This window comes from Homo sapiens, chromosome 5 (assembly GCF_000001405.40).
Source record: "Homo sapiens chromosome 5, GRCh38.p14 Primary Assembly".
Classification (NCBI taxonomy): Eukaryota; Metazoa; Chordata; class Mammalia; order Primates; family Hominidae; genus Homo; species Homo sapiens.
This window is the reverse complement of record NC_000005.10, coordinates 79,526,950-79,597,494: the sequence shown is the minus strand read 5'-3', so window position 1 is coordinate 79,597,494 and position 70,545 is coordinate 79,526,950. Positions and strand designations below refer to the sequence as shown.

The 70,545-nt window shown below is 41.1% G+C and overlaps 2 long non-coding RNA genes and 1 pseudogene across 4 annotated transcripts, besides 1 other annotated feature; 1 reads left to right on the top strand and 2 right to left on the bottom strand.

Annotated features, from left to right (window-relative positions):
* Positions 1–18,171: 18,171 nt before the first annotated feature.
* On the bottom strand, positions 18,172–49,922 carry LOC105379047 (uncharacterized). 3 transcript variants are annotated; one of them, XR_948497.3, is made up of 3 exons: positions 49,851–49,922; positions 23,219–23,359; positions 18,172–18,480 (listed from the first exon to the last, which is right to left on the bottom strand). It is a non-coding gene; the product is annotated as an uncharacterized LOC105379047 (long non-coding RNA). The 3 variants fall into 3 exon arrangements; XR_948498.3 differs by lacking the exon at positions 49,851–49,922 and adding an exon at positions 49,658–49,816; XR_948499.3 differs by lacking the exon at positions 49,851–49,922 and adding an exon at positions 49,193–49,359.
* Positions 35,754–36,273: an enhancer, noted in NCBI's record as "active region_22726". NCBI's record gives its function as "activates an Ori minimal core promoter by ATAC-STARR-seq in GM12878 lymphoblastoid cells {active_cell/tissue: GM12878}" and the evidence as "EXISTENCE:reporter gene assay evidence [ECO:0000049][PMID:35858748]".
* Positions 49,860–53,709, top strand: LOC124901013 (uncharacterized). The gene is made up of 2 exons (XR_007058839.1): positions 49,860–50,041; positions 53,083–53,709. It is a non-coding gene; the product is annotated as an uncharacterized LOC124901013 (long non-coding RNA).
* Positions 67,344–68,214, bottom strand: RPL7AP32 (ribosomal protein L7a pseudogene 32; annotated as a pseudogene).

Sequence of the window (70,545 nt, the reverse complement as noted above, 5' to 3'; positions counted from 1 at the left end):
CAATCAACAAAAATTTATTGTACATTTTAAAATAACTAAAAGTGTACGTTGGGATCGGGCATAGTGGCTCATGCCCGTAATCCCAGCACGTTGGGAGGCCAAAGTAGGCAGATCATGAGGTCAAGAGATCGAGACCATCCTGGCCAACATGGTGAAACCCCATCTCTACAACATACAAAAATTAGCCGGGCATGGTGGTGCGTGCCTGTAGTCCCAGCTACTCAGGAGGCTGAGGCAGGAGAATTGCTTGAACCCGGGAGGCCGAGGTTGCAGTGAGCCGAGATAGTGCCACTGCACTCCAGCCTGGCAACAGAGCAAGACTCCGTCTCAAAAAAAAAAAAAAAAAAAAAAAAAAAAGAGTATGTTGGAATGTTTGTAACACAAGAAATCATAAATGCTTGAGGTCGTGGATGCTCCATTTACTCTGACATGATTATTACACGTTGTATGTCTGTATCAAAATATCTCATCTACACCATGAATATAAACATCTACTATGTAGCCATAAAAATAAAAAAATAAGAATCAAAATAAATGCAAATTGATATCTCATTTTTTCTTTCTTTTTTTTGTCATCAAGGGATATTTATTGAACATATGATTCAATATGGCCCAGAATAATATCACAGTTCTTAACTTTTATTACTTTGAAAACTGTAAGGAATCATACAATTTAAGATAGTATTCTAAAGAATTCAGAGTACAAGACAAATTCTGCAATTAGAAGAGTAATTTCCTAGGCAGTGAGAATCTAAAAAAATCTTTCTTAGTGGTAGGTTCCAAATAACTAGATAGAATAACTGCAATTAATAAAGGTAACAAAAAAGAATAACTGCAATTAAATGAGTTAGTTTGACCAAAATAAGTCTTCTCACTGAACTAATAGTCCCTTTTAGGTTAGCATTTGATTTTCCTAAGCTGAGTCCTGAAATTATACGAATCTGTAGACTTTTTATGATTATGTAAAGGTTAATAAATTCTAGGGTTATGTAAAAGAATAAAATCAATATCATAAACACAAAATATATCAGTAAGGATATATTTCACATTTACTCGCTTTTATCTTGTTTCTTTTCCTGAGAAGGTCTTCATTCATTCATTCATTTGTTCATTCCGTTGATCAACAGATATTTAGTACCGAACACCACCAATTCGCCAGATTCTGGTCTATGCCAATAGCTACATCAAGAATATCACCATGTGGGAGGTGGAGGTGGCAGTAATGAAAACCTGAATATAAAAGACAGCTAAATAGAAAAAAGCCCAAAATTCAAGACGAAACAAGTTGTATGTGAACAAGGTTAAACCTCAAGAGCTAGAAAAATGTTATCAAGGAGCAAGGTTTCATTCAAAAAAACCTTTCCTCAAAAGATAAAGTGAAGAAAAGGACTGGGCCAGGCATGGTGGCTCACGCCTGTAATCCCAGCACTTTGGGAGGCAGGCGGATCACAAGGTCAAGAGATTGAGACCATCCTGGCCAACATGGTGAAACCCCATCTCTACTAAAAATACAAAAATTAGCTGGGCGTGGTGACGTGGGCCTGTAGTCTCAGCTACTTGGGAGGCTGAGGCAGGAGAATGACTTGAACCCGGGAGGCGGAGGTTGCAGTGAGCCGAGATCGGGCCACTGCACTCCAGCCTGGGCAACACAGCGAGACTCTGTCTCAAAAGAAAAGAAAAGAAAAGCACTGGAAGAAGAATGAATTAATTGTACAGAAAGGTAATTCTCATAGGTATCAGAATTCTTTTTTTTTTTTTTTTTTTTTTGAGATGGGAGTCTCACTCTTGTCGCCCAAGCTGGAGTGCGATGGCACGATCTCAGCTCACTGCAACCTCTGCCTCCCAGGCTGAAGTGATTCTACTGCCTCAGCCTCCTGAGTAGCTGGGATTACAGGCATGCACCACCACACCCAGCTGATTTTTGTATTTTTAGTAGAGACGGGGTTTCACCTTGTTGGCCAGGCTGGTCTCAACCTCCTTATCTCAGGTGCTCCACCCCACTCAGCCTCCCAAAATGCTGGGATTACAGGTGTGAGCCACCTTCCACGGCCAGGTATCAGAATTTAATGCTTCTGTTTCTAAATGTTTCTATTTGTCTTCTGCCTAGCTTTATACCACACTCTCTTCTCTTACAATTTCTTCTTAAGGAAGTTCCACTCAGAGAAGAATTTTTTAGGTTGATGCTAACCAGATGGCTTTTTCTAATCTTCCCCAGAAAAATGCAAAGCAGAGTTTGAAACTAACACTGCCACCTACAAGTAAGTACTTTGAAAAGAAAAAAGACTGAAATACCAATCATCTGGGTAGATGTCCAAGCTGCCAGAAATCTAAGAATAGGGCTTTAGAATGGGGTTTACAGAAAATAGAAATGTGATTAAAATAAAATAAGGAAAGAAAAAGAACTTCAAAGTCTTGACATCATTCAAAAACAAAAAATCTATTTGCCTTTGTATTTTATCTCTATATTTGCTATATCATTGCAGCCATTGCCCCAGATCCTTGGGCAAGTTACTTTTAACATCTCTGCATCTCCCTTTCCTCATCTACATGAAGATAATAATAGTACTTACCTCTTTGTTGTGAGGATTACATTCTTAATCTTATTAAGAATTTAGTGTTAATCATGAATACCTAGTATTATTAATACTGTGTTAATAAGAATTTAATAGTACCTATTAAAAATGATTGAATTTCAATTCAGAGACCTAGTTCATCTTTTCTTGAGTATTATTATGTTTAGCCTTAACCGCTACTAATACCCATGACTCCTTAACTCCCACCACCAGCCGCCCCACAAAAAAACTTACCAGACCCTTTGTTTTCCAGTGAAACTGTGAATATGCATACGATCACCAAGTAGGAATTATTCTCTTATTCACTGTGAAATGTGTACCTGAACAACGTGGTTGCTACCATAAGGAGAGAACCTGAAGTTGGACTTCAGCATTACACTGATAAAGTAGGTCTCTAAGAAATAATTGCCGAGTTGGGCTGGGCGCCGTGGCTCATGCTTGTAATCCCAACACTTTGGGAGGCAGAGGCGGGCGGATCACGAGGTCAGGAGATCCAGACCATCCTGGCTAATACGGTGAAACCCCGTCTCTACTAAAAATACAAAAAATTAGCCGGGCGTGGTGGCGGGCGCCTGTAGTCCCAGCTACTCGGGAGGCTGAGGCAGGAGAATGGCGTGAATCCAGGAGGCGGAGCTTGCAGTCAGCTGAGCTCGTGCCACTGCACTCCAGCCTGGGCGACAGAGCAAGACTCCGTCTCAAAAAAAAAAAAAAAAAAGTAAAAAAAGAAAAATTGCTGAGTTGGCCGGGTGCGGTGGCTCGCGCCTGTAATCCCAGCATTTGGGGAGGCCGAGGCGGGCGGGTCACGAGGTCGAGATCGAGATCATCCTGGCCAACATGGTGAAACCCCGTCTCTACTAAAAACACAAAAATTAGCCAGGCGTGGTGTCGCACGCCTGTCCCAGCTACTCGGGAGGCTGAGGCAGGAGAATCACTTGAGCCCGGGAGGCGGAGGTTGCATTGAGCTGAGATCGCGCCACTGCATTCCAGCCTGGGCGACAGAGTGAGACTCTGTCTCAAAAAAAAAAAAAAAGAAATAATTGCTGAGTTGGATTTTTAGATTTTAGTTTCAGCAATTGCAGAATTCAGTGAGTGGCTCCAAATTCTAAACACATACCAAAAACATATATCTTGATATTAAAATTATACTTAAACTTTGGAGGCCAGTTTCTTTTAGATAATGCAGCATGGAAGTCACAAGAGCTTGATCCTCCAGGAAATAACTTGATGTTTTGGGGAGGAGGATAAATAGAACTGAGGCAAAGGGGATACAAGGAATGCTGAAGACAACGAATTGTACCAGTGCACTACCCAGATGATGCCATGCTGGCGAATCATTAATGTTATTAATCAATCAACCTAACCATCATACAGCACTTTACTCGGCATCTAGAAAGTAGATTTATTTAAAATGATAGGTAAGAAGTGTAGGTGTATAAAGACATGACGAAAAGATACCTTCAAACTGAGGTTAAAGTTGAACCCAAAAATGACATCAGGGAAAATAAAAATATAAATATATGTTCAGCTGTCTGCAGAATGTATTTATAAAATACCTGGCAGAAATTTAAAAATAGGCCAATATAAAGTATTGATAAGGATGTGGATCAATGAGACTCCTTAAATACTTCTGGTGAAATTATACATTGTTGGGCAGGCACTGTGGCTCACGTCTGTAATCCCAGCACTTTGGGAGGCCGAGGTGGGCGGATCACTTGAGGTCAGGAGTTTGAGACCAGCCTGGCCAACATGGAGAAACCTTGTCTCTACTAAAACTACAAAAATTAGCCAGGCGTGGTGGCGGGCACCTGTAATCCCAGCTACTTAGGAGTCTGAGGCAGAAGAATCGCTTGAACCCAGGAGGCAGAGGCTACAGTGAGCTGAGATCGCCCCACTGCACTCCAGTCTGGGTGACAGAGTGAGACTCCAACTCAACAAAAAAAAAAAAAAAAAAAGAAATTCCTACCAAGGAGATGTATAATTATGTCAATGCCAGCATTACTTCAAATACCAAAAGCTGGTAACTCCTATATTCCTTGACAAGAAACTCAATGAATAAATTGTGCTTTATTTGTAAAAGAGAATACAATAGAGCAGTGAAAATAAATTACAGCTACTTATGTCAACATGGATGAACTTCATAAACCTGTATGTTAAGTGTGGGAAGAATAAGATGTAGGAGAAAAGATCTATATGATCCCAGTTATATAAGGCTTAAAATATATGCAAAACTAAAAAAGTTGTTGTTTAGGGATACATCCTTTTATGGTAAAGTATTTTAAAAGCATGGGAATGATAAATACAAAACTCAGAGTAGCAGACACCCATGGGTGAAAGGGAGAAAAGGAGAGGAATGAGAGAGTGAAGAAACAGAGAATGGGACATATTGGTGATATTCTAGTTCTTATCTTAAGTTGGGGGAGGGTACCTTTGGTGTTCATTTATTAGTATAATGAATGTGTATGTTACGCATAATAACAAAATTCTTTAAAATTGGAAATTACAAATCCTAAGAGATTTTTCAGTTAATGTGTGATTTAAGTTTTACAAGGCGGCCGGGCACGGTGGCTCACGCCTATAATCCCAGCACTTTGGGAGGCCGAGGCGGGCAGATCACGAGGTCAGGAGATAGAGACCATCCTGGCTAACATGGTGAAACCCTATATCTACTAAAGATACAAAAAATTAGTGAGGCGTGGTGGCACACGCCTGTAGTCCCAGCTACTCGGGAGGCTGAGGCAGGAGGATTGTTTGAACCTGGGAGGCGGAGGTTGCAGTGAGCCTAGATCGCGCCACTGCACTCCAGCCCGGGCAACAGAGCGAGACTCCGTCTCAAAAAAAAAAGTTTTACAAGGCTGGGCACAGTGGCTCAAACCTGCAATCCCAGCACTTTCGGAGGCCAAGGTGGGTGGATGGGTTGAGTCCAGGAGTTCAGGACCAGCCTGGGCAACATGGGGAAACCCTGTCTCTATCAAAAATTAGCTGACCATGGTGGTGCATGCCTGCAGTCCCAGCTACTTGGGAGGCTGAGATAGAAGATTGCTTAAGCCCTGGAGGTCCAGGCTACAGTGAGCCGTGATAGTGCCGCTGCACTCCAGCCTGGGCAACAGAGTGAGACCCCATCTCGAAGAAATAAAAATAAAAAAGTTTTGCAAGCATCCAAAATCCAGTCAAAGTAATGTGAACATAACATCAGGGAGGCCTCATTATACACACACACACACACACACACACACACACAAAAAGATACCAAGTGCTTCTGAGGTGGCTTTGATGCAGGGCAGGTTCTTGGCTTCACTCAGGAAGGAACTCAAGAGCAAGCAGACAATAGAAGAAAACAGCTTTACTGAGGCTGAGCTCAGTGACTGTTCTTGCAGAGGAGAGTTTCCCCATAGGGAGTGTGCCTAGAGTAGCAGCCCAGGGGCACTTTCCCCATAGGGAGTGTGCCTAGAGTAGCAGCCCAGGGGCACTTTTGCAGTCATACTTATACCTTTTTTTTTTTTTTTCGAGATAGAGCTTGCTCTGTTGCCCAGGCTGGAGTGCAATGGTGCCATCTCAGCTCACTGCAACCTCTGCATCCCAGGTTCAAGCAATTCTCATGCCTCAGCCTCCCGAGTAGCTGGGACTACAGGTGTGCACCACCATGCCCAGCTAATTTTTGTATTTTTAGTAAAGACAGGGTTTCAACATGTTGGCCAGGCTAGTCTGGAACTCCCGACCTCAGGTGATCCACCGCACCTGGCCATACTCACTTTTAATGACATGCTAATTAAGGGGCAGCCTGTTCAGGAATAGAGAGAAAATGGGCGGTAACTTCCGAGTGTTGCCATGGCAAGGGTAAACTGTCATGGCACTGGTAGGCGCTTCTTCCTGGCTGTGGCCAGTCTTCAATCTGGTCCACAGGTAAGTCCCGCCTGCCTCATACCTCAGCTTCACCCAATTACTCTCCAGTAGCCCCATTCTTATTGTTGTCAAGTGACATCAGACAAGCCAAATTCTGTCTTTGAGAACTATAAATGATATACAATGGAGGACAGATTACTCCAGCTTAATTGGCCCAGCTGATACTGAGCAATTTATGATTTTTAGTGATACTCAAAGTTGGACTAGGTCCCAGTGTAAGAAAACTTGGAACCTGAGACAATTTGCATTGTAAAAAACCTCCTGCAGAGAATGTAATCTACGTAAGGATGTTTTCATTTTTTATTACAACCGAAAATGTAATAACTTATTCAAGGCATCTGACTGTACACTTTTTGGTCATTTTTTCCAGCTGTTGTCTTATATCATTCTCTAAGTTCTGCTTTTCTCTCTAACCAGATTCCAAGTTCCTCAAGAGAACTTCCTTGTGAGTTCTCTAACCCCTGGCAGAGTGCTGAGCACACACAAAACAAGGTTTCAATAAACTTTTTAAAATTTATTTTTAGAGACAGAATCTCCCTCTCTCACCCAAGCTGGAATGCAGTGGTGTGATCATAGCTCATTGCAGCCTCAACCTCTCGGGATCAAGCAGTCCTCCCACATCAACCTCCCAAGTAGCTGGGACTACAGGCAGGTGCCACCATGCCTGGCTAATGACTTTTTAATTTTTTTTTTTTTTTTGAGATAGGGACTCACTCATTGCCCAGGCTGGTCTCAAATTCTTGGGCTTAAGCGATCCTCTCACTTCAGCCTCCCAAAATGTTGGGATTATAGGTGAGAGCCATTGTGCCTGGTCTAACTTCTAAAAAATTTTAGTAATTCACCAGGCACGGTGGCTCACGTCTGTAATCCCAGCACTTTGGGAGGCCGAGGTGGGCAGATCACAAGGTCAGGAGTTCGAGACCAGCCTGGCCAATGTGGTGAAACCCCGTCTCTACTAAAAATACAAAAATTAGCCATGCCTGGTGGTTCGTGCCTGTAATCCCAGCTACTCAGGAGGCTGAGGCAGAAGAATCGCTTGAACCTGGGAGGCAGAGGTTGCAGTGAGCCGAGATCACCCCACTGCACTCCAGCCTGGGCAACAGAGTGAGACCCCAACTCAAAAAAAAAATTTTTAGTAATTCAACTTAAAACATTTGATTAACGTACAAAGTATTGTATAATGTTATAAAAATGTAAACAATGTAGGTTGGAGTTACATACCTTCTTCTCTCCCACTCTCAACTATCCTACCCAAGGATTGTCATTGTTAAGTTTGCTGTGGGTTTTTCCAGACTTTTTAATGCACAGACATACTAATTTGTAAGTTTTTTTCCTTGTATATGTCAAAAGAAAAATTACAATGCATTTAATTATAGATCTAATTGGCTTCTTTTTTTTTTTTGAGACAGAGTTATGTTCTTGTTGCCCAGGCTGGAGCGCAATGGTGCGATCTTGACTCACTACAACCTCCGCCTCCCGGGTTCAAGCGATTCTCCTGCCTCAACCTCCCAAGTAGCTGGGATTACAGGCATGCACCACCACGCCAGGCTAATTTTGTATTTTTAGTAGAGACGGTTCTCCATGTTGGTCAGGGTGGTCTTGAACTCCCGACCTCAGGTGATCCGCTCGCCTCAGCCTCCCACAGTGCTGGGATTACAGACGTCAGCCACCGAGCTGGGGCTAATTGGCTTTTATTTGTAATTCATAAATCAGGTCAGTATCTCTTTTATATAATAGAATGAAAGCTCCCCCTGGGCAATGGCAGAACAGTGGGCTTCGGAGGGTGGGAACAAGGTAAAAAAAAATAGAAAAAAGCTGATTGGTTAACATCAGGTTACTTTTTTCCATAAGGTTTACAGTAGAGGGGATTTCCTTATATTAACTTAAGTAGATTGAAATCTCACATTTTCAAGGAAACGTGGTCTGTTTTGGGATCTATTTTCTTTTTTTAAGTTTCGATTTGATTATGTGGCATTTAACATGAGTGACTCTGTTACCCACACTGGATTGGTTCCATGACTTGGCAGGTGACAGTCCAATGGCGACAACCAACGAGGACTTTCCAAGGGGATTTTATTACTTGTAACAAATAAGAACACTGGGGATAATTCCCCAAAGCAGTCCCTACCCACACAAAGTGGAAAACCGGGCTTATATTAGGCTGGTTAGCTGAGTCATTGTATGTAGCAGTGTAAAGGCAGCACCGTACAGTTGCCGATCATGCTTCTACAGACCTCATACATCGCACATTTAAGCAATGGTGAATAAGCTCCTTTCTGGGTGGAGTTTTCAGTATGGTAATGAGGAGAGATTGCCAGAGTTCATCACCAACTCAGGTATCTCTGAATCTAAGTGTTTTCTTTTGTTTTGCCAGGGCTGAGCTGCTTCTCCTTGTTCTTTGAAACAAGAACTCAATGTGCAATAGTTGCAAGGGAGTACTTTTTCACCGTGTGTACTCAAAAACCCAGGGACGGTTGGGCGCAGTGGTTCACACTTGTAATCCCAGCACTTTGGGAGGCCGAGGCAGGTGGATCACCTGAGGTCAGGAGTTCGAGACCAGCCTGGCCAATATGGTGAAACCCCTGTCTCTACTAAAAATACAAAAAAAATTAGCTGGGTGTTGTGGTGGGCACCTGTAATCCCAGCTACTCGGGAGGCTGAGGCAGGAGAATTGCTTGAACCTGGGAGGCAGAGGTTGCAGTGAGCCAAGATCGCACCACTGCACTCCAGCCTGGGTGACAGAGCGAGACTGCGTCTCAAAAAAAAAAAAAAAAAACCCAGGGACTATGGGTTACAACTCCATTCTGGTTTGGTCTGGTCTGTTGGGGCCTAGTGCAGGAGCTCAGTCCAAAACAATAGCCTCCCAGTTTGTGTTTAACACATAAACATGGAATTATACTATCCATATTCTTCTACAACTTGCTTTTTAAATTGAACAATATAGTCTTCCTTGTCACTGTGTGTGTATACCTATATATGTTGTTTTATATAGCTGCTTAGTGTTTCATAACATGGATATGTCATAATTTATTTAAATTTATTCAAATAATCTCCTATGGTTGAATGTTTAGGTAGTCCTTAAGTTTTCACTCTTATGAACAATGCTACAGTGAATATTCTTGTACATATATTTTTTGCACAATTGGTGTTTTTTGTAAGCTAGAGCTCCAGATGAATTACTGGGGGAAATACAGTGATGTTTTGAAAAGGACACTCAGGAAGATGCAAGTTCCAGTCTTAACTCTGCGACTTCTAATTTGTGTGACTTTAAGCAAGTCACTTTAACTCCCTGAAATTCTGTTATTTCCTCTGTAAGAGGAGAAAACATCTCAGTGTGCTTCATAGAACTGTTGTGAAAATCAAGTAATGAAGCAAACACATCATGGTTGATTCAGATTAGTTTGTTTCATTTTAATAGAATAAGAGTATTTTCTCAGCCTCTTCGTATTCTGCTAAATCTCATTAGATGGCATGCAAAATTTTAGTGGTTGATCGGAATATTCCTCTTTTGAATATATAATAGGGAACCAAGTAGAAGAATATTATTGAAATAAAATAAACCAGTGCATTATGGGGAAATAGGTCTCTTTCTTTGGAAGAATGAACTGAGGATCCCAGATATGATCATCCTTAGAAAAAACATGAGAACAGCCCATAATAATCTCCAAGAAAGAATACACAGAAAATGCCTGCCCTGGAGTTCTATAAGGTCATAGGGCAGGAAAGTCTATAGGACCTTTATCATCAAAGCAGTCTATAAAACACCAAGTGGTTAAGAAAGTACTTGTGGACCTGATGCAGTGGCTCATACCTGTAATCCCAACATTTTGGGAGGCTGAGGCAGGAGGATCACTTGTGTCCAAGGGTTCAAGACCAGCCTGGGCAATACAGTGAGAGCTGATCTCTACAAAAAAAAAATTTTTTTTTTAATTAGCCAGATGTGGTGGTGTGTGCCTGTAGTCCCAGCTACCCAGGAGGCTGAGTCAGGAAGATTGCTCGAGCCTCGGAGTTTGAGGCTGCAGAGAGCCATGACTGTGCCACTGCATTCCAGCCTGGGTAACAGCGTGAGACCCTGTTTCAAAAAAAGAAAAAAAAAGAAGAAAGAAAGAAAAAGAGAAAGAGAGAAAGAAAAAGAAAGAAAGAAAGAAAGAAAGAAAGAAAGAAAGAAAGAAAGAAAGAAAGAAAAGAAAGAGAAGAGAACAGAAGAGAACAGAAGAGAAGAGAGAAAGTATTTGTGACACTAATATTGTTTTCAAAAGACCTGAGCTTGAACTCCAGCTTTATCATTGACCAGTTCTGTGAGCAAGTGATAAGCTCTCAGAGTTTTTTTAAATAAAATTGAGATAATAAAAATACCTATAATTCTTAGTAATTCTTATGAGGCAATATACATGAAGAAAGCCAACAGAGATCCTTGCAAATTGTGACGCTTAGTAGATGTAATTGAGGTAAAAGGAGAAAAAAAGAAAATTCTCACGGAAATAACATTTCAAGAAGGAAATAACTTTAAGACCTTGAACCAAGAGATGTCACCTCTCTAAACCTCTGCTTTCCTCACCTGCAAAATGAGGAAATTGAATTAGATCTTTTTTTTTTCTTTCTTTTTGAGTCTCACTCTGTCGCCCAGGCTGGAGCGCAGTGGCGCGATCTCAGCTCACTGCAAGCTCCGCCTCCCAGGTTCATGCCATTCTCCTGCCTCAGCCTCCCTAGTAGCTGGGACTGCAGGCGCCCGCCACTACTAATTAGCCTGCCCGGCTACTTTTTGGTATTTTTAGTATAGACGGGGTTTCACCGTGTTAGCCAAGATGGTCTCGATCTCCTGACCTCGTGATCCGCCCACCTCGGCCTCCCAAAGTGCTGGGATTACAGGCATGAGCCACCGCACCCGGCCGAATTAGATCATTTTTAAGGTCCCTTTCATTCAAACAACAATAATAATGACAGCTACATGTAATAAAGTGCTTACTATGTTGAAACGCTGTTCTAATTGATTTATATTTATTGATTCGTTTAATCTTTTAGCTGAACCATGAAGCAGACATTGATACCTGTTGATATTGGGTTTTTTGTTGTTGTTTGTTTGTTTTTGAGAGGGAGTCTCACTCTGTAGTCCAGGCTGGAGTGCAATGGCGAGATCTCGGCTCACTGCAACCTCTGCCTCCAGGGTTCAAGGGATTCTCCTGCCTCAGCCTCCCGAGTAGCTGGGATTACAGGCGCCTGCCACCAAGCCCGGCCAATTTTTGTATTTTTAGTACAGACGAGGTTTCACGTTGGCCAGGCTGCTCTCGAACTCCTAACCTCAGGTGATCCGCCTGCCTTAGCCTCCCAAATTTTAAGATTGCGGCGTGAGCCATTGTGCCCGGCTGATAACTGTTGATATTTGAAGGAGACTTCTTTTCGAAATTATTTTACTTCATTTTATTTTTAAGATTTATTGACTAATAAGTTTACATAGAGATGCTTTTTCTCTTTTTTGGGGGAAAAAATTTAAATACAGAGAAGAACTAATATTAGTTATCTAATGCTACATAATGAATTATCCTAAAACTTAGCAGCTTTAAACAAGCATTAGTCTCACGTAATTTCTGTGGGTCAGGAATCTGAGAGTGGCTTAGCTGGATGGTTCCCTCTCTGACTCTCTCATGAAATTATAGTCAGATTGTTGGCCAGGGCTGCAGTCATCTGAAGGAGCTGGAGAATCTCCCTCTGAGCTTATTCAGTAAATTTCCGTTCCTCACCACGTGAGCCTCTTCATAAGGCTCCTCAGACAACTTGGAAGCTGGTCCCCAGAATGAGAAATCAGAATGAGAGAATATGAAAAAGAAAGAGAGAACCCAACACAGAAGCTGTAGTCTCCTAATCTTGTAGGTGTATCCACTCCTCTAATCTTGGATGTGACATTCCATCATTTCTTTCACTTTCTATCTGCCAGGAGCAAGTCACCAAGTACTCAAGGGGAGGGAAATTAAGCTCCATCTCTAAGGAGAGAAATATCAAATAATTTATAAATTATAAATATATCTTTTATTTTATTTATTTTTATTATTATTATTTGAGACAGAGTCTCACTCTTTTGCCCAGGCTGGAGTGCAATGGCATGATCTCAGCTCACTGCAACCTCCACTTCCCAGGCTCAAGTGATTCTCCTGCCTCAGCCTCCTGAGTAGCTGGGATTACAGGTGCCTGTCACCACACCTGGTTAATTTTTGTATTTTTTGTAGAAACGGGGTTTCACCATATCGGCCAGGCTAGTCTCAAACTCCTGACCTCAAGCGATCCACCCACCTCAGCCTCCCAAAGTGCTGAGATTACAGGCGTGAGCCACCACACCTGGCCAGAATTTATAAATATATCCTTTAAATCACAATGAGTACAAAGAAAAAATAACACATAGTAGTGTACTTACTGCCCCAAATTGACAGTGAAATTATTACCTTATATTTTTCTCAGGAACATTTTCAATTAAAAAAATTAGAAATAGGCTGGTCATGGTGGCTCATGCCTGTAATCCCAGCACTTTGGGAGGCCGAGGTGGGCAGATCACGAGGTCAGGAGATCCAGACCATCCTGGCTAACACGGTGAAACCCTGCATCTACTAAAAATACAAAAAATTAGCCAGGCATGGTGGCGGGTGCCTGTAGTCCCAGCTACTTGGGAGGCTGAGACAGGAGAGTGGCGTGAACCTGAAAGGCAGAGCTTGCAGTGAGCCGAGATTGTGCCACTGCATTCCAGCCTGGGCTATAGAGCAAGACCCCATCTCAAAAAAAAAAAAAAAATTAGAAATAAAATCTTCTTTGTTTTTATGCCCAGTCCCAATTCTATTCCATCTCCAGAGGTAACAACTATCAAATTGTGTGACATATCTTTCCCATCTTTTTAAAATTATTATTTTACATACGCATAAGGATAGTGAAATAATGTATAGTATTATTTTGTGAATTTTTAAGAAATTTCATAAATGGTATCATACATATTCTGCAAGTTGCATTTTCACTCAATATTGTTTTTGAGATCTGTGTATGCTGATATATTTAGACTTAGTTAAATATTTTGTTGTATAAATACACCACTTTAAATTCATCTATTGACGGAGATTATTTCCTAAATTATAAATCACTATTATAATCAAAGCTACAACAAATAGCTTTATTCACGTTTCCTTGTGCACATGTGCAAGAGTTTCTCTAGAGCTGTTTCTCAGATATTTTGACCCAGCCCATAAGAAATGTCTCATTGTGACCAACCTATATCTCATTGTGACCAGTTATATATATTTAAATGAAACCAAAGTCTCATGAGAAAAGTACTTTTTTTTTTTAATTATTTTTATTTTTTGCTTTCGTTGCCCAGGCTGGAATGCAATGGCGTGATCTCGGCTCACTGCAATCTCCGCCTTCCGGGTTCAAGCGATTCCCTGCCTCAGCCTTCCAAGTAGCTGGGATTACAGGCATACACCACCACATCTGGCTAATTTTGTATTTTTAGTAGAGACGGGGTTTCTCCATGTTGGTCAGGCTGGTCGCGAACTCCCGACCTTAGGTGATCCACCCGCCTCGACCTCCCAAAGTGCTGGGATTACAGGCGTGAGCCACTGCGCCCAGCGAAAAGTACTTATTCTTTCTACAAAGAAATGGCCTTTGATGTTACATATTTTTAATCTGTTATTTATTTACTATGTTGCTAAGGCTGGAGTGTAGTAGCTATTCACAGGTGATCATAGTGTACTGCAGACTCAAACTCATAGGCTCAAGCCATCCTCCTGCCTCAACCTCCTCAGTAGCTGGGATTACAGGTGTGCATCATAATCTATTTTATTTTTATTTTTTATTTTGAGACGGAGTCTCACTCTGTCACCCAGGCTGGAGTGCAGCGGCACGATCTCGGCGCACTGCAACCTCTGCCTCCGGGATTCAGGGGATTCTCTTGCTTCAGCCTCCCAAGTTGCTGGGATTACAGGCACCTGCCACCACGCCCAGCTAATTTTTGTATTTTTAGTAGAGATGGGGTTTCGCCATGTTCGCCAGGCTGGTCTCAAACTCCTGACTTCATGTGATCTGCCCACCTTGGCCTTCCAAGTTTCTGGGATTACAGGCATGAGCCACCACACCTGGCCAAATCTATGTTATTTAAATTGCTAGTTGACATCCACTAAATTGATTTCTAGACCCACTATTGGGGTTTCCATCTGTAGTTTATGAAACAGTCTTCTAAGGTCTGTGTGTACCCATATACAGGTTGTGGCAATTTAAACTTTACAAAATATTGCAAAATTGTTCTTTGTAGTATTTGTATCAATTTACACTTCCCAAGCAACTTACAAGAGTTCCTTTTTGCCCACATTGGCACCCACGCTCAATATTGTCAGATTTTTCATTTTTGCCAATCTCATTATCAGGTTTCATTTAAGGGATGGATGAAAGCAGGCCTGCAGAAATGTATTATTTCTTTTGTGTAGGAGGCACAGTTCTAATGGGAAAATTCTTTCTCCTATGCTTGTCCTCAAAGTTGCTGTCTGTCATTACTGCATCCCTTGGAAAATGCAATAATTAAAGGCAGAAAGGAAACACTACGGGGGCATCCCTCAGAAGAATCATAAGAGCCTTTGGAACAGAGCCAGACCAATCAGCTGTGGCTCCCTCTGGTCTCCCTCGGGAGCCACTTCAACCCATATACCACTTTCCTCAAGCCGTCTACTCTTTCAGCTGCCCAATATTCAGCAGCTACTTATTCTCCTACTACATAGAGAACATGAGACCATTACATGAAAACTCTTCTATACCTTATTCTTCATCTATAAACTTCTGCTTCCATAAACTTCTGTGGGGTTACCACAACCCCAGGGCAAGTGGTAACCTTCTACCTGCCCAAGGCTAATTATTCCTATTGCCTCTACCCTCTGAGGGTTCTTGCTTCATGAATGATCCCTTTTTTTGTATCTATCTTTCACTCCTCTCCTCCTTCTTCTCTACCTCATCCTTCCCTTCAGCATGTAAGTATGCTCAAGTGTCTCCTTCCTGAATGAGGTCTTTCCTTGAGTCCTTATTTCCTCTCTGTCTGACTTATTCTTAATTACTGTCAGGCCCACCTATCATGTCCTCAGACTCATAAGACCTATTCTTTTCCTTCACAGCATTTACCGAAGCATGTGTGAGACTACAGACTCCTACGCAGTCAGCCCCAAAAGGTCAGAGACCTGGTATTTCTAGTGCCTAACACAGAGTAGACACTCAGTACATATCTATTGAGTAAATAAATGATTTACAGCCTAGAGCCTCACTCTATTATTCTCCACTTCTACACCATATGGATATTCTGAAATTAAAAGACTTTCCCACCTTCCCCCACTTGAAAAACACTGTTGGCTCCTCAGCCTGCAGAGTAAAGTCCACTCTCCTTAGCATGGCATACAATGGTTCTTTGAAAATACCTCACTCTTTCCCATCAAAGCAAAATAAATATCACCTCTTCTAGAGGAAGCAGAAGAGGAAAAATTCAAATCAGTTAATATTGTTATTAGCTGACAGAGCTGGAAAAAGATTCACCTTGCCCACTGCCTAGACAGAGCTGATTTATCCAGACAGGGGAATTGCAATAAAGAAAGAGTGGAACTCACGCAGAACGGGCTATATGGGAGATGGGAGTTTTATTATTACTCAAATCAGTCTCCCTGAGAATTTGGAGGGGTTTTTTGTTGTTGTTGTTGTTGTTTTGTTTTTTGAGACAGAGTCTTGCTCTGTTGCCCAGGCTGGAGTGCAGTGGCATGATCTCGGCTCACTGCAACCTCTGCCTCCTGGGTTCAAGTGATTCTCCTGCCTCAGCCTCCCAAGTAACTGGGATTACAGGCATGTGCCATCATGCCTGGCTAATTTTTTGTATTTTTAGTATGGATGGGGTTTTAACATGTTAGCCAGGATGGTCTTGATCTCCTGACCTCGTGATCTGCCTGCCTTGGCCTTTCAAAGTGCTGGGATGACAGGCGTGAGCCACCACGCCCGGCCGAGAATTTGGAGTTTTTAAGGATCATTTGGTGGGTAAGGGACAGTGAGTAAGGAGTGCTGATTGGTTGGGTTGGAGATTAAACTCATAGGAAGTTGAAGCTGTCCTCTTTTGCTGAATCAGTTCCCGGTGGAGGCCACGAGATCAGATGAGCCAGTTTATCCATCTGGGTGGTGCCAGCTGATCTATCAAGTGCAGGGTCTGCAAAATATCTCCAGCACTGATCTTAGGTTTTGCAATAGTGATGTTGTCTCTAGGAGCAATTTGGGTAGGGTCAAAATTTTGTAGCCTCCAGCTACCTGACTCCTAAACCATAATTTCTAATCTTGTGGCTAATTTGTTAGTCCTACAAAGGCAGTGTCCCCAGGCAGAAAGGGGGTTTATTTTGGAAAAGTGCTGTTACTGTCTTTATTTCAAAGTTAAACTATAAACTAAGTTTCTCCCAAAGTTAGTTTGGCCTATGCCCTGGAATGTACAAGGACAGCTTGGAGTTTAGAAGCAATATGGAACTGATTAGGTCAGATCTCCTTCACTGTAATCATATTCTTAGTTATAGTTTTGCAATGGTGATTTCAATCCCTCTCTTTGAGGTTTATAAGACCTTATTCGTAAGGTGTGTCTAGGAAGATGGGAAAAGGTCGAAAACTGCACTGGTTTCTTCCAGGGGGCATAGTGAGAATAGGAGTTGACCCCAAGGTGAGAGGAGTGGAACCGCTTTGCAGCTGTCTGAGCATAGGGACTGGGTTGGGGTTCCAAGGCTTACCTGACAAGGCTTCAGTATTCTCATCTACAGTTTTAGTGAGTAGCATACTATAAGGTAAATGAGTCCTAGGATAAGAAATGCAAATCCTAGTTTTAGAAGTAAAGATTTGAAAGCATTAGTTTGGGGACTTGTAGCCAACAAAGAATTTAGGATTTAGTCCAAATTGCAGAGAATAATAAAAACTTGAGAACAACTAACAATAGGTGTACTGTAGTTTTCTGAAACGTAATTTTTCTCTTTCCAGTCCCCATTTTTATTAAAGCAAAACAAGTTTTAGTCGTATTATGCATGGCCTGATTGTTTGTATAAAGTGCAGCAAGAATAATTATTTACCATATAGGCTCCTTTTAAAATTGGCTTTGCTGAGGCTAGACAAGGTGGTCCATGCCTATAATCCCAGCACTTTCGGAGGCTGAGGCGGGTGGATCACGAGGTCAGGAGATCGAGACCATCCTGGCTAACATGGTGAAACCCCGTCTCTACTAAAAATACAAAAATTAGCTGGGCATGGTGGCAGGCACCTGTAATCCCAGCTACTCAGGAGGCTGGGGCAGGAGGATCGCTTGAACCAGGGAGTTGGAGGTTGCAGTGAGCTGAGATTGAGCCACTGTACTCCAGCCTGGTGACAGAGCGAGAATCTGTCATAAAATAAAATAAAATAAAATAAAATAAAATAAAATAAAATAAAATAAAATAAAAATTGGCTTTGCTGAAACTTTGTTCCATAAGGAATCTCAGATTATACTTTTTAAAGCCTTGGAGCCCATCCACAGATTTATCTACGGCTGCAAATATACCTGTATGAGTTGGGTGAATTTTCCTCCTCTCCAGGTCCCAAGATAACTTGGGATCCCTGGACTTTCAGAAGGTGACATTCTTTACTCACCACAGGTCAGGAAACCTGTACAGAGACTGTGTAGACAAAGTATGAGGCCAGCTTTCCTGCAGGGCTTTTATTGGCTCTATAAGTCAACTTCGATTCCTTAAAGCAGTCTGTTTATATTTGAAAGCACGACATTTCAAAACCTTGGTAAAATAACCATCATATCCAATTGTGTCCCTTTTTGTCAGCATATAAGGTTTCCAGGTTTCTTTTCTCTGCAGCTTCCAGAAGAATGGACAGTCAGACTGAGTCAGGCCTGTTGAGCTTCCACTAACAATTCCTCCAGGTTTCAGCAAATGTGACCGACCAGACAAACTGGAAGAGCCTGTTGGACTTTCATCAGCAATTTCTTCAGAGATCTCCTCTACACATGCAAATACACACAACAAAAAAGTCAAGCAGAAGTCCTTCCAGACAGAGATTCCAGATTAAATCACAAACCAAGACTATTCCTCCAAATAAGTCCCCTATTCTCCATCCAATTAGAGCAGACACCCCACGATGGGGCTATAGACAGGCACCCCATGATGGGGTTACAGATAGCAACCCTTTCATTGAGGCCAACAAATCAGGAGAAGGAAGGGGCTGTTAGCAACACCTAGAATACTCATCTAATCAGACGCCCTGTGATGGGGCTACAGACACCCCATGTTGGAGCTACAGACAGACACCCTGTGATGAGGCTACAGTTATGGGATGTCTCCCCAGGATTATTTCTCTATCACAATTAAATCCATGCACAATGGGTCAGTAATGCCATGCCAATACAGACTGTGCCAGAGTCAAAGAGAACTAGATGTCTGCTTGGGCTGGCCTCTGGATCAATCAATCACCAGTAGGGGGCTATCAAACTGTGGGTGGGTAGAAACAAGGGCAATCCTGGATGAGCCCCCAGATTTGTAACTGCCCAACAGGTTCTCCTTGCCCACTGCCTAGATACAGCTGATTTATCAAGACAGGGGAACTGCAATAGAGAAAGAGTAGTTCATGCAGAGCCAGCTGTACAGGAGACCAGAGTTTTATTGTTACTCAAATCAGTCTCCCCAGTACTATTTCTCTATTGCAATTAAATCCATGTGTATTGGGTCGGCAGCATCCCATTAGTAGAGACAGTACCAGAGTCAGCCCTGAATCCAGAACTAAGTGGCCATTTGGGCTGGCCTGTGGATCCATTGCTGGAGTTGGGTACTGAGCCACAGGCAGGTAGCCACAAGGGTGATCCTGGACAAGCCCCAGATTTGTAACTGCCCAGTGGGTTTTTCTTGCCCACTGCCTGGATAGAGCTGATTTATCAAGACAGGGAATTGCAATAGAGAAAGAGTTTAATTCACACAGAGCCAGCTCTACCGAAGACTGGGGTTTTATTATCACTCAGATCAGTCTCCCTGAGAATTCAGGGATTGGAGTATTTAAGGATAATTTTGTGGGTAGGGGCCAGTGAGTTGGGAGTGCTGATTGCTCGGGTCAAAGATGAAATCACAGGGAGACAGTGCTGTCCTCTTGTGCTGAGTCAGTTCCTGGGTGGTGGCCACAAGATCAGATGAGCCAATTTATCCATCTGGGTGGTGCCAGCTGATCTATCAAGTGCAGGGTCTACAAAATATCTTGAGCACTGATCTTAGGTTTTATAATAATGATATTATCTCCAGGAGAAATTTGGGGAGGGTCAAAATCTTGTAGCCTCCAGCTGCATGACTCCTAAACCATAATATCTAATCTTGTGGCTATTTTGTTAGTCCCACAAAGGCAGTCTAGTCCCCAGGCAGGAAGGGGGTTTGTTTTGGGAAAGGGCTGTTATTGTTTTTGTTTCAAAGTTAAACTAGACACTTGAGGCTAGGAGTTCAAGACCAGTGTGGCCAGCATGGCGAAACCCTGTCTCTACTAAACACACAAAAATTAGCCAAGCATGCTGATGCACACCTGTGGTCCCAGCTGCTTGGGAGGCTGAGGCACAAGAATCGCTTGAACCCAGGATGTGAAGGTTGTGGTGAGCTGAGATCACACCACTGCACTCCAGCCTGGGTGACAGAGCAAGACTCTGTCTCAGAAAAAAGAAAAAAAAAGTTAAAACTATAAACTAAATTTCTCCCAAAGTCAGTTTGGCCTATGCCCGGGAATGGACAAGGACAACTTGGAGGTTAGAAGGAAGATGAAGTCAGTTAGGTCAGATTTTTTTCACTGTAATTATATTCTGTTATAATTTTGCAATGGCAGTTTCATGGTAGAGAAAGAGTTTCATATCTATAGATAAAGGTTACGTAATTATTTGTAAATTTTATCCATTTGTTATGCTGGTGGTGGTTGTTTTTTTCCTGCTCGTTTTTCTTCCATTGGAAACGTCGTATCTATCATTTCAAAGGGAAGGGACTCTAACATTTTACTGAGCACTTACTGTACAACAGGCATTAGACTAAATTTCTTATTTACTATTTAGAAGAGGAAACAGTTCAGAGCACTCTGAGCTATGTGAGGTATGCAAAATTTATCAGGCCCAGAGGGAATGAGTATGGGACTTCCGTTATCCCCCATTCCCACAGGCAATTGGCTAAAAGCATTTTGTTCCTGACTAGCTGCCTCATCCATTATCTTCATTTTCCTGGAATTTGAGATACAAAGAACAATGTGGCAGACAATCGATATCTTGTGTTATTTTAATGTAAATTCTTGGTAAGCAACTTAGGAACTGCCTCTTCTTTTTTCCTTTAAAAACCCACTTGTAACTGCTGCTAAGCAAAGCATATATTCAGGGCACCTTGGATCTATGCTCCTGGGTTGCAGTCCTCAAACTCAGCCCAAATCAACTCTCTACTTATATTAATTTTGCCTCAGTTTTTTCCTTTAGGTCGGCATGATTCAGAGTGACTTCCCACCATCACCTGGTGTTTCTCTCTGAAATAAGTGCTTGGTACCAGCATGAACCCATTGCATTCTCCATTTTTGGAGGTCCTACCACATGCTGGGGGTGACTTCTTTTGAATCTGAACCTTCCTTTCTTTTCAGTTGCAGTCTAGATTTTGAGCTGTTCTGCAAACCATCTCTTTCCTTTAAGAATGAGGGCTTTAGTTTCTCTCCCTGGATAGGAGATTCAAGTAAAAAGCTCTGCAGAGAGCTGCCTTCTTCTTGTTCCTCACAGTTCTTCGGCCTCAAAGCAGAAGGTTCAGTTCACAGTTGGGCAAGAAGTTATGCAGAGGACTTCTGCCTTCTCTGCCTCTACCTCATGACAAAAAGTTCAAGTTATAGATCATTTGGTTACTCTAGCACCGGTGGTTTCACCACTTCTGGCCTAGAATTCTATAGCATGCTTTTAAAACTGCAGCTGCTTTGTTACTTATAATTTGGACTTGTATTTTCATTTGTGACCAATTTCTGTTGATTCCAAACCAAAGCATGCATATGGGTAATTTATGCTCATAAGCAGCACACTTTGACCCAAAATATATTTCTGGCCTTGATCACTTTTGAAAAGTTCCTAAATTATAGGAAATCAAGCTTCAAAATCTGAGCACTCTTTAAAGGGACAGCTACCTTTAGAAACACTAGCTCGTTTTAGGTACAATGCTTATGGGGCATCCTCTTGTAAATATCTAAGAAAATTGACCCACATAACCTGGAATGGTCATAAGCATCAATGGCTGAAATGGGGGGGATCCTTTGAAATGCGTAAAATAATTCATTTGTGTCCACAGTTGGAAAAAGCTGAACTAGACAAACTGAATGAAAGACATACTTTTTTTTTTTTTGAGACAAAGTCTTGCTCTGTTGCCCTGGCTGTGCAGTGGTGCGTTCTCAGCTCACTGCAACCTCCGCCTCCTGGATTCAAGAAATTCTCCTGCCTCAGCCTCCCAAGTAGCTGTGACTACAGGCACGCGCCACCACGCCTGGCTAATTTTTGTATTTTTAGTAGAGACAGGGTTTCACCATATTGGCCAGGCTGGTCTCAAACACCTGACCTCGTGATCCACCTGCCTTGGCCTCCCAAAGTGTTGGGATTACAGGCGTGAGCCACCGTGTCTGGCCTGAAAGACATACTTATTGTTTGTCATGGTTGAAATTTGATAAGAAAAGACTTGAAAATATTTTTTAAAGAGTTCTAACAGCTAGAAGTTAGCTTAATTAAAAACTGATATTCAGACTACAACTTACTTTGTGAAAAATAAAGAAGGTCTTTTTGCTTTTCCTCTTTTGTTTTCTGTTTCTGGGTTTTTTTTTTGTTGTTGTTAATATACTAAAAACCTTATTTTAAAAAATGGTTGGTTCCCTCTGTTTCCTATTTTGTTGGCATGATTTTTGCTGAGAAAAAACTGTAAAACTTCACTGGCCTTTTAGATAGCTTAAAATCTCCCTCAAGCCAGGTGCAGTGGCTCACGCCTGTAATCCTAGCACTTTGGGAGGCTGAGGTGGGCAGATCACCTGAGGTCAGGAGTTCAAGACCAGCCTGACCAATATGATGAAACCCTGTCTCTACTAAAAATACAAAAATTACCTGGTTATGGTGGCACATGCCCGTAATCCCAGATACTTGGGAGGCTGAGGCAGGAGAATCACTTGGACCCAGGAGGCAGAGGTTGCAGTGGGCTGAGATCGTGCCATTGCACTCCAGCCAGGGTGACAGAACAAGACTCCGACTCAAAAAAAAAAAAATCTCCCTCAGTTGGGTCCTCCAGGACTTGTTCTTTCACTCACTTCCACTTCTGCTACTCCTTCCTTTTGCCATCTTCAATACCATGTATGAGACCTAATAGCCCTGAGACCGCTCAAGGAACACACAAAAATATGCCACCCTCTCCCCTTTTGGGAGGTCCTCTGTCTCTCATGGAGTCTCAAAAGTCATACGCAGGTTTCTCACAGGTCTACAGCTTTGCTTTCTTCTGCATTGAGTATTCTGATCTCTTTGGCTTTGGGAATGCCAAGGGTTACTTTATACTGTGAGGGAGAACTTGATCTTTGTTTGTGTAATAGCTGGCAAGTCACTGGTGAAACCTGCAGAAGTGGCTGACAGCAGCTGCAGTGAATGGTAATTACTGCAGGGAGCTACTTGTTTATTTGCACATTTAGATAAAAGACATATTATTTGAACACTTGGAATCTGTGGAAACACTCACCACCAAGGCATAAGGCTCCTATGGAGGACGAGCTGACCACGTACTGAGCTGAGTGTTGAGTTGCCCACCAGCCTTAGGGGAATGTCTTTGTAGCGAGGAGCACTGCGGAAATGTTGCACGGCCTAGTCTTGTGGCATTTCCCTTTTGGAAGAAACCAGGGATTCAAAGTAAATGTGGAATCCTTGATTTCTGGAGATCTAGATGCTCTGCCTTCCAGCTGTGCCTGCTTTTCACATATTTAAATATTAGGCCCTAAAAACAATAAATGTTTTATTTGCCCTATTCATTAAAGGGCTCCACCCTAAAGTCAGTAATTTAATTAAGAAACATGAAGTTGAAAAGACTACCCATCAAACTAAATCAGTCTCCAAAATGCAACTTTCTGACATTTAGCTAGTTATTTTGAAACTTTTTGTAAAAGATATTTAGGAGTGCAAAAGGCTTATGGAAAAAAAAAGAAATAATAAATAAAAGATAATTACATCTATAAAGGAAATGTCCATTTGTAAGAACATCTCCCTCTCTGCACCTAAACTACATTGGTTTAAAGTTTATGTAATAAGCCTTACCTTTGTTTAAGATGATTTTTCAGCCAGGCATGGTGGCTCACACCTGTAATCCCTGCACTTTGGGAGGCTGAGGTGGGAGGATCACCTGAGGTGGGGAGTTTGAGACCAGCCTGACCAAAGTGGAGAAACCCCGTCTCTACTAAAAATACAAAATAAGCCCAGCATGGTGGCGCATGCCTGTAATCCCAGCTACCCGGGAGGCTGAGGCAGGAGAATCGCTTGAATCCGGGAGGCGGAGGTTGTGGTGAGCCGAGATGGCACCATTGCACTCCAGCCTGGGCAACAAGAGGGAAACTCAGTCTCAAAAAAAAAAAGAAAGATCTGTACGTATATACGTTTATATTACGCGTATGGGATATTTCACTACCAAAATATACAAAAGAGCTCCAATTAATTGGATCTAAAAAAAAAAGTAAGCACTTGGCCGGGCATGGTGGCTCACGCCTGTAATCTCAGCACTTCGGAAGGTCGAGGCGGGCGGATCACGAGGTCAGGAGATTGAGACCAGCTTGGCCAATATGGTGAAACCCCATCTCTACTAAAAATACATAAAAAATTAGCCAGGCATGGTGATGCACGCCTGAATCCCAGCTACTCAGGAGGCTGAGGCAGAAGAATCTCTGGAACCCGGGAGGCGGAGATTGCAGCGAGCCGAGATCGTGCCACTGCACTCCAGCCTGGGTGACAGAGGGAGACTCCGTCTCAAAAAAAAAAAAAAAAAAAAAAAGTAAGCACTTAAATACTTTATCAGAAAAATAGAAACTAACTAAAATGTTCAGTTCATATGACTTGAGTAAATCTTTAGTAAAGAAGAACCACTTTAATATTATTGGTTTAATGAAAACAGCTATGTCTTCGGATCAGCAAAATACCCATGTATTTACCTTTAGGGTTTTTGCTTAGGTGGCAGCTGCCTAACATTTGCAGGCTGTAAAAATGATTAACACGGAAATAACATGAGATGATGGCTAGCTTTGTTTAATGAACAATTCAAGCATAATTGTTAAAAGTGAGTAAGTTAAATGAATAGAAACAAAAGTTTATCAGTGTACTCATTTGTATAGTGGTGAGTTTTTGAAAAATTTATAAATGAACTTTTCAAAAATCTTTTTCAGTAACTTGACTTTTTTTTTTTTTTAAGGTGGAATCTTGCTCTGTCACCCAGGCTGGAGTGCAGTGGAGCGATCTTAGCTCACTGCAACCTCTGCCTCCCAGGTTCAAGAGATTCTCCCGCCTCAGCCTCCCAAGTAGCTGGGATTACATTACAGGTATGCACCACCACACCTGGCTAATTTTTGTACTTTTAGTAGAGACGGGGTTTCACCATGTTAGCCAGGCTGGTCTTGATCCCCTGACCTCAAGTGATCCACCCACCTCAGCCTCTCAAAGTGCCGGGATTACAGGCATGAGCCACTGTGCCCAGCTTCAGTAAATTAATATTAAAGTCATGTTATAATTAAGTAGTAGATGTTCATGAAATGTCTGAGTCATCTCTAAGTAAAAATACTAAAACATTAATCATTAAATATAAGTTTAAATCTATATACTTTGATATCTTATTTTTATATGGTATAGAAAAGCTAAATATATTTAGACCTGTTAATAAACAAAAATAAATTGAGATATCTTTCTAAAAATTATAAAATGGTTTTCATCCATCTATCAGTAATGATATAAAACAGTTCAAAATTACTTCCTAAGTTTTCCACCAGAAATTCAGTTTGCTAAAAGTTAAAAATAGTAGTTCATATATGCAATTGAAACTACTAGATGTAAGAGAAACAATTCTGTATACAGAGTGAGTAAGAAAAATAGGATGTGTTTTTGGTAAAGAAGGTTATAAAGAAGATATGAAAGTGAGGTTTCTGTTAAGGGAAAACTAATTTTGTCTAGAGGCTTTTAAAGGGTGTTTTAAGTTGAAAGGACAAAAGAAAGAATGATGGATAAAACTACATGAACACAGAAACTTAAAGAAAGAGAAAGTGAAAAATTCTAAGTAAGTGGTTATGAGAAGTTTATAGAAATCTTATCTTGGTTTTTTTATTTAAAAAAATTATTTTGGTGGAGATGAGGTCTCACTATGTTGCCCAGGTTGCTCTCGAACTCCTGGGGTCAAGCAATCCTCCCACAGCAGTCTCCCAAAGTGCTGGGATTACAGGCATTAGCCACTATGCTCAGCCAGAAATACTATTTTGTGTGGTCAAAGATGATTGAGATTGGATGGATTAGCATTTCCATTGTGCAAATCACTCAGTCTTCCAGACTGGTAGAATGAATACACGGAATAGTGAAAAGTCAGTTGAAAGCTTAAAGAAAAATTTAACTTTCCCTGGCCTAAGGATCTTCCATTTGCTTAACTTACATTCTACCCTGTTTGGAAAACATCAGCTTTCTGCCTTTGAAATGGGAATGGGACTACCCGTGCACCTGGATAAAGGAGCCTATGAACTAGCTCTCCTTAAAAGTTGTAAACTAGGCCAGACATGGTGGCTTACGCCTGTAATCTCAGCACTTTGGGAGGCCGAGCGGGTGGATCATGAGGTCAGGAGTTCGAAACGAGCCTGGCCAACATGGTGAAACCCTGTCTCTACTAAAAGTACAAAATTTAGGTGTGGTGGAATGCAACTGCAATCCCAGCTCCTTGGGAGGCTGAGGCAGGAGAATTGCTTGAACCCGGGAGGAGGAGGAGGTTGCAGTGAGCCAAAATCGTGCCACTGCACTCCATTCTGGGAGACAGAGCAAGACTCCATCTCAAAAAAAAAAAAAAAGAGTTGGGCCAGGCACGGTGGCTCACGCCTGTAATCTTATCACTTTGGGAGGCTGAGGTGGGTGGATCATGAGGTCAAGCATTCAAGACCAGCCTGGTCAAGAAGATGAAACCCTGTCTCTACTAAAAATACAAAAATTAGCTGGGCATGGTGGCAGGCACCTGTAATCCCTGCTACTTGGGAGGCTGAGGCAGAGAATTGCCTGAACCTGGGAGGCGGAGGTTGCAGTGACCCGAGATCGCACCACTGCACTCCGACAGGGCGAGACTCCATCTCAAAAACAAAACAAAACAAACAAAAAAAACAGTTGTAAACTAAAAATCCAAAGTCCCTTACCAACTGAATGGACCCCCTCTTGTCCAAGGGGACCCCAGAGAAACCTTAACAACTGAACTCCCAAGGGCTGGGCGTGGTGGCTCACGCCTGCAATCCCAGCACTTTGGGAGGTCAAGGCAGGCGGATCACAAGGTCAGGAGATCAAGACCATCCCCGTCTCTGCTAAAAATACAAAAAAATTAGCCGGGCGTGGTGGCAGGCGCCTGTAGTCCCAGCTACTCAGGAGGCTGAGGCAGGAGAATAGCATCAACCTGGGAGGCGGAGCTTGCAGTGAGCTGAGATCACGCCACTGCACTCCAGCCTGGGCGACAGAGTGAGACTCGGTCAGAAAAAAAAAAAAAAATGAACTCCCAGTCAAAACAGGAAGAGAGGTCAAGCACGCCTCATTATATTCCCTCCCTTTTGGAGTTTAGGCACAACAATTGACCAGCATTAATGTTAAAATAGAGATTATAAGACTGAAAAAACAGACTCTTTGTGGCAATAAGATATCAAATTATAAACAAGACCTAAGACTATGGAAGGAAAGGGTTAAGTCATGTCTGCAAGCCATCCATCTTGCTACATAGCATGCTTAACTTAAAACGTGCCTTTCTGGCCGAGTGTGGTGGCTCACACCTGTAATCCTAGCCCTTTGGGAGGTTGAGGTGGGCAGATCACCTGAGGTCAGGAGTTCGAGACCAGCCTGACCAACATGGTGAAACCCCATCTCTACTTAAAAGACAAAATTAGCAGGGCGTGGTGGTGCATGCCTGTAATCCCAGCTACTCGGGAGGCTGAGGCAGGAGAATCACTTGAACCCACGAGGCAGAGGTTGCAGTGAGCCAAGATTGTGCCATTGCACTCCAGCCTGGGTGAGAGAGCAAAAATCTGTCTCAAAAAAAAAAAATCCCTTTGTGTTGACTTCAAGTTTTAGACAGAGCCCTACTCTTTTGGTCAACTGCAAATTAAAGAATCTCTGAATCCACCCTTAACCTGTAAGCCCCTGCTTTAGATATCCCACCTTTTCTTTTCTTTTCTTTTTTTTTTTTTTTTGAGATGGAGTCTCGCTCTGTTGCCAGGATGGAGCACAGTGACATGATCTTGGCTCACTGCAAACTCTGCCTGCCGAGTTCAAGCGATTCTCATGCCTCAGCCTCCCGAGTAGCGGGGACAACAGGCGTGAGCCACCACACCCAGCTAATTTTTGCATTTTTAGTAGAGATGGGGTTTCACCATGTTGGCCAGGATGGTCTCCATCTCCTGACCTCGTGATCCTCCTGCCTCAGCCTCCCAAAGTGCTGGGACTACAGGCGTGAGCCACTGCACTGGCCTAGATATCCCACCTTTTCATACAGAACCATGTATACCTTCCATGTATTGATTTATGTCTTCACCTATAACTCCTGCCTCCCTGAAATACATAAAACCAAACAGTAATCCAGGCTTTGGTACAAGTTCTCAGGATTCCTGAGGTTGTGTTTTCCTGGGCCATGTTCACTCATGTTAGCTCAGAATAAAACTCTTGAAAATATTTTACAGAGCTTGGTTTTTCCATTAACAAGGTGGTATTCTTCATTATTGCAAGGCCTGATAAGTTTCTCACTGAAAATTCTAAATTAATTAAGGATTATTTTAACAGCAAGCTCCCAGCGGGAGACAAAAACATCAAAGATCATGGACTCCAACCTGAAGATTTTGTTTAATGGAAAATGCCAAAAGAAAGAAAGAAAGAGAGAGAGAGAGAAAGAAAGAAAGAGAAAGGAAGGAAGGAAGGAAGAAGGGAGGGAGGGAAGGAAGGAAGGAAGGAAGGAAGGAAAGAAGGAAGAAAAGAAAATGCTATCAAATAAAGGACTTGTTCCAACAACTACATTAGAAGGGACACTATTAGGCAGCCCTGCCTGAGTGGACATCTTCCTCAGTGGAGATCTCCAATACTTTGTTCTTTAGACCAGGACAAGAAATAGGTTACAATATTCATTTGGTTATCTTCAGGAATAGGAATACTTTTCATATTTGTATTTCAAGATGTTTTGTTGATAACTGTCCTTATTTGTGTCATATTTTAAATGCCTGAATTAATTATGCTTTGTATTTCTAGATGTCTAAAGTTTACCACAAAAGTTTATAACAAAAAAACTAATCATGATAGCTAGATGCTTAGAAATGAGCTAACATGCCTCAACTCCAGTGTAAGTAAACGGCCCGACTAAGATCCTATTACTCTGACCCTTTATTGTTCAATTCAGTCCCTGAATTGTTGCCAACTGATTCAGCCTTGGAACTTCTTAAGCCGTAGTACTTCTGCTCTTTCCCTCTGACATGGGACAAGATTATCTGGGAATGAGTCTTCCCAGCAACATGGGACAAACTTAAATCTAAAATATTGATCATTAGTGCTTTCAGAAGAGAACCATTCTGATCAAAAGGAGGAAATGAGAAAAATAGCTCAGAGCAGCCTAAGATATGTGAAGTATGCAAAATTCATCAGGCCTGGAGAGACAGGAGTATGGGATTTCGGTCACATCTCACAGCACCCATTCCCAGGGGCAATTCTTTTTTTTTTTTTTGAGATGGTATCTTGCTCTGTCCCCAGGCTGGAGTGCAGTGGCGCAGTCTCAGCTCACTGCAACCTCCACTCCTGGGTTCAAGCGATTCTCTTGCCTCAGCCTCCCAAGTAGCTGGGATTACAGGTGTGCAGCACCACGCCGGGTTAATTTTTGTATTTTTAGTAGCCAGGGGCAATTATTTAAAAGCATTTTATTTCTGACAGCTGCCTTACCCGCTATCTTCATGTTCCTGGAATTTGTGATACAAAGAACAATGTATAGCCAACCAATAGCTTGTTATTGTAACATAAATTCTTGATAAACAACTTAGGAACTGCCTCTTCTTTTTCCTTTAAAAACCCATTTGTGGCCAGGTGCGGTGGCTCACACCTGTAATCCCAGCACTTTGGGAAGCTGAGGTGGGTGGATCACCTGAGGCCAGGAGTTCGAGACCAGCCTGGGCAACATAGTGAAACCCTGTCTCTACTAAAAATACAAAAATTAGCCAGGCACACACCTGTAATCCCAGCTACTTGGGAAGCTGAGGCACAAGCATCGCTTGAACCCGGGAGGCGGAGGCTGCAGTGTGCCGATATCATGCCACTGCACTCCAGCCCGGATGACAAGACAACAGCGAAACTCTGTCTCAAAAAAAAAAAAAAAAAAAAAGAAAGAAAGAAAAACCATTAGTAACTACTGCTAATAGGAGCATATATTCAGAGCAACTTGAATCTATGCTCCTGGGTTGCAGTCCTCAAACTAGGGCCAAATAAACTTTCTACTTATATTAATTTTGCCTCAGTTTTTTCCTTTAGGGTCACACTATTTACTCATTTCATGTGATTTTATTCACAACCAAGAGTATATATCTCTTCCCTTTCCAAAAATAAAATGACTGAGGCCAAAAATATCAAATGCAGCAAGAAAAATAAAATGTTCTGGTGATTTCCACATTATGAAACATGCAAAAATCTTGTATGATATATATGATTTTATTAGTTAAAATTAGGCAATGGGTCATCCCTGGCATGTGTGTAATGGGAAGTAGAAAATAATTCCCCAAAATATGGCACTTTGGCATGCTGAGTGCTTTTAAAAATTAAAAGACCTGGCCAGGCACGGCAGCTCATGCCTGTAATCCCAGCATTTTGGGAGGCCGAGGAGGGCGGATCACCTGAAGTCAGGAGTTTGAGAGCAGCCTGGCCAACATGGCGAAACCCCGTCTCTACTAAAAATACAAAAATTAGCCGGGTGAGGTAGCGCCTGCCTGTAATCCCAGCTACTCAGGAGGCTGAGGCAGTAGAATCACCTGAACCCAGGAGGTGGAGGTTGCAGTGAGCCGAGATCATGCTGCTGCACTCCATCCAGCCTGGGTGAGAGAGAGAGATTTCATCTCAAAAAAAAAAAAAAAGAAAAAAAAGAAAGAAAAGAAAAGAAAAAGGCCTTGGAAATAAGGCTCAGAATCAAAGTCCTCCTAATCTTGTCTTGTTTTTTTCCCACTCCAAGGTCAGGGAGGAACTCTGAAATTTCCTAACCTGACCAAGAAAGCATCTTACCAAAGAAACAATTGCCTTTTACTCCTTTCTAAAGTCTTATCTACTTTGAAAAAGAAGACTGAGGTATGCAACCACACCAGGATGGACTTTTTTTTGAGACAGAGTCTCGCTCTGTCACCCAGGCAGGAGTACAGTGGCACACTCTCGGCTCACTGCAACCTCCGACTCCCAGGTTCAAGCAATTCTCCTGCCTCAGCCTCCCAAGTTGCTGGGATTACAGGTGCCTGCCACCATGCCTGGCTAATTTTTGGAATTTTTAGTACAGATGGGGTTTCACCATGTTGGCCAGGCTGGTCTCGAACTCCTCACCTTAGGTGATCCACCCACCTTGGCCTCCCAAAGTGCTGAGATTACAGGCGTGAGCCACCTCGCCTGGACTTTTTCTTTTTTCTTTTTTCTTTTTTTTTAGAAGCTAATGCCTGCCTCTCAGCCTCCTTCAAATTCCAAAGAAAATAATTTACAAGTTAATTTCAGTCTCCTGGGTCCGTTTATTCTTCCTAATAATCATTTACTGCCCTTCAAAAAAATTGTCTACACTTTCCATTTCCTTCTTCCCCTATCAAGAACAGGCATAGGCTGGGTGCGGTGGCTCACACCTGTAATCCCAGAACTTTGGGAGGCCGAGGTGGGTGGATCATGAGGTCAGGAGATCGAGACCATCCTGGATAACAGGTGAATCCCTGTCTCTACTGAAAATACAAAAAATTAGCTGGGCATTGTGGCACATGCCTGTAGTGCCAGCTACTCAGGAGGCTGGGGCAGGAGAATCGCTTGAACACGGGAGGCAGAGGTTGCAGTGAGCCGAGATAGCGCCACTGCACTCCAGCCTGGGTGACAGAGCAAGACTCTGTCTCAAAGGAAAAAAAAAAGAAAAAAGAACAGGCATGTAAGCTTCTGTACCCCACTGGGAATTTGGGATAATCACTGTGATTTTTCCCCCATGCATGTTAATAAATTTGTATGCCTTTTTTGAGGTGGAGTCTTGTTCTGTTGCCCAGGCTAGAGTGCAGTGGCAGGATCTCGGATCACTGCAACCTCCACCTCCCAGGTTTAGGTGATTCTCCTGCCTCAGCCTCCTGAGAAGCTGAGATTACAGTGCCACTACACCTGGCTAACTTTTGTATTTTTAGTAGAGACAAGATTTCACCATGTTGGTCGGACCAGTCTCAAACTCCTGACCTAAAGTGATCCACCTGCCTCAGCCTCCTAAAGTGCCGGGATTACAGGTGTGAGCCACTGCACCTGGCTGCCTTTTCTCGTTTAATCTGCCTTTTCTCAGTTAATTTTCGTGAACCTTCAGACGGCAAAAGTGAGTTTTTCCTGACCCCTGCATGTGATACCAGTAACATGCCAGTCTTCTACATAAACTCCTCTCCCATCTCTATTTCTCTTTTCCTTCTCTTGTTCTTCTGTTCCTCTTTACTTGCTTTTCTTTCACTTACTCTCACTTGTCACTTTCTGCTTTTTCATTTTTCTCTCTGCCTACCTCTTAAACTCATCAATAGCTGCATTGTTGTCGTTTAGTCCAAAAGGATTACTGACCCCTTGTCTAAACTGAAACAAAAGCAAGCAAAAAGAAAAGTTTCTTTCAGCTCCACTGGGCTAGAACTGCAAGGTATAATGATGTTACAGTATAGTATATGACCCTGAGAGATAAAATAATATGTACACTAACCAGGCGTTTGGCTTCTGGTATGCAAAAGAAAATGCCCACTGAGCTCTTTGTGAGGGTCTCGATTATGACTGATAATTCTGAAGTTCTCATGTTTCCACTTTGAAATAAAAATGACTTGTAACCAGAAGCAATTAGCTGTGACAGACTGCCACTGCTACTACTTGAGACCCTCACTACCACATTTACTACTGTTACTATTACCACTTGAGACCATCCTTACAGGACGGAAGGAAGGGGGACAAACATAGAAATGAAAACTTAAGACAAAAGAAACTGTTTTAAAGGGGTCCGGGGAAGAAGAAGAGGGCTCCCTGCTTCTAGTGAATAAAGGCAGCAGCCCTAAGCATTTAGAGCCCTTTGTATTTGTTGGATAGAAAGAGCAGGGAGGAGGAGGTAAAGATTGGTCAGCTGCTTAATTGATCACAGGTTCACATTATTGCTAACAGGCTTCAGATGTGCCTAATCACAAGCAACACTGCACTTGGGGCATGACGGCCCTCAGCATTCGTTCTAGGCGGCAGACGCAGTTTGTCAGTTTGCCAACATTCTGCATTTATGAGAACAGTTTGCTGTTTACTCATATAGCTTCCAGTGGTATACTGAGTTGATCACAACCCTCACTCTTTCGGCCTGCAACAATTAGCATTTTATCCGCATGTGAGAAGTTAAGAGGTAAGTTTACCTGCGACTAGAAAAAGGAGAATGGAGGCAGACCAAAGAAGCTCTCCTTTAAAGGGCAAAGATTTAGGATGTGTGGCTGGGCGTGGTGGTTCACACCTGTAATCCCAACACTTTGGGAGGCTGAGACAGGTGGATCACCAGAGGTCAGGAGTTCAAGACCAGCCTGGCCAACATGGTGAAACCCTGTCTCAACCAAAAATACAAAAATTAGCTGGGTGTGGTGTTGCAGGCCTGTAGTCCTAGTTACTCAGGAGGCTGAGACAGGAGAATCGCTTGAACCCAGGAGGCGGAGGTTGCAGTGAGCCAAGATCGAGCCACTGCACTCTAGCTTGGGCGACAGAGCGAGATTCCGTCTCAAAAAAAAAAAAAAAAAAAGGATTTAGGGTGTGGAAATATAAAAGTAGCATCCTATGGAAAATTCAAGATGAGACTGGTGGTCCTGAAATTCCACCATTCATTAGGAGATTGCAGAGGCTGCTTTGGAAACCAAAACTAGATTATTAATCTAAGGAGCCTTTATACTCTGTTTAAATCAAAGCTGGCCTAACAGCTACCCTCTCCCTGCTCCACCCCTTTTGATGTTTTCTGATTCTCCATGATCTCCACTTTCAGGCAAATGAGAAGAAACCATTTCAGTTTCTTCTTCATTTCAATTTAAAGAAAAAGGTATTCATTTCAGTTTAAAGAAAAAGGTATTCACTTCTTTGCAAAATATTTCAAGTGCTTTCGGAATTCCAGACTCAATATTTAAACAAACGAAATCTTGGAGATCAAGCAGATGCTATAAATCATAAAAATAGCTCCCTATTCCCCCCTCCCCGCCAAACAAACCAACATTAAAAGAAAATTGGTGTTGAAGAACAGAGCGGGTGGGTAGGTGGTTTATAGCTTGTGGGTTGATGATCTGATGACATTTTATCAGAGAACTTTGCTAACTGGCAAAAAGCAGTGAGTTGCTAAAGCTGAGAGGTTGTTATGAATACTTAAGGGTAAAGGTATTGTTCTCTGGAAACAGGAGCAGTGTTTGAAAGCTATAGCCCTATAACTTTCACTTTCCTTAGGGACAAATGGATTTACATCTCATGAGGAAGTCTCTTTCACTTGATAAAAGGGATTTAGGTTACTGCCAACACATCTTCTGCCCTCTTTTTTTTTTCTTTTATCTGCCTTCTCTTGAAGGGACTCCCACCACCTTGAGTTAATCACATACCTTGTTGGTTCATTAAGTCTTGACGTCATTTTGATACATATATTGTTACAATGATACATACAAAGCTACAATACCCAACCTCTGCTTACAGAATTTTTTAGGCTGCAGGTCTCTCTTGTAAACAGTGATGTTTACAAGTAATTGATCACAACCTATTACAGATTTCTTTGTTCCTTCTCCACTCCCCTGCTTCACTTGACTAGCCTAAAAAAGAAACAAATGAGTAAATAAAAGAATTGTAAGGCTCTATTTTGGAGATGATAAACTTTTTTTTTTTTTTTCTAATCTGAGTCCGCTTGCTAGGGAAAGATGAGAAACTTTGAATCATCTAATTGGCTCAGGAAATGAGTTCACTGGCCTATTGCAGAGTCATTGAAGGATAAAAAAGAAGAAAGAGAATTCCCCGGGGCTTAGATCTCAAGGGAACTTTTAGCTCTCCATTATAATTTTAGGAATACAATAGTCATGGCAGTTATATGGAAGTTTTGCAAATTGGCACTTCAAAAATGTAGCATAAGCAGGGCTCCTTTTTTGGCTAACTGCATGTAACTGGCTCATTGAATGGGCTGAACTCAGTCAGAGGCAAATGAAAGCAACTCTCTCTACTGCTCTTTTAAACCTTCTCTGTCAAATTATTCTTATCCGTCCTTGGATGAAATTTTAGGCAGACATGCTAGCTCTTCTGGTCTCAGGCAAAAATTAAGAAGCCCAGTGCCAGCTGGGTGTGATGGCTCACACCTGTAATCCCAGCACTTTGGAAGACCAAGGCAGGTGGATTGCCTGAGCTCAGGAGTTCGAGACCAGCCTGGGCAACATGGCAAAAACTCATCTCTAATTTAAAAAAAATAATTTTTTTAAAAAAGAAAAAAATAATCAATGATAAAAAAGAAGCCTGGTACCATCTTATAGCAAAACATTATATTCTCATTTGATTCAACACTTCTTTTTAGGTCCTCACTCCCCCTCATTCAGTCCACAGGCCTGAATCAACTTGCAAGCCAAAAAAAAAGGGAAAGGCTAGGGTGGATGTGTGCATGTGGCAGAAAAGTGGGTGATATGATTTGGATCTATGTCCCCACCCAAATCTCATGTCGAACTGTAATCCCTAGTGTTGGAGGTGGGGCCTGGTGGGAGGTGATTGGATGGATCATGGGGGCAGGTTCTCATAAATGGTTTATCACCATCCCCCTTGGTGCTATTCTAGTAGTGAGATCTAGTTGTTTAAAAATGTGTGGCATTGCTGTCCCAGTACCCACTTGCTCCTGTTCCTGCCACGTAGACACCTGCTCCCGCTTTGCCTTCTGCCATGAGTAAGAGCTCCCTCAGGCCTCCCCCAGAAGCAGATGCTGCATTGCTTCCTGTACAACCTGTGAAACCATGTGCCAATTAAACCTCTTTTCTTTGAAAATTACCCAGTCTCAGATATTTCTTTATAGCAATGCAAGAACAGACTAATACAGTAGGGGTATTCTTTCTTCCTAGATCCACCTCCTGTATTTTCTAGCTGCTATTTTCAGCTCTTCTACGGTCTAGTCAATGTAGAAGATGGAGTAGAAGACAAGAACATTGTTCTGTGACTGATGCAATAGACTTTCTGAGTTTCCATTTCTGAGGACCTCTTACTTCCAGTTTCCTTTCATAGAAAATGATTCATGCTGACAACTGCTTTCTCTGCCACTTCTCACCCCAACCACATCACCTCAGCTTGAAGCTTCAGATGGCCCACCACCACTCTTTAGAAAGACCATTTTGGTGAAGTCCCTTTTAAGACAACCAGAATCTAACCCTTTTTGATGTAATTCACATGCATCCCATAGGAAACGTGTGTTTGTCCCACAGACCCTTATTTCCAACTTTATTATTCATGGTTCTCCAGAAAAAAAATAGAATGTATATGCCCAGAGGGAGACAGAGAGAGAGAGAGACAGAGATTATTAGGAGTTGACTCGTGCAATTATGGAGCTTGAAAAATTCCAAGATCTGTAGTCAGCAAGCTCGAGAACCAGGAAAGTTTCAGTTCATGTCAAACAGCAGGAAAAAAATTGATGTTCCAGCTCAAAGGCAATTACATAAGAGGAATTCCCTCTTACTCACATGAGGGTCCATCTCTTTGTTCTATTCAGGCCTTCTATTGATTGGGTGGAGCCCACCCATCCATTAGGGAGGGCAATCTGCTTTACTTAGTGTACCAGTTCAAATGTTAAACTCATCCAGAAACATTCTCACAGACACACCCAGAATGTTTGACCAAGTATCTAGGAACTCTGTGGCCCAGTCAAGTTAACGTGGAAAATTAACCATCACACCAAGTCTATTCACCCTGCCACCACATGTCCCTTCACCGAGCCTCCTCCTGTTTAGCCATTTTCAGACATGTGACAGGTTCCTGATTCCTCCTGATTCCAGGAGCACATGCCAGGCTCTTTTACCTTGGTATGTGGGTATTAAAGTGCCCCCCTCCCCTGTAGGGGTACATAAAACACTCCTTACACTCTGGCATCTCACAGGGGACAGATATAAGGTGACTCTATGGAGAATTTAATTTAGCTTCAGATTGATATGAAATCCCAAATCCATGGTAGAATAACCAGAATGTCTGTAGTCAAAATCTAGATCAAGAGAAAGAGAGACCAGCCCCCTCATCTGTTACCCCATTCCCAGAGCCTACCCTCTCAGGTCCCATTTCCTAAGGATCTACCAATTCCCCTAGGAATTGAAACAGAGAATTGCTGGCCAGGCGCAGTGGCTCATGCCTGTAATCTCAGCACTTTGGGAGGCCGAGGTGGGTGGATCACTTGAGATCAGGAGTTCGAGACCAGCCTGGCCAACGTGGTGAAACCACGTATCTACTAAAAATACAAAAATCACTAAGGTGTGGTGGTGCACACTTGTAATCCTAGCTACTCAGGAGGCTGAGGTTACATTAGTTACATTGGTTTGGTTCAGAAAGGTGGGACAACTCAAAGAGGGGGCTTCCAGGCAACAGGTAAATGTAAACATTTTCTGGTTGACAATTGGTTGAGTTTATCTGAAGACCTGGGATCAGTAGAAAGGAAATGTTCAGGTTAAGGTAGAGGATTATGGAGACCAAGTTTTATTGTGCAGAGGAAGCTCTCAGATAGCAGACTTCAGAGAGAGAGCAGGTTGTAAAATGTTTCTTATCGGACCTAAAAGGGTACCTGGCTCTTAGTTGATTATTTCCTGGATCTGGAAAGGAAGGAAAGAAAACAAAGGGGAAAGGGGATTCTCTATAGGATTTGGATTTTCCCCACAAGAGACTTTCCAGGGAAATTTCAAGGAATGGCAAGGAAATATATTTTGGGGTTAAATATTTTGATTTTTTTTCTTGTCTCATAATGTTATGCCAGAATCAGATTCAAAAGTCAGTCACAATATATAGGGTCAAATAAAACTCATCTGATGAGAATTTATGGTTTGCAGGGCATGACTCCCTAGACCCCTTAGATAGGAATTTGGGCAAGGTAAAAAAAATCAGAGCTTAGTCCTCACTAGTATTTTGTTAAAATCTGGAAGAGCAAAGTTGAGACCTTGTGGCTGAAGAGTGAAGCAATTCTCTGTTTCTTTTTTTTAAATTTTATTTTTTGAGAAGGAGTTCCACTCATTACGCCCAGGTTGCAGTGGCACGACCTCTGCTCACTGCAACCTCTGCCTCCCAGGTTCAAGTGATTCTCCTGCCTCAGCCTCCCAAGTAGCTGGGATTACAGGCATGCACCAACATGTCTGGCTAATTTTTGTATTTTTAGTAAAGATGGTGTTTCACCATGTTGGCCAGGCTGGTCTCAAGCTCCTGACCTCAAGTGGTCCACATGTCTCAGCCTCCCAAAGTGCTGGGATTACAGGCATGAGCCACCGTGCCCAGCTCTACTGTCCTTTTTGACAACTTCAGTTTTAAAATATCATGCCTAAAACAAACAAACAATTACCAAGTTTATTTTATTTTCAATGTAAGGCTTATTAGACATGATAGCATATTTCCTGAAACATCAATGAAAATAGGATGTTTAGTTTTTCAGATGTTTTGGCCCAATATAAATACAGCTTTATCCAACAATATCAGACCTGGCCATATTTAACCTACCCAATCTGAGTGTATCCTTAAGAAATATGCTTTTACTAAGTGTATTTTTTATTTGTTTGTTTTCAGTTTTTACTTGTTTATTTATTTTAGAGACAGGTTGTCACTCTGTAGCCCAGGCTGGAATGCAGTGGCACAATCATAAGTCACCGCAGCCTTGATCCTCCTACCTCAGCCTCCTGGGTAGCTGGGACTACAGGCGCAGGCCACCATTCTCAGCTGATTTTTTAAAATTTTTTGTAGAGACAGGGTCTTACTATGTTGTCTAGTCTGATCTTGAGCCCCTGGCTTCAAGAGATCCTCCCACCTCAGCCTCCCAAAGTGCTGGGATTAAGGCATAAGCCACCATGCCTGGCCCCCATACTTCTCAAAAACATGGTCCTTATTGCAATATTTTATACTATGTTTAATTCCCAGTATGTTCTGAGATAGAAGTTAAAACCAGGCTTTGATTCTAAATGAAAAAGTTATTTAAAATGATTTTTTTGCAACTGCAATATAGAATTTTCAAGTTAATTCAGAAATTATTAGTTTTTTCTTATTGAAACTTTCTTACTGTGAAATATATCATACCACCATAAGGGTGTATATATGTGTATGTGCCATTTTAAAAAGAAAAATAAAGAAGAATAATAAAAGAATAGCTATGTACCTATCATCCATCTTAAGACATAGAATATTACCAGTACCTCAGAAGTTTCCTTTATGCCTCTAATTATGTCCCTTTTCCTGCCTACCCCTAGGTAACCATACATTGAAGCTTTCTTAGTCATTCTTTGCTTTTATTGTTTTATAATATATGTGTGTCCTTAAGAAATATGTTATCTAATTTTACTTGATTTGCAATTTATATAAATGCAATCACACATATTTAGGTTTGTGTGATTTGCTTTTTTGTTCAACATTACTGAGATTCATCAACCATTGATATATGAAGCTGTAACATTCACTTTTGCTAGTCTGTAATATTCCATTGCATGAGTAGACCACAATTTAGTTATGCATTCTACTGTTGAAGGACAAATGGTCTATTTACAGTGTTTTGTCTCTTCATGGACAATGCTGCTGTAAACATTTTTATTTACATTTCTTGGTGTCCATGTGCACAAGTTTCTCTGGGGTATAAACCTAGAAGTGGAGAGTTTAATTATCATCTAAATAGATTAGTTTCAGTTAGACAGGAGGAAAAAGTATAAGAGACCTATTGTACATAATGGTGACTACAGTTAGTAACAATCCATTGTGGATTTGAAAACTGCTAAGAGAGTAGATTTTAAGTGTCTCACCACAAAAATGTAAGTATGTGAGCTAATGCCTATGTTAAATAGATTGATTTTGTCATTCCATAATGTATATGTCTATCAATACATCATGTAGTATACCATAAATATATACAGTTTTTACTTGCTAATAGAGACAAAGAAAGAAAGAAGAGAAAGAAGAAAGAAAGAAAGAAAGAAAGAAAGAAAGAAAGAAAGAAAGAAAGAAAGAAAAGAAAGAAAGAAATTGGGAATGATTGTATGTGGTGGAAGGAAGGAAGGAAAGAAGGAAGGAAGGGAGGAAAGAAGGAAGGAAGGAGAAGGAAGGAAGGAAGGAAGGGAGGAAAGGAGTGAGGGAGGGAGGGAGGGAGGAGAGAATATCCATGGGGAAAATAGTTATATTAAAAAATCAGGCTAGGCGTGGTGGCCCACACCTGTAATCCCAGCACTTTGGGAGGCCGAGGCAGATGGATCACCTGAGGTCAGGAGTTTGAACCTAGCCAACATGATGAAACCCCATCTCTACTAAAAAAAATACAAAAATTAGCAGGGCGTGGTGCTGTGCACCTGTAGTCCCAACTATTCAGGAGGCTGAGGCAGGGGAATTCCCTTGAACAGGGAGGCAGAGGCTGCAATGAGCCGAGATCGCTCCAGCCTGGGTGACAGAGTGAGACTTCATCTCAATCAATCAATCAATCAATGAAAAATAAAAATTCAAAGCAATTCCAAACTACCGTATTCACAGAACATGTATTTAAGATGATGATGATTTCCTTGCTGAATAATGATATAATAGGGAGTGCTTATGCTGTGCTTACTGTTTTGGCTTCAAAATATTATTATTATCACCAGCCCCATAAGAAGACATTCCAAGACACTTAAAACAAGTCTCTAGGTTTTTCCACCTAGGAAGCAAAATCTGGAAGGATGGGAAATTCAGTGAAGTGGTTTACCAAGTGATGGTAAATATTCGACAAGTGATATTATAGAAAGAACTGAAATCTCACTACTACCAGGAAGAATATGAGCTGGACAGGTACAAAAAAAGCTTGCCCTCTAAAGTGCCTCTTATAGATTTACAGATGGCTGTGTGATCTTGGGCAAATCAGGTAATCTCATGGGATCTCAGTTTTTATGTCCAAAAAATATGAAGTTCTGATTTGATGACCTCCAGGTCACTTCCCTCTCTAAAATTCCGATTCAGTAATTGCAGAATACTTTTGGAAATGACAGTTTTGCACGCCCCCTAGTGGTTCCCCTTCTGGTCTTGCAACTAGAGAAACCAGCTTAAAATGGTGGTTATTGCCTCAAATCCCTGAGCAAAACATTTTAGGCATTATAATTTTAAAAATAGTAAAAAATTAAGGCTTTTTGTGAAGTTACTACAATTTTTGAAAACACACGTAAATGAAAAATTATTTTTCTCAGATAAGAATTAACATTTCGTCTTAGCAATCGTGTCTTTTAGCTGTACGCTTAAAATTTTTGCATTTACTTTTTCTGTAAATGCAACTCACTTTCAATAAAAAGTGAAGAAAAAAGGTTCAGCGCTTCTGCTCCTAAGATGAAAAAACAAATTTACTGATGCATTACAGTACAACTAAATTAATGTCATTAATCATCATATAAATAGATCAAAGACTAGAGAATTCCTGAGGATTAAACAAAATAACTTACGTAGTACTCAACCCATAGGAGGCTTTCAAAATGGGTTAAATGGGTATGACTATGAATCTGAAAAAGAAAACACTTTTTTTTTCAGTTGGAGTCTGAGGTTTCTAGTAGATTAAAGAGAATGGCATTGATCTACTTTGTAAAATTCTTGGAAACAGACTTAACTACTTTAAGATTGAGTTTCTTTATTTGCAAGGAAGGAATGAAAATTCTTGATGTCTGTTGAAATGCCAGGGACATCATAAAGATTAGTGAGTTGAACGTTGGTAAAGAATATCATGTTCCTTAGAAGAGTAGTGCTATATAAAGACTTGGTTCAGTACCACGCGAAACTGGCTACAAGGGCACTATGAAATGTACTCTATGCCATTTTTAAAATAGAGTATAAAATCATATCAAGACAAATAGCCCTGCTCACAAAATTATAAAGTGTCATTTTTCTTCAAAGAGATGAAAATAAGAAAAATGAAGACTCCTATCACTGAACTTCAACACAAAATTAATATACAAAAGAATCAAGTTCTGAGTCCTGAATGTTTTAGTTCCTTCAGCGTTTTAGTGAATAAATATAAAATAAGTTTAATTACATAAAAATACTTTGACAGACGTTTTCACCTTTTTATTTTCTTTTTTATGGTTGTTGTTTCCTTTTTTTTTTTTTTTGAGATGGAGTTTCATTTTCATTCTTGTTGCCCAGGCTGGAGTGCAATGGTGCGAGCTTGGCTCACTGCAACCTCCGCCTCCCGGGTTCAAGCGATTCTCCTTCTCAGCCTCCCGAGTAGCTGGGATTGCAGGCATGCGCCACCATGCCCGGCTAATTTTTGTATTTTTAGTAGAGACGGGGTTTCTCCACGTTGGTCAGGCTGGTCTCAAACTCCCGACCTCAGGTGATCCACCTGCCTCAGCCTCCCAAGGTGCTGGGATTACAGGAGTGAGCCACCATGCCGGGCCTTTTGTTTCCTTTTCAATAGTAGAGCTACCCTAAGAAATCTTTTTCTGTGGTCTCTTGTCTGTTCATCTGATTTTCCTAGAGACAGCCCAAATGAGTGAAAAACAATGGGCTTCAGCCAGGAATGGTGGCGCTCGCCTGTAATCCCAGCAGTTTGGGAGGCCAAGCCAGGAGATTTGCTTGGGCCCAGGAGTTCAAGACCAGCCTGGGCAACAGAATGAGACCCTGTCTCAACAGCAACAACAAAATTAGCTGAATGTGGTGGCATGTACCTGTAGTCCCAGCTACCTGGGAGGCTGAGGTGGGAGGATCACTGGAGCCCAGGAGATCCAGGCTGCAGTGATCCATGATCATACCACTGCACACTCCAGCCTGGTAAAAAGAGCAAGACTCTGTCTCAAAAAAAAAAAAAAAAAAGAAAGAAACAAAAGAAAAAGAAAGAGTGGGCTTCAAGTTAGAGAAACTAAACTTTAACTCTGGCTCTGCCTCTTAAGTAGGAGTGAGCTTGGGCAAGCCAATTCAGCTCTCTAAGACACGTTCTTTTCTATAAAATGGGAGCTTTTGATAATAGCAGCAGCTCTTCCTCTCCCACAGTGATGATTAAGTGAAAGTGTGTAACTTTTCTTTAGGAACAGTAATTTCCAAATGTTAATGACGGTTTTTCATATCTTTGTTCCTTTTTGTCTATACAAACCTATCAATCTTGACTTTATCAATTATTAAGTCTCGATGATTTTACTCCAAAACTCTCATATCCAGCTCTTCTCTGTAACCCACCTCTGCTGCCGTAGATTCTATAGGAACCATTGTCATTCACCACCACATCACCCCCTCACTCCCTTCCCCCAGCTATTGCTAGGCTCGAATCAAACTACCCTCACATCAGGGTGAAATTTCTCATGGGCAAATGTAACCATGCCTCCCCAGTGCTTGGTATTCATTATGGCTCCCAGTCACCTACAGAATAAAATCTCAAATTTTTCACCATTTGGCCCTGCCTACCTGTTCAGCAAGCTTCATTTTCTGCGGGCTCTTTTTTGCCCTTCACAGACTCATAATTCCAAGATTGTTTTTTTCCTGCCTTTCTGCATTTGCACACTTACTCCTCCCGCCTAGACTGTCCTCCTCCCACTCAGCATCTCTAGTACAATTTTTCTGCAGAATCTTTTCATTCATTGCTAGCAAAATCCTACTTACTCCTCACATCTCAGTTCAAAATGTCCCCTTTTCACATGCTCCTTTCCCACTCTGTTTGCATCTTCTCTATGGTTCTTCATTGTACTTGCTGTGTCCCTGTTAGACCTTTGATACCTAAAGAGGGTTGATCATGTCTTTTTATGTTGCCATCTCCAGCTCCAGCACAATGCCCGCACCTAGTAAACACTTAACAAACACTTAACAATATCTCTTTGTTGCATGAGTAAATATTTTTTAGTATTCTTAACCCCTGGGCTGGTTTCATTTTATCTATCTTATTTTTCTATTTTCACAGGATTTAATCATTTATGTATACCAGTTTAGCATCTTTCTTTTGATATTCGTATAAGTAGTTATAATAACCTTATCTTGGGGCATCATTACTGTATCAAATACATTATTGCTGAAGTCAGGACTTTTGTAATTAAAAGGAACAGATAATCACTTAAGCTAACTCAAGGGAAGGAAGGGCTGCGGCTGTGGGTATTTTTAAGACACTGCAGTGATCCTGTGGTGATCCAAGCACAGGAAGCCTCATGGGAAATGGGGCTGGTACAGAGCAGCTTTTTCATCTCTTGTCATGTTGTGGCATCTTTCTATGCACGTGCTCTAGTGTTTTTCGCTGAGCTCCATCTGTTTTCAATTTCCTGGTAACTTGCCTGTGAATTTTGGCTATCATTCAAGTCCCTGACGTCCTTTCACTCTGCCTCACTATGTCCTCCCTTTTTCTCAAATTTCAGATCCATAAGGGAGAACTCTAATTGACCCAGTTCATCTATTTGGGCCAAGCCACAGTCATTCATTCATTTATCAAATATTTACGGAACACCTAATATGTGCCAAGGACTCATCTCGATGCTGGGGTAAAGACAGTGAAAAAGACAGATAAACATGTCTGCCCTCATGGAGTTTACATTCTATCCACCACAATCAAGTCACTGAACTGGCAGTACGTAGGCCAGACGCTATCTTTTGACATCATCACCCAGGGTGGAAGTGGAGAGGCAGGGTCATGTGGCATAAAACATGGCCACTTGGTCAGCAAAGGTGGGCAGGGCAGATTCCACAAAAGGAGGTGTGGGCAGGCATGGAGGGACTTTGGCACAATTTTAGTTTGAATTTTCTCTATATTATTCAGAATTCCCTTAATTTATTCTCCTTGCTTCCTATATGTCTCATATATGGCTTTAAAAACATTATTTAAATCATACCTTCCTTGATTCATGCAAGGACGTCATGATATCCGAACACATTGTTACATCTTCTAAGTAGGTGTAATCTTGAAAAGTAATTTGAAAGACTTTGCCTTAAGAAAAATCTAAAATTTGAAATGTTTTTCAATGCCTAAAGAGCACATTCCAAGGCAGGATGGTTAACCTTCTACTTTTAATTTAATTGTCTTGGCTCACTTTGCAAGTACCAGATGTTGTTATTCCCATTTATATCTTGTAGTTAGGGAGAAAAAGAAATGACTTTAGAAGCCTTTAATAACAAACCCTAAACTCCATTAAAGTCTATCTTTCTGTGTGAATCTGCGTTTCTAGGATCACTGTGTGCACAGGTGCAGGTCTATATGTCTGTGCACAAGTCAACGTGGCATAGTATTTTCACTGTCTCTTGATATGTCTGTCTTTATTCCTTTGTTCATCTTTTTCTCCTCTACCTCTCCATTTTTTCTCCCTTCTCTTCCCTCAGCCCCCAAGTCTGTTTGTCTCCCTCAACTAACTATGATATAGAATTGAAATCAATGTTTCAGTACTGGTGCCACCACTTCACTGGTTTGCAATGATAGATAAGTACCCCAAGACTAAATTACCATTTGGTAGTATGCCCAAAATTCAGTTAGCTGCCAACAGGTGAGAAGTAATGACTCAGCCATAGGCCCAAATGGCAAGGCTTCTTACGGGACTAGCTCCCACCAAAAATATACCCTTTCACTTACAACTCCATAAGTTACTGAAATGCATAAATGCATTATGTGAAATTCATAATGATGGTGCTCACGTATTTTTTATTAGAAAATGGTCACAATGTATGACAGTATCAAGAAAATCTAACACCCTTCTACAGTCAAGAACTTTTCTCATTAGACTTAACTATAATCAAATACTCTCCTCAATAATCCTCTATTTCAACTAGCCCAGGGTTACTCAGGCCTACACAGATTAAATTTGCCATAAATCTCTTCAAATCAAAAGTCTACAAGGGTCCTGGCTCCAGGACTATGGGACTTTGGACCAATTTATCATAAATAAACTCTTGTTGGTAGTTTTCACTCTGCTTTTATTTTTATTTTAATTTTATGTAAGTATTCATTTATTTATTTGAGATGAAGTCTTGCTCTTTCACCCAGGCTGGAGTACAGTGGTGCGATCTCGGCTCACTGCAACGTCCGCCTCCCGGGTTCAAGCGATTCTCCTCCCTCAGCCTCCCGAATAGCTGGGAGTACAGGTGCCTGCCACCATGCCTGGCTAATTTTTGTATTTTTAGTAGAGATGGCGTTTCACCATATTGGCGAGGCTGGTCTCGAACTCCTGACCTTGTTTGCTGCCGGCCTCAGCCTCCCAAAGTGCTGGGATTACAGGCGTGAGCCACCCCGCCCGGCCTCGTTATTTATTTTTTATTTTATTTATTTATTTATTTATTTTGAGATGGAGTTTCACTCTTGTTGCCCAGGATGGAGTGCAATGGCCCAATTTCGGCTCACGGCAACCTCCACCTCCCGGGTTCAAGCAATTCTCCTGTCTCAGCCTCCTGAGTAACTGGGATTACAGGCATGTGCCACCATGCCCGGCTAAGTTTTATATTTTCAGTAGAGACGGGGTTTCTCCATGTTGGTCAAGCTCGTCCCCAGCTCCTGACCTCAGGTGATCCACCCACCTCGGCCTCCCAAAGTGCTGGGATTACAGGTGTGAGCTACCCTGCCCGGCCTATTTATTTATTTTTAAAGATAGAGTCTCATTCTGTTGCCCAAGCTAGAGTGCAGTGGCGAGATCTTGGCTCACTGCTTCCACCTCCAGAGTTCAAGCTATTCTCCTGCCTCAGCCTCCCAAGTAGCTAAGACTACAGGCGCCTACCACCACGCCTGGCTAATTTTTGTAATTTTAGTAAAGACATGGTTTCACCATGTTGCCCAAGCTGGTCTCAAACTCCTGACCTCAGGTCTCCTGACCTCCTGCCTCGGTCTCCCAAAGTGCTGGGATTACAGGCATGAGCCACTGCACCCGGCCTAATTTTTTTAATCTTTGAGACATGGTCTTGCTTTGTCGCCCAGGCTGGGGTGTGTTGGAACAATCGCAGCTCACTATAGCCTCGATCTTCTGGGCTCAAGCAATACTCCTGCCTCAGCCTCCCAAGTAGCTGGGACCACAAGTGTGTCCCACCATACCTGGTAAATTTTTCTTTTTCTGTAGAAATGGGGTTTCACCATGTTGCCAAGGCTGATCTCAAACTCCTGGCCTCCAGTGATCCACCCACCTCGGCCTCCCCAAGTGCAGGAGGATACAGGCATAAGCCACTGCACCTGACCACTCTGCCTTTTTAAATTTTTATTTATTTTTTTTTTGAGACAGTCTCTCTCTGTTGCTCAGGCTGGAGTGCAGTGGTGCAATCTCAGCTCACTGTAACCTCTGCCTCCCAGGTTCAAATGATTCTCGTGCCTCAGCCTCCCGAGTAGCTGGGATTACAGGCGTGAACTACCATGCCTGGATAATTTTTGTATTTTCAGTAGAGACAGGGTTTTGCCATGTTGGTCAGGCTGGTTTTGAACTCCTGGCCTTAAGCAATCCACCCGCCTCAGCTTCCCAAAGTGCTGGGATTATGGGTGTGAGCCACAGCACTCGGCCTACTCTGCTTTTAAACTCCAAGTGGATCTATAACGGTTTGCTTACAAATTGTAGAAAGCCAGCATTCATTACGTTCTCTAACTCTCCCTGTTCCTTCTGACCTCATCTCTTTGATCTTATAGCAAAAGTGTATGGCAGCAAGAACAGGGACAGAGGAGACAATGTTTTAGCATGATCTAGACTTGAATAAAAATCCTAGGATGATCCTTTTTCAGTCAAAAGGCAATTCTACAACTGTTGACTAACTTCATCTGATTCCTTCCACACTAGTAATTGAATGTATACCTACACTTGCTGTGTATATATTATTGACTCATTTCAAACAACTTTAATAACATTATAACACCTTTTAAAAAAACTTGCTTCTTAGTGTGACACAATCTTGAAGTGATATTAGACATTACCCTCTTGTTCTAAAATATTTCTGTAACACGTTAAACTAACAAGAGTTTTTTTTTTTTTTTTTTTGAGACGGAGTTTTGCTCTCGTTGCCCAGGCTGCAGTGCAATGGCACGATCTTGGCTCACCGCAACCTCTGCCTCCTCGGTTCAAGCGATTCTCCTGCCTCAGCCTCCCTAGTAGCTGGGATTACAGGCATGTGCCACCACGCCCGGCTAATTTTGTATTTTTAGTAGAGACGGGGGTTTCTCCATGTTGGTCAGACTGGTCTCGAACTCCCGACCTCAGGTGAACCACCCACCTCGGCCTCCCAAAGTGCTGGGATTACAGGCATGAGCCACCATGCCCGGCCAACTAATGACAGTTTTAAAACAATTTGTTCAATTTTTCAACAAACATTTATTGAGTCCCCACTTGTGATAGGCACTAAGCGTATACCTGAGTACAACAGATAAGAATCTTGATCTCATGGAGCTTACATTCTAGTGAAGATGGAGAAGACATAACAAAATAACTAACAAGTATGCAGTATGCAAAAAGATGAAGTGCTATAGAGAAAAAAAATGAGAAAAGGCAGATAGGAAGTTGGAATTGCAGTACAAAATAAGATGATCAGATAGGCTGAGTCTTTTGAGATAGTTGTGTATTTTCTATTCTTGATTTCAAAAGCAGAGAAATGTCCATTTATAATCCTCCTAGTATAAAAAGGTAACTTACTATTTTTAATTGCTCTTGAACTTAAATGCTCTTATTAAGTATCTTTGTGTTGGATCTTCTGCCAGAAAATAAATAAATAAATAATACATAAATAAATAAACTAAACCAGAGCTTAGGTTTTGCTGGTTGTCTGCAGCTGCTTCAATTTATCAACTTAGCAACATTCTACTTTCTGAATTGACTGGCAATTTTGGGCATCAGAAGACATGTACCTAAGAGTTGATAATTCCAGAGAAAGAGAGTACTCTAGATTGTCTGAGACCAAAAAACTCTGGTGAAGCTGTCTGATTTTAGTCATGTCAAGTTAATGCAGAAAATTCTTGTATTTCATGTTGTCCATTTCACATACAACAGATAACAACACTAACCTACTATAACTGTAGTTTAAATTGCTTTCAAGCATATGAGAATGGGTTTAGGTTCTCTATTTCTGTTGCTTTCCTGCCTTTTTTTGTGTACCTTCCTTTTTTTTTTTCCTCTCACCTTGAAAAAACCTCTACTGAGTACCTACTTACCAGCCAAGTAGATATGGGACATCACTTCAGCTTCTATTAAACCAAATCAGTGGTGCTTAACCCTGGCTGTGCACTGGAATCATCTTTTAAAATTACTCATGTCTGGGCCCTGATTCCAGTTAAACCAGAATTTCCAGGGGTGGGACCCAGGCATGAGTACTTATTCATTTATTTACTTATTTTGCAATCAATCATGTTTTCATTTTCTTCTTTCTTTTTCCCTTCCTGTACACCTTCTTTCTCTCTTTTGTCTTTCATTCGTTCACATATGCCTCATATATATTTATAATTTTAAAGATATGCCATTATACTCCACATTATGATTTTTTAAAAATTCCAATTACATAAAAGATTCCAATGCACAGTTTAGGCCAACAATCCCCGAACTTAGCCTACAGGCCCTCAGCAGCCTCCCACCCAGCACCACTGAGGGTGTCCTCAGGAAATCAATCAGTACTTTGTTACCTCTGTGGGGACTTCAGCTTTCACCTCATTCTCTTATTCTTTCAACTCCTTTCCTCCCTCTCCTTTACTTCTTACCCTTCTTGTCTGCTTCTGCCTGAGGCCTGCTGACAGTACCTGCTAACACTGTTTAGCCCTATTGGTGGCCAGCATTAGGTTAGGTTTTCAGCCCCTGTTGCAAAACAGATCTAGTTACCTGGAGATTGCTCACTCATCACTTCTGCGGCTGCTTCTGTGGTTCTCTGGGGCCTCTCCACACCTGCCAGGCTGGCTGCTCTTCATGGCTGGTGCTGCCATGGGCCAACCCCAGGATGGCATGCTTTGACCCTCAGAATTCCCGTCTAAGAAGTGCTATCAGAGCATGTGTGTATGCTCTCACTGCGGCAGGTAAGGCATTTAATCATCATCTGGCCCTTTTCCTCTTTGCCATCTCACTTCCCACTATCACCACCACAGTACTCCCCGGCTGCCATAAACACACGTCACCTTATGTGTGCTATTATGTTTCCCTAGATAAAACCTTTCCTGAATCTGGAAAACTGCATATTCATTCTGCAGAATCCTAACTCAGCTGTTACTCCCCTAAGAAGCCTTCTCCAATCTCCTTGATCACAGTGTTGTTCACATTGTATCCTGCTGGCTTGTGTGTTTATGTTCCTGGCTCCTCCCTAGGCTCAAGGCAGAGGCTGGCTCTTTATTCTAAATGTCTTTAAATAGATAACAGCTTTTCAGTAAACGTTGAATGGAGGAAAATGTGAATAGACCCAAGGAACGTACATGGCAAACTACAGTTAGCTTGTAGACCACATCTGGCCCATCGCTTGTTTTGGTATCTAGAGTTTTATTGAAATACAGCTACACACATTTGTTTATGTATTCTGTGGTTGCTTTAGTGCTACAAGGCCAGAGACGAACAGTTGCAACAGAGACCGTGTGGCCCACAAAAGGCAAAAATATTTACTCTCCAGCCCTTTCCTGAAAAAGTTTGCTGACCTCTGATCTAAAAGAAACCTGAGAAGTCTCCTACAGTAACATATCCAGTAGAAAGATAATACAAGCCATCCAGTTAATTTTAAATTTGCTTGTAGCCACATTAAAAAAGAAAAAAAACTGGTAAAAATTATTTTAGTAATATGTTTTATTTAATCCAAAATATCCAAACATTATCATTTCAACATGCAATTAATATAAAAATTGTTTTGTAGTGAGATATTTTACATTCTTGGTGTGGTACTAAGTCTTTGAAATCCAGTGGGTATTTTACACTTACAGAACATGTTAATTTTGACTAGTTTCACTGTAAGTGCTCCATAGTTACATGTGTGGCTAGTGACTATCTTACTGGGCACTTCTAGATCAAATCCATCAGGTTATAGTTGAAGAAATTGGTCCAGAGAGAGTAAAAGTTTAATCTAATGTCACATTTAGTAGCAAAATTGGGCATTAAACCTGGCTGTCTTCATTCCTAGCAAAGTGCTCCACTGTCACATCATACTAACTTTGGCCTTATTGTTTGTTCACTAGAAGAGATATGATAAGAAGATCTAGTTCCTAATTCCGTACAAGCATTAATAAGTTGTGTGATTTTAGGATATTTCTTAGCTTCTCAGGATTTTCATTTCCTCATCTGTAAAATAAGAGCACTCAACTCACTAAAACTTAAAGGTTTTAAAATTTGAATGGTATATGACAAATCAAACATGTTTGGTTTACAAACCAGAACACACTGCAGTTATTTTGCCTGAGAATTCTTTTCCTAAGAAGCTGTGTGCAAATATGAATTCATGGCTATGTTGACTGTCAGCATAACTTGAGGAATGCTCTCAGAGGCCAGATTTCTGATGGACAATCCATTCACATCGACATTTTAGTAATAAGGACCAAGAGATTTGGAAATGATCCAAGAAGGTCTTCACTGAGGAGTGAAAGAGCAAAGAAGGGACTGGTGTTAGGGCCCATATGGGACAGTGGAATGGCTTCCTCTCTCTGCTAAGCAGCACCAGTGTCTGTCACAGGCAACAGGGCCAGTGAAAGGAAATGAAGCTGGCATATCTTAAGAAATTAGAGGATAGAAAACTGTGACAAAGATTAGATAATCAGATTTGATTATCTATTTATTTATTTATTTATTTGAGACAGGGTCTCACTCTGTTGTCCGGGCGGGAGTGCAATGGCACGATTTTGGCTCACTGCAGTCTCAATTTCCTGGGCTCAGGAGATCTTCCCACCTCAGCCTCCTGAGTGGCCGGGACCACCAGGCATGTGCCAGCACGCCCAGCTAATTTTTTTTGTATTTTTTATAGAGATAGGGTTTTGCCATGTTGCCCAGGTTGGTCTCAAACTCCTGGGCTCAAGCAATCCGCCCGTCTAGGCCTCCCGAAATGCTGGGATTAGCCACTGTGCACAGCTTTTGTTTTGTAAATAGTAAATATTGTAACAGAATCAATGGCTTTATTAAATTTGTACTCAAACCACAGAAGAAATGTAACAATGTAGGAGAAAGACACACCGAAATGGAGAAATGGAGGTGGGCAGGCACCAAAAACAAATGTGCTTTTTAAAAAAAGTTTGCCTAAGATTCATTGTGTTCACTTTAAAACCCATTTACACCTTTCCCCTTCCTCTTAACAGAAACATTGCTTTCCTTCAGGGACTGGAGAAGATTGCAGTATAAGGCAAAAGTATGGGCTTTGGAGTTAGACAGACTTGAATATGAACCCTAGATCCTCCTGTAAAAATTATATGGCCTTGGCACAAGTTCGTGCCTCCGTTTCCTCCTCTGTAACATGTGCATAATAATAGTACTTACCTCACAGGATAGAAGATTAAATGATTAAATGAGGCAGTATATGAAAAGTTCTTAGTACAGTGGGTATCACATAGTAAGTTCTAAATTAACCTTAGCTATTAGTCTCATTCTGAAAATAGGTTTCAAGAGGCAGGAGAAAAACTGCCAGTGTGCTATATCCACAGCTGGCTATAGGTGAATCAGAACCGGTCCATCATGTTTATGGAAATGGTGGTATAAATTAAATTGTGTACATGTAAATTAGTGCAACTCTAGAGCATTCCAAGGGAATCTGACTGTGCCACTGACTCCTCTGTTATAAATGCCTCCAGATAGTGACTGGGCAGCTGGACATGAAGGTAAGGAGTCTCCCAGGGAATTCTGCCAGACATCTTGCTTTTGTTACCTGATAGGTACGTTCTTCAGAATTCTAAAACGGAATTTTGTTTCTTTATGGCAGTATTTCATGTCTATAAGCGTGTGCATTGCTAACTGACTTCAGAATGGTTTTGTTACCTTTCATCTTTCTGGAAAAAAATGACACAACAGTTTAAGTGACTTCAAGTTTACATCTTGTGTAGGAGAATTTGCCTTCCAGTACCGAATGACTTTATAAAACAAAACTTGTGCATTTGTGCAGCCAGCAGAGGTGGGTTCCGTCCCAGCCGACTCATCTACCACGCTTCCTGCAAGATGGATTCAACTCAGCATATTTGCAATCACTGGCCAAAGACCAAGGAGACAGCCCTGGGGATTTCTTCCTGGGACACTTCTCAAGGAAAACTCAGTTCCTTAGATAGAACAGCAGATTTATTTTGAACCAACTGTCAGCTATAATTGAACTAGGAGACTACCCTTTTTCCTGTAATTTAGAGTATTTAAAAGAAATACACAATAATAACTACATCCAACACTTACGTAGCACTTACTGGCCACCACTATTCTGACTATTTTACTTTTATTAACTCATTTAATCTTAACAACCCTATGAAGCCCATACTGCTATTATCGTCATTCTCATTTAACAGATAAGGAAACTGAAGGACAATGATGTTAAATAACTTGTCCAAGACTACACAGCAAGTAAGAAGCAGAGCCTGAGATCGAGCCTAGGCAGTCTGGCTCCAGTTTGTGCCTTTATTTCCCTGTGCCACCATCTACAAGTTAAGAAGTGCCTTTTTAATTTTTGGCCAATGTTTTTGATGGGACTGCAAGTATGTAGAATTTAATGACTATTTTATTTAATAAAATTATGTATAATACTTGACTTTGATACTAAGTCAATTTGTACTTTTTCAGGACTTCTAAGTTGTTAGTTCTTTGATAAAATGATTATAGGATTACAATACATTTTATTTTGTGAATAAAGAATGAGAAACAGGCTGGGCACAGTAACTCATGTGTATAATCCTAGCACTTTGGGAGGCCAAGACTAATGGATTGCTTTGAGCTCAAGAGTTTGAGACCAGCCTGGGCAACGTGGCAAAACTTCATCTCTACAGAAAATACAAAATTAGCCGGGTGTGGTGGCACGTGGCTGTGGTCCCAGCTACTTGGTAGGCTGAGGCTGGAGAATTGCTTGAACCCAGGAGGTGGAGGTTGCGTTGAACCGAGATCACGCCACTGCGCTCCAGCCTGGGTGACAGACCAAAACCCTGTCTCAAAAAAAAAAAAAAAAAAAGAATGAGAAAGATGAGAAGGTGCACTCCTGCTTCCTCTCATCTTCATGTGAAATTCACAGTCATCCCTCAAAACCAGTGTATACACATCACCTCTCATGTGAGGCCTTCAGTTGTAGAGTTAATTACTTCTGCTACTGTTACAGCTTATATACATATCTATAATTATACTAATCACACTGCATTGTAATTATTTGTGTATCTCATTTATGACCTATGCTTGACAGGAAAGCCTGAAGATAGGATCTATGTTTTATTCATGTGTGCATTTGTGTAATAAAGTCAACAAATTTTAATTGAACTGTATTTGAGGAAAAATCCTTATATTTAAATGGATTTCTTTTTTTTTTTCTTTTTTTTTTTTTTGAGATGGCATCTCACTCTGTTGCCCAGGCTGGAGTGTCAGTGGCGTGATCTCGGCTCATTGCAACCTCCACCTCCCGGGTTCAAGCAATTCTCCTGCCTCAGCCTCCAGAGTAGCTGAGATTACAGGTGCCCACCACCATGCCCGGCTAATTTTGTATATTTGGTAGAGACGGGGTTTCACCATGTTGGCCAGGCTGGTCTCAAACTCCTGACCGCAGGTGATCTGACTGCCTCAGCCTCCCAAAGTGATGGGGTTACTAAATGGATTTCTTTTATTTGAAGTGTTTTTATTCAGCTGATCATGCAGATTTAACATGAGAGAAATTTCTGGAAGTATATGATCACTGATGGCTACTCATAAAATTTTTCTTATTTGAAATACTGTGCGTGCAAAACTATGGAATAACTTAGCTGTATTCATACTAAAGAACTGTAGCCTTTACAACATGAAATATTTACAATCCATTCTTCTAACATTAATAACTCTACCATTTAGCTGGGCGCAGTGGCTCACGCCTGTAATCCCAGCACTTTGGGCGGCTGAGGCGGGCAGATCACGAGGTCAGGAGTTGGAGACCAGCCTGACCAACATCGTGAAACCCCGTCTCTACTAAAATACAAAAATTACCCAGGCGTAGTGGTGCGCGCCTGTAATCCCAGCTACTCAAGAGGCTGAGGCACGAGAATCACTTGAACCTGGGAGGCGGAGGTTGCAGTGAGCCAAGATTGCGCCACTGCGCTCCAGCCTGGGTGACGGAGCGAGACTGTGTCTCAAAAAACAAAACAAACAAAAAAATTCTACCATTTATTCTAAAATTACATTTATTTACCATTTATTCTTAAATCTTATTGAGTCTAAGTTTTAAAGAGTTATGTGGAGCAGACGCAGTGGCTCATGCCTACAACCCAGCACTTTGGGAGGCTGATACAGGCATATCTCTTGAGCCCAGAAACTCGAGACCAGCCTGGGCAACATAGCGAAACCCCTTCTCTACAAAAAACACAAAAAGTAGCCAGGTATGGTGGCATGCACCTGTAGTCCCAGCTACTCAGGAGGCTGAGGCAGGAGGATTCCTTGAGCCCAGAAAGAGGAGGTTGTATTGAGCCATGATCTCACCACTGCATTCCAGCCCGGGCAACAGAGGAATACTCCATCTCAAAAAATAAAAATAAAAATTAATGAGCAAATACACATCAGATTTTAGTGGAACAAGCAGCACAGCGCTGCAGCTCAATTATACACATAGAAACAAATACATTTATGTAACAGCTTATATTTCACCACTTAAGCACTGCTTTTTATAAGAATGAAAGTAAAGTAATACATTGCATAATCTTTGATTAAAATTAGTTGAAAACCAATATGGTTCTAACATGCTGTAATTCACCTAGCAGCTGATATTAACAATGAATTTTTTTAAATCCCAAATTTATGTAATTTCTGCTACTAAGCATATTTACATGGCCTGAATTAAAACAGAACTTAAGCTTATGCTACTTCTAACTGGCTTCCTGAGTTTAATATAAGAGCTCTTTTCAATTAAAAATTTTTTGGATCAAGATTTATAATTTATTTTGCCATTCTAAGATAATACAGTTTCATACATTTAAATTATAAACATGTTGGTGTTCACAATGTTTTTAATATAAGCATTATGAATCTTGGAACTCAGATTCCCTAGGGGGCTTTTAGGAACTTGTAGTAAATATTTAATAGAGGATATGAGCTTTCTTTTTTATTTTAATCTTTATTTTTCCAGAAGGGGATATTATTTAATCTATCCATATTTACTCTATATTCCTGTAAGATAACGCCACTAGGGATGTAGTGGACTTATGGAATCTAACGTCCGAATTCTCAAAGGCTCGTTATATTTTGAATGTTTGCCTTAAATGGGATATTGCAGAGTCTGTTGAACAAACAGAAGCAATTAGTCAAAGGATGTCGAAAGAACAATGTTTTTTTCCTTTTCTTTATTTCTTTCTTTCTTTTTTTTTTTTTTTATTTTTTTGAAACAGGGTCTTGCTCTATCACCCAGCCTGGAGTACAGTGGCACAATCTCGGCTTACTACAACGTCTACCACCCGGTTTCAAGTAATTCTCCAGCCTCAGCCTATCAAGTACCTGGGGCTACATGCATGTGCCACCACACCTGGCTAATTTTTTGTATATTTAGTAGAGACAGGGTTTCACCATGTTGCCCAGGCTGGTCTCGAACTTCTGAGCTCAAGTGATCCACTAGCCTTGGCCTCCCAAAGTGCTAGGATTACAGGTGTGAGCTACCACACCTAGCCTACAATTTTTTTTCTTATGCTACGTTTACAACTAATTGTAAAGATTTCTAAGAATTAATCTAGAAGCAAACTGGTTTTGCAAATTAAGTATTGGAGAATTTTTTTCTTCATGTACAATCTTTGAGATGTAAAAAGAAGCTATTATTTTCATGGAGTCATCTTGTCTAAAAAAAGTTTGTGTTGTTTTTAAATGTGTGGTTTGCTCTATTTTAAAACAATAATAATGGGAAATTTTATTTTATTTATTTTTATTTTTATTTTTTATTATTTATTTTGAGACCAAGTTTCACGCTTGTTGTCCAAGCTGGAGTGCAATGGTGTGATCTTGGCTCACCGCAACCTCCACCTCCCGGGTTCAAGCGATTCTCCTGCCTCAGCCTCTCAAGTAGCTGGGATTACAGGCATGTGCCACCACACCTGGCTAATTTTGTATTTTTAGTAGAGATGGGCTTTCTCCATTTTGGTCAGGCTGGTCTTGAACTCCCAATCTCAGGTGATCCACCTGCCACAGCCTCCCAAAGTGCTGGGATAATAGGCATGAGCCACTGCGCCCGGTCTTGTTTTATTTTTTGAGATGGTCTTATTTTATTTTTTGAGATGGAGTCTCACTCTGTCGCCCAGGCTGGAGTGCAGTGGTACTATATCGGCTCACTGCAGCCTCCGCCTCCCAGGTTCAAGCAATTCTCCTGCCTCAGCCTCCCGAGTAGCTGGGATTACAGGCGCACATCACCATGCCTGGCTAAATTTTGTATTTTTTGTTTTTTTGAGATGGAGTCTCATTCTGTAGCCCAGGCTGGAGTGCAGTGGCGCAAACTCGGCTCACTGCAAGCTCTGCCTCCCGGGTTCACACCATTCTCCTGCCTCAGCCTTCCAAATAGCTGGGATTATAGGCGCCCGCCACCATGCCCAGCTAATTTTTTTTTTTTTTTTTTTTTTTTTTTTTTTTTTGTATTTTTAGTGGAGACGGAGTTTCACCATGTTAGCCAGGATGGTCTCGATCTCCTGACCTGTGATCCACCCGCCTCGGCCTCCCAAAGTGCTGGGATTACAGGCGTGATAAATTTTGTATTTTTAGTAGAGACGGGGTTTCACCATGTTGGCCAGGCTGTTCTCAAACTCCTGAACTCAAGTGATCCACCTGCCTTGGCCTCCCAAAGTGCTGGGATTTCAGGCTTGAGCCACTGCACCCAGCCAATAATAGGGAATTTTTAAAGTCACCCGTAATCTCACCATCCTAACAAAATAAAATTTCATTATTTTATGTTTCTGCATCAGATTCGTTTTGCATGTTGCTAGACAGTCTATAGCATTACAATTTTAATAAACTCATAGTTCCTCTCTCTTTCTCCCTCTCTCTCTCTCTCTCTCTATATATATATATATATATATATTCAGTCATCAATCAGGCATTTTTATCAAGTATGTAAATGGACGAACACAGGAAAACAAGGGAAGGCAATCATTTGTCTTTGAAATGGCTGAATCTTTTAATATCTCCCTTTGCAGACAATCCACACTCTTCATGCTTTGCTTCTGACAGGAAATAACAAAGCTAGCCTTGGTCATTACCAGTACTACCTTTCGTGCAAGTCCAAGTTGACCTTGTTCAACCTACATTCTAGCCATTTTAGTTGATTTCTCTCTGGGGCTTAGAGTACATCAACAAACATGTGGACCTTTGACTTGTTGGTCATGAACGAAAGCTAAACATCTTACAAAGGTATAAAACTCATCTTTGTTTCAGCTTATGTTAGCAGGAAGAGTTGTTTCAGCCCCATGGAGACTCTGAACAGTATTTTGAACTTATTGCCTGGTGCTTCAGAGCAATGGGATCAATATTTGGAGGCATTTTTTCAAATCTTACAATTCCACATCAACCTCAGCAAGTCGAACTAAACTTTATTTGGCCTTAACAATTCAAATCTTCAATATTTCTTTCCAGAGTTTTGCAAGTCAATCATATTTGCTCTTCAATGTGTTTAGGTTTTGTTTGAAGCATGGGTCTTTCATCGTTTGTAATCTTGACTTTTTATGCTCATGAAAGTAACGTAAGCTCATTATAAAAAGTTAAAACATTACAGAAATATTGTAGAAAGTTAAACTTTTGTGATGTGGCGAGCCGTTGTTAATAGAGAAATAGCAGATATTCGTCAATAATGTTTTCCTTATTATTAGCACATATTCCTAAATAGACTTTTTAAATTTCTTGACCATTATATAGCTCTTAGAAACATACTCATCATACATTAAATATTGTTTTGCACATCGTGTTTATCATCTTGTATCTCTTGGCTCTCTTTCCATGTAAGTACTTATAAATTCTACTTCACTCTTTTCATTAGTCACATAGTATTCATGTATATATATACATACATATATATATATATACACACATACATATATATATATATATATACACATACATATATATATATATATATATATAATAAATCCATAATGATGGACATTTGAGTTGTTTCCAGATTGGTTTTATTTGTTTCTTTGTGTTGTTTTGTCATACCAATGCTGCCGTGAATATCCTTTTAAATATACCTGTATATATGTGGAACACAGTATTTTAAAGCTTTAAAAAGGAAAGTAATGAACTCATACTGTTTAATGTATTTAATTCTTGTTAGCAGTTCATCTTACCAGCCTACCAAACGTGTAATAAATATTCCAAAAATTTTGTTCAATATCTTTAGTTCTCGAAGATAACTGCAGTTTTCTAGAATTTAAGAATATTGTCCTACAAATGACCTTCCAACATGTTCTTTTATGACTCACTGAATGATAGGAATAATGATTCCTTGACCATTATATAGCTCTTCAGTTTACAAAGCACCTTCAGATAATTATCTCATCTGACTCTCACATCAATGTGATGTATGCAGGACAGGTTTATAGGAAAAAAATGGTGCTGAGTTGGAAATTTTTACTGCCTAAAATAGTTACATAAAGTCCTTTGTTCTGCTAACTCAAAGGGTCAAGTCCACTGTCATGATGGGATTGTGGTATCATATTGGTACCTTAATGTGAAAAAAACACTTCTACATCACTTCAATAACTGATGTTGCTAAATTACTATTCAGTTTTCAAGCATTTTATTTAATTCTCTGATATCTAGAGATTAGGCTCAGCAGGCATTTTTCAGATAAGTGCTCCAGTAATTGCTACTCCAAAACCAAGTATTTAAAAGACATTTATGCAGTAGTTGTTAAAGGTTGGTGAGTTTCAGTATCACTTTTTCTTGTTTAGAATTGGAAGAACAGAGGGTAAAGGTTGAGGGGGGGAAAAGTCCACAGAAATGTAGCACCAACAGGACAGTTCCTGCTAAGACCTTGGAAATTCCTATCCTCACCCATTATTATTTCTGTATCCCTATGATCCTTCCTTTAAACAGTGCCTATAATGATTGGGCACATAATAAATGGTGATGCTTCTCTCATTTCCCACACTCCTGGTAGGAAGCAGCTCCTATACAGGAAGAGAAAATCATTGTCCTGTTGCCTCCCACTTTGAGAAAGGAAGCAATCTTGAATGACACTATTGTTTCCATAGCTACAAATTTACTTTGTCTCATTAGTAAATCTATCTATACCCTCAGTTTAGCTGAGAATGCACTTCTGAATTTCCTCTCTTCCTCCATCTACTGTAACATGTACAGGAACTCAAAATCAGTTCCCAGATCTGAAATCTTAGGAGACTGTATAAGTCCATTTTCTGTTGTTTACAAGAGAATATCTGAAACTGAGTAATTTATAAAGAAAAAGAATTTGTTTCTTACAGTTACGGAAGCTAAGCAGTCCAAAGTTGAGGGGCCACATCTGGTGAGAGCCTTCTTATTGGTAGGGACTCTCTGCAGAGTCCCAAGGAGGCACAGAGCATCGCATGGTGAGGAGTTTGAGTGTGCTAACTCAGGTCTCTTTTCCTCTTCTTATAAAGCCACCTGTCCCACACCCTGGATAACCCATTAATCCATTCATGAGAGCAGAGCCCTCAGGACACAATCACCTCTTAAAGGCCTCTCAACACTGCCACACTGGGGATTAAGTTTCAACATGAGTTTTGGAGACGACACATTTTAAAACCATAGCAGAGATCCAGTCCTCTTCAAGCTCTGCTTGAATATGATAGCAATTTCTAACTAACCATCATCCTACAGAGTGGCTACATTAATATTTTAAAATGAGTTATATTACTTACAGAGAAATCACATTGCTAGTACTTTGAAATTCTGATGCTCTGTTTTTTTCCATCAGTAGAATTATGGGAAGTTGATCTGCCCTTATCCCATCTGTCCAACATTACTTTGTATTGCTCAAGTTGTTCTTGCCTGTCAAGTCTTCACTGTATGGTCTCTTGACTGTCCTGTGTGTAATACCTAGCTCATTCTCACCTCTCTGCCTTTCCTTATATTGTTGCTGTCCTTCAAATCCTTCTGTCTGACCTACCTGAATTCTAATCAAGTTTTGAGAGCAAACCCCCGAGTCACACCACATAAAGCCTTCCTTCCTATGACAGAGAGCCCCACTGTTGTCGGTACACAGGCAGAGATAACTCAACACCTTTCTGCACATTCTGATGTCTTTCCATTCCCAACTTATATCAAATTTGTACTCTTGAAACCAAGCTTTTAAAACAGTAACATGTTTATTGGGTTGCAATAATCATATTAGACACCAGAGTGTAGCATATGCCTTGCCCATTCTCACAACCCTAGGGCCTTCTCTCTGACCCAAAATGGGGAGATACACTGACTAACAAGCTTGGGTTTTAATACATATCTCTGGGCCTATCAAAATACTCCCATTGAAAATAAGAGTCATCAGTTGATCAGTTTCTTACTCATGTAGTGTATGGGAATGGTAGATAGTTCCAGATTGATCAATGGCAAATGCCCTGCTCTTCTTGTTTGACAAACAAATTCTCCTTCTGTACACAAGAATGACCTATTGGCCCTCATGATATTTATATAGCACGTACCTTTGGACACATTTCAGTGACTCAGGGTATTTCGAGCATAAATATCCCATAATTGGTTGAAATTTCTCTCATACTTTTTTTTTTTTTGTAGAGACAGGAGTCTTGCTATGTTGCCCAGGCTGGTCTCAAACTCCTGGCCTCAAGCTATCCTCCTGCCATGGCTTCCCAAAGGGCTGGGATTGTAGGCGTGAGCTGCCATGCCCAACTTTCACTAATACTTTCTAGTTCACAATAATATATTTCATAAGTCTGATAAATTAAAAAATTCCAATTCAGATAATTTTAAAATGCAGGCACTCCAGCCTGGGCAAAAGAGTGAGACCTTGTCTCAAAAAGAAAACAAAAGAAAAGAAAAGCTTAAAATCTCCCAAATTGGCTCCTCTGACTTGTTCTTCTGTTTCCTTCGACTTCTGTTCTTCTTTCCTTTAAAAAAAAATAAATACACTGCTGGGCGTGGTGGCTCATGACTGTAATCCTAGCACTTTGGGAGGCCGAGGCAGGAGGATCACTTGAGGTTAGGAGTTCAAAACCAGCTTGGCCGTCATGGTAAAACCCTGTCTCTACTAAAAATACAGAAAATTAGCTGGGCATGGAAAGCGAGCATTTCCTATGATAATTTTATCTCCTTTCACCTGGCTAGTCCTATGAGCTACCTAATTTAAGATTTAAAGTCCTATGTTACATGTTAATAGTTTAATGTGTTGATTGTGGACTTCCTAACTAGATTGTAAACTTCTCAAGGGCAAGAACATCACACAAATGACTTTTTTTGTTAAGGCTAGTCAAGTGAAGCAATGGAAGTAGAGAAGGAACAAAGAAATCTGCCACTGGTTGTGATCAATTTGTTGTAGACACCACTGCACTTGGGCTAGCCTCGAATGACTCTTGTACCTGTCATAGCTCTTAGTATACCCTTAAGCACATCAAGATGCTCAATATGTACTCATTGATTGAAGTCAATGTCATCTTTGGGATGAGGTGCTTAAATTCCAATTCAATGAGTTTTAGGTAAGTGATAGTGAATCAGCTGGGGTCCTGGGGAAGAAACAAAATTCATCCTAGATGGTTCAAATGAAGAGACTTTAATGAAAAGACTACTCAAAAATATATAAGCAAGGTTAAGAAGAGACAAAATACGGTGAGATACTCAGGGACCAGCTTCAGAGGGAAAACCGTTTCCCCCCTGGGCCTGTAGAAACAAAGAATATAGAGTAGTTAGCAGGGCCCAGTAGAAGCCGGAGCTGGGGAAGAAGGCCAGTGTGGCTGGGGAGTGATGCAGGAGTGATGAAGCTGCTGTAAGAGATGGTGTGCCAAAGTGGGGGCAGGGAAGACATACCAACTTTATACTCTCAGATCTCCTGTGTGTTTCAATTCAAAAAGACTTATGGAGATGCAGTTAGCACATTTCAGCCTTCTGAGGCACAGTCCAGGGCAGAGCAGGGGGAAGAAGAGATGCAGGTGGAGAGGAAAGGGAAGGACTGGGAAGGATTAGCAAAATAACCAGCATAGAAGATTTCCATTATAAACGGGACAAGAAAAGGCTGGATCATTATGTACAGAATAAGAAAAGCCTGGAAACCCTAAAATTATCTGAGAAAAACTAAATCTAACTTAGCCAAATTTAGGCCACACAATTATAGGACATTGATCTGCCCCATCCCATCTGACACAGTGTTAATTTCTTCATTAAATCTCTCTGAATACACTCTGAATAAATAGATTAAATACTGTTAACATTTAGTTTCAATTTTTGCAGGAAGTGAACATATATATCTATCCCTCACAGCAATGAATAAAATTCATTTACAGACATAACTGCCGTCACACTCAAAAGTTAGGGCCCTACTGCTTAAATGAGCATCTCTGGTGTTTTGGTTTGCTTTTGGCTGTAAAGCAAAACAATAAAACAAACATGTACCTTCTGTTAAAATTTATTTTAAATTTAAATTTAACGTCTTTTACTTTGGTTTTGTGCCTGTTCATAACCACATGGTGGTTAGTGAATATTTACATAAATAGAATCACAGAATAGAAAACACTAAAGTCTTGTAATCTATCATCTCATTTAACAGATAAAGAAACAGGTTCTCACCAGTTAATTCACCTGCCCTTGATCAAATAGTTGGTTGTGGCAGAGCCAGACGAGAATGCAGATAGTCTGCATCCTAATCCTGCTACCCATAGTTCTAGAAATGCTTGATTTAGTTCTAATTAAATGGCAAAAGGGCATAGAGGTTAACGGCAAAAGTTTGGAATTAGGCAGACTTAGGTTCAAATCCAGGTGGATTTTAGGCAAATGATAAATTCCTGCTCAGCTTTCTTTTCCTTCCCTATAAAGATGGCATGAATACAGAATACCTACCCCATTAGGGTTGTTATGGGTTGAGTGAGGAAATATACATCAGCATAATGCTTGGCATATAATATTCTTTTTTTTTTTTTTGAGATGAAGTCTTGCTCTGTCATCCAGACTGGAGTGCAGTGGTGCGATCTCATGATCTCAGCTCACTGCAACCTCCACCTCCTGGGTTCAAGCAATTCTCCTGCCTCAGCCTCCCAAGTAGCTGGGATTATAGGCGGCTGCCACCATGCCCGGCTAATTTTTTATTTTCAGTAGAGACAGAGTTTCACCATGTTGGCCAGGCTGGTCTCAAACTCCTGACCTCAGATGATCCACCCACCTCAGCCTCCCAAAGTGTTGGGGTTACAGGCGTGAGTCACTGTGCCAAGCTAGATTTCACTTTTTAGAGCAGTTTTAGGTTTATAGGAAAAATAATTACCTTTTGGTTCACAGATATTGATACTATTAGACCCAGTGAAAAGCTGAAAATAGCTGAAAAGCATAAAGCACTATACAAATATAAGGTGGTATTTTTCTTATGAATAAATAGTGGGAAATGCCTAGGATCTAGTTAACACACCAGAAAGAGATAAATCAACAGAATTTGATCTACCTAGGATGTTAAAGAATATCAATGGTAAAGTTGTGCAATTGCTAGCAAAGTTGTGTATCCTGTTATGGCAAACTTTCCAGGGGACTGATGAATTGCCTATCTGAATTCTATCTAAGAGATGAGTTGCAAGCATAGCTGTGGAAACATACACATAGTGAATATCACACTATACTGGACAACCTCGTCGAATCTGTAATTAAATGGTAGGATCATGGAAAAATGTAAAAACAATCTACTGGGGAAAAGGCACCATAGCTTATAAGGGAAGTTCATATAGAAATATTGTGAGCTCTTTAGGGAAATAATGACTATTGTGGCAAAGGGGAAACCAGCAAATACAATTTACAGACATAAGACTTCTCAAAAATCATTATATGCAGAGACATTTCCTATTCTTAATTAAGAATTTTTTTTTTTTTTTTTGAGACGGAGTCTCACCTGTCACCCAGGCTGGAGTGCAATGGTGCAGTCTTGGCTCACTGCAACCTCCACCTCCTGGGTTCAAGCGATTCTCCTGCCTCAGCCTCCCTTAAATAAGAATTTTTAAAGATTGGGTTATCCTTGAATTGGCAGCACTTTAATAAAATATATGAGAAAAGTGCAGTGGCTCACACCTGTAATCCCAGCAAGTACTTTGAGAGGCCAAGGCAGGTGGAACGCTTGAGCCCACAAGTTCAAGACGAGCCTGGCTAACATGGCGAAAACCTATCTGTACAAAAAATACAAAAATTGGCCGGGCATGGTGGTGTGTGCCTGTAGTCTCAGCTACTGGGGATGCTGAGGTGGGAGGATGGCTTAAGCCTGGGAGGCAGAGGTTGCAGTGAGCCGAGATTGTGCCACTGCACTCCAGCCTGGGCAATAGAGCCAGACCTTGTCTCAAAAAAAATTTTATATATATATGGGGATGGGAGCTGGTTCAAAATGAAGAAAGAGTATATGAATCAATAAACACATCCTAATTGGGAGAAGCCTAAGAGCAGGGTTTCAAAGATCCCTCTGCTGGGACAAGTATATTTAAAATTTGTGTAAGCAATCTGGAGGACAGAATACCAGGGTCATAGATGATGCTGACTCCTAAGTAGTGAATGCCTACAATAGCAATGGGGGAAATGACAGGAAAATAGGAAAACTCTGAAGTTCGGGCAAGTAGGCAGAAAGGTAGCAGCTTCCATTCTTTTACACTAAATGTCCAGGAGTGTTGATTCCCTTTTTAAATAAAGGGATCACAGGGAGATGCTGTCAGTTAAGGGAGTGCCATGGCCAAAAGGAAAGCTCCATGTAGCTGAAGCCTCAGTGTTCATTCTAAAGTAGGTTTTGTGCAATGGATAGAGGTGGCTATTCTCTCTGGTTCTAAAATGTGGAATGTCCTGTCATTCCAGAGAAGTCTTCTATAGGAGTGGGGTGGACAGAAGAACTATGAAGACAGGCTTTTCCCTTAAGGGTAAATGCCTTCTGGAGGTTTAGCTGAAAATTGTAGTTAGGTACCCTAATGTACGAGCTCAGTTAACTCATGGGCAAGCTTTAAAGGCCAACTTTGATTGAGATTTCCTAAGGTCTTTGAAGGGTGACGTGAGCCTTGTGCAAGAAAAGGCATTCTCTCTTTTTTTTTTTTTATAATACATGCCATGGAATCCTTCAGAATGAAGACCCAAAGATACAGGAAAAATGGCCACTTTTTTTTTTTTTTTTTTTTTTTTTTTTTTGAGACGGAGTCTTGCTCTGTCGCCCAGGTTGGAGTGCAGTGTCACCATCTCGGCTCACTGCAAGCTCCGCCTCCCGTGTTCTCGCCATTTTCCTGCCTCAGCCTCCCGAGTAGCTGGGACTACAGGCACTTGCCACCACACCTGGCTAATTTTTTTTTATTTTTAGTTGAGATGGGTTTTCACCGTGTTAGCCAGGATGGTCTCAATCTCCTGACCTCGTGATCCGCCTGTCTCAGCCTCCCAAAGTGCTGGGATTACAGGCGTGAGCCACGGCCCCCGGCCAAGAAAAGGCATTCTTAAAAGGCCACGAGTTTATCCCCGTACCTATGTGATAAATCCATGTCAATGATAATCTGCACTCCCGTTTATAGATGAAAAAGACCAAAATGTAGCTTAGTTCAGAAGGATTCAGAGATTATGGAACATGAAGTATAAAATATTTTCCATTTGTATGCTAGGGTCTCTGTTTTGCTTTCCTTTTACACTGCATAAGATCACAGAGTTGGTATGGTATGCCTGTGTGAAAAACACACAGGTTTTGGCTGCTTTAAAAGAATACATTTCAGAGGCCGGGCGCGGTGGCTCACGCCTGTAATCCCAGCACTTTGGGAGGCCGAGGCGGGAGGATCACGAGGTCAGGAGATCGAGACCATCCTGGCTAACACAGTGAAACCCCGTCTCTACTAAAAAAACACAAAAAAATTAGCCGGGCGTGGTGGCGGGCGCCTGTAGTCCCAGCTACGCGGGAGGCTGAGGCAGGAGAATGGCGTGAACCCGGGAGGCGGAGCTTGCAGTGAGCCGAGATCGCGCCACTGCACTCCAGCCTGGGCGACAGAGCGAGACTCCGTCTCAAAAAAAAAAAAAAAAAAAGAATACATTTCAGAAATTTGAAGTCAGTTTCCCTAATTCTTTTTTTTAAAGGAAAATTTGTATTACTTTAATTATTTTTATGTACAGAAAACTCAACAGTGTACATTCAACCCAGTTTGATGGCAAGTTCTTTAGCCTTTGCCTTTTCAAGCTTGGCAATATGAGCCACAGACTTGGGACCCAGGACATTGCCTTCCCAGTGATGGCGGAGCTCATCATATATGTTGTAATTGGTCCTGATAGCTTCCACCAGCTTAGCCAAAGCTCCTTTGTCTTCCACGTTAACCTGTGTGAAGGTGACAATGATCCAGGTCTTCCTGTGGACTAGATGTCCCAGTTTTGCTTCCCCCTTCATAATGTAGTAAGGGACCCCCATTTTACAACACAGGGCAGGCAGGAAGACAACCAGACGTTGTGTGCCACACGTTGTGTGCAATCACTAGCAGCTGAGCTTTCTTGTTCTCCACCAAGGTGTGACAGTCTTAACTCCTGCTCAAAGGCCAGGTAGTCTCTTAATGGGGACATCCCCTTTGCCAGCAGCTTTCTTCTCAGTCAGGCCAACAGCCTCAGCTTCTTCTCCTTGCTTTATCTCTGGCCTGTACTTGTGGGCCAGCTTAAGCAGCTGAGTAGCTGTTTGGTGGTTCAGAGCCTGAATGAACTGGTTAATCGCAGGAGGCACTTTCAGCCGCTTATAGGGGATGGCTATCTGCCACTGCAACGTGATACAGCGGGGCCATTTCACAAAGCAGGTCAGGTCTCTTTTGGGCTGGATGTCCTGTCCAATGCCAAAATTCTTAGGCCTTTTCTCAAACAGGGGATTCACCACTTTCTTGGCCTCCTGCTTCGTCATGACAGCAGGGGCCGGAGCCACCTTCTTCCCCTTTTTTCCTTTTGGCATCTTGGGCGGTGGAAGAGAGAGCTAGTTTCCCTAATTCTTACATAGTCTAATGTTCCCTTTCCATTTTATAGTTCCTCTTAAGTAGCTGATTATAAGGTAATACAAGGAGTAGAAAAAATGCAACTAATTTTCACATCAGTAAAAGAAACAGAAAACTGACAACTATCTTTCATATGTAAAGAGTGCATTTACTAAGCATTTGCTTAGTAAATATTTCATTTAATTATTACAACAAATCCTTCAGGTACTATAATTATTCATATCTTAGAATCTGGGAGACTGAGGCTCAGAGATGATGTGTTGAAATAACACATCCCGTGCTACATGGCTGGGCCAAGAGGACTCAAACTCAAAATCCATCTGATTCCAAAATTCATGTTCTTAATAGCCCTATATAAGAATTTACTGATATTTTCAAAGTTCATGTTTGTATTTGAGTGTGATTAGTATTAACATTACAAACGGCAGTTTCATTAAAATATTTTCTTTTTTAATCTCTAATCATCTTTAATCTCTACTTTTAAGATGTTTTTCATTTTATTCTACATGCAGCTTACCCTGTTAGTACAACAACCAACATTATAGATTCTAAAATTGTTTTTCAACAGGGACATGTTGCTGAATGTCATGACTATTCATGTGCTGATTCTGGTGCTTTCAAATAAATTTGCTTTGTGGTGCCCACTCTACTGCATTTTGAGTAGGTTGTAAATCTTGTTAAAAACCAATAGAAAATATAATTTCAGAATGTTTCAAAAGTAATCTCTCATGTTACTGGAATCTCAAGTATTTTATGTTTCTTTCTTCTTTGCACAGTTCGAAAAGAACTCTGATAAAAATAATTTTATCTTTAAAAATAACATTTTTTTCTGATTCCAAAAAGTAATACATGCTCACTTGAAAGAATTTACACTATGTATAAATGTATAAAGAGTATACAAACTTTCATTAACCAGAGATAAAATATAATGAACATTTTAATGTGCTCCCTTTAAATATATATAAGACCAAAATGTTAACTTTGGTTTATTTTGGAGGTGGTGGTGAAAGAATTTTAAGTAAAATTATATGTATATATTCATCTAAGATATTCATCTCAGTTTTCAAATGCTTTCTCTAGCTTAAACTTATCCCATTTCTCTACATGGCGACTATGAAATGTTATGATGATAGGCAAAAATATGGCTATTTTGGGGCGCAGTGGCTCACGCCTGTAATCCCTGAACTTTGGGAGGCTGAGGTGGGTGGATCACCTGAGGTCAGGAGTTCAAGACCAGCCTGGCCAACATGATGAAACCCCGTCTCTACTAACAATACAAAAAAATTAGCATGCCTGTAATCCCAGCTACTCAGGAGGGTGAGGCAGGACAATCACTTGAACCCGGGAGGCGGAGGTTGCGGTAAGCCAAGATTGTGCCACCGCGCTCCAGCCTGGGCAACAAGAGCAAAACTCTGTCTCAAAAAAAAAAAAAAAAAAAAAAGTGGCTAATAAGTCTAGTCGTGAATTGAAAAATGTAAATTAATGAGATATAAACAGAAAACTTGACATTTTTGTATGTTTTAATTGGATTTGTTTACAGTGACATGTAGTCACTACACAAATCAAATAACATATAAAAGTCTTAAAAATAGCTAACATTTGTTGAGTGCTTTTTGTGTACTAGGCACTGTTCCAAGGGTTTTGTTTGTTTTCATTCACTTAATCCTCACAACTGTATGAGGTAAGGACTATTATTTATTCTCCATTTTACAAATAAGAAAGCTTAGGCATCCAGAGCTAAGCAATTTGCTTGAAGTCTTGGTTTGCCAAGAAACCAATCATGGCAAGCTAGAATTTTTTTGTTGTTGTTGTTCATTGGGTTATTTAAAATTTAATGGGAAAACAAAGATGATAAATTAGGGCATTATCATGGATATATTATATCTTCATTTCAGGAAGGAAAATGATAGTTCCACATGATGTTCTTGTAGATGAAGACGGTATTAATAAAAGAGGTGAATGCACTCCTAGGAGAGACTGGAGCTGGCTGAGCCCTTGGATTGAAAGGGCAGGTTAGTGGATCAGTATCAAGAACATGAAGTTACTAAACGACAGAGGTGAAATTCAAACCCAGGCAGGATGTCCCCAGAGTCTATACTTAACCACACCCTAAATTGCCTCTATAAAGTATAATGAAGAAAGGTAGCAAAAAGCAAGCCAAAGTCTTCAGATTCCATGACTCAGTGACAACTGCCACCACTTTGGGTGTTTGTTTGTTTGTTTGTTCTTAGAGACGTGATCTTGCTCTGTTGCCCAAGATGGGGCACAGTGACATGATCATAGCTCACTGCAGTCTCGAATTCCTGGGCTCA